The 72,089-nt window shown below is 35.9% G+C and overlaps 3 protein-coding genes across 10 annotated transcripts in view; 1 reads left to right on the top strand and 2 right to left on the bottom strand.

Moving 5' to 3' along the window:
• Nucleotides 1-26,377: 26,377 nt before the first annotated feature.
• LOC108988814 (membrane-bound transcription factor site-2 protease homolog) lies at nucleotides 26,378-48,512 on the bottom strand. 7 transcript variants are annotated; one of them, XR_004801104.1, is made up of 12 exons: nucleotides 48,299-48,512; nucleotides 48,115-48,180; nucleotides 47,913-47,979; nucleotides 47,697-47,795; nucleotides 47,484-47,587; nucleotides 44,676-44,823; nucleotides 43,382-43,462; nucleotides 42,824-43,285; nucleotides 42,377-42,700; nucleotides 39,917-40,082; nucleotides 39,696-39,780; nucleotides 26,378-26,795 (listed from the first exon to the last, which is right to left on the bottom strand). XR_004801104.1 is itself a non-coding variant. In XM_035688139.1 (11 exons), the coding sequence occupies exons 1-10, from the start codon at nucleotides 48,427-48,429 to the stop codon at nucleotides 39,918-39,920; spliced, it is 1,647 nt and encodes a 548-aa protein (XP_035544032.1). In that variant the 5' UTR covers nucleotides 48,430-48,512; the 3' UTR covers nucleotides 26,379-26,795; nucleotide 39,917. The 7 variants fall into 7 exon arrangements, 5 of the variants coding, with proteins under 5 accessions (XP_035544032.1, XP_035544033.1, XP_035544035.1 ...); XR_004801103.1 differs by having other exon boundaries at nucleotides 26,378-26,781; XM_035688139.1 differs by lacking the exon at nucleotides 39,696-39,780 and having other exon boundaries at nucleotides 26,379-26,795.
• On the bottom strand, nucleotides 35,793-36,653 carry LOC118347981. Its single transcript, XM_035688693.1, has one exon. The coding sequence runs from the start codon at nucleotides 36,651-36,653 to the stop codon at nucleotides 35,793-35,795; it is 861 nt and encodes a 286-aa protein (XP_035544586.1).
• Nucleotides 48,513-70,051: 21,539 nt separating the features above from the next.
• Nucleotides 70,052-72,089, top strand: part of LOC108988813 (actin-related protein 2/3 complex subunit 2A-like) — a 12,120-nt gene continuing 10,082 nt past the window's right edge. Inside the window, exons 1-3 of one of the 2 annotated variants that reach the window (XM_035688138.1) lie at nucleotides 70,052-70,280; nucleotides 71,143-71,209; nucleotides 71,404-71,611. In XM_035688138.1, coding sequence (XP_035544031.1) covers nucleotides 70,219-70,280; nucleotides 71,143-71,209; nucleotides 71,404-71,611 — 337 coding nt within the window. In that variant the 5' untranslated portion in view covers nucleotides 70,052-70,218. The remainder of the gene's footprint in view (nucleotides 70,281-71,142; nucleotides 71,210-71,403; nucleotides 71,612-72,089) is intronic. The other variant, XM_018962182.2, reaches the window with a different exon arrangement.

Raw genomic sequence — 72,089 nt, 5'->3', positions numbered from 1 at the left:
TCATAAAATAAGATGAATGTAGTGGTTACAGGACATCTTAAAAGTCGCCAGGATTTAAAAATTTCAACTCTTAGGCCTCGTTTGCTTTGGAAAAACATCTCATCTCATCTCATCTAATCATTCTAACTTTTCCAACTTCCAATACAAAATAAAATAAACAATTCAACTTTTTCAAATCTCAAAATAAAAATAATATTAAAAAATATACTCTAACAATATTTTATTCAACTTCTTAACTTTAATCTCATCTCATCTCCGAAAATAAATGAGGCCTCAAATTAACTTCAGATGATGCTAATATTATTAATGTCCCTTTTAACGTAATTCTTTTAAAAAAGTGATTAAACATGAGATTCACATAAAAAAAAATTAATTTTTTAATAATAAACCTTATTATTTTTCAAATAAATATGTGACGCTTGTACAACACAACTCTTACATGACTGTATCAAGCATTATTCGAGCAAGAGTATAAATTTTTTTTTTCTCCACAAATGCTGAAACTATATATATATTGATATAAAAGAAAAGTTCTAGGAGACAAATCCTAGATACAAACAAAAATCAAATATGCACCATATATATTTTAGTTCCTAGACGTTGGTCTTAATAAGGATTTTCTAATATTAGCTAGCTAGCCTCGCTTGTTTTGGAAAAATATCTCATCTCATCTAATCATTACAATTTTTTTAATTTCTAATATAAAATAAAATAAACAATTCAACTTTTTCAAATCTCAAAATAAAAATAATATTAAAAAATATATTCTAATAATATTTTATTTAACTTTTTAACTTTAATCTCATCTCATCTCAAAAAACAAACGAAACCAATTCCGGAGCAAATGATTCCCAAATGAATAGATCGAAGCGATAGTTGCAAGAGGCCGCAATGCCAATGCACCTACAACAAGTCTTCATTGTGTCATACGTACTGGTACGTAAATAGCTATCTATCTAGCTAGGGATCACAAGCGCCCATGGCGATACATGCATGCAGAAGCCGATAGCAACTAAGCATCCATCGATAGATCAGAAAAAAACATCTCTAAAATTAATGCCACGTGTGAAGATAAAAAACACAACGAGACAAGTTGAACAAAAGATAATGATAATTAATATTTTAAATAAAAAAAATTACATAAAAATAAACTTATAAAATAACATAACTTGATCGTAAAAGTATATACATGTCATGTCGGGTAGTTAACGTCGGGTAGTTAAAAAAGATAGAGACGGGCTAGTGGGGTGATGTCAGGGGAAGACAAGAATGAATTCCTAGCCCTCCTAACGTATCGAGTATGAATCTCTAACTCTAATTTGCAGATGATATGTTGTATTAGTAATTAATGCATGTTAATTTTGTAATGAGATCTACCTACCTAGCGACCCCAACCACTTGCCAATGCAAGTAGGTTTTTCTGTTGATTGGACCCACCGCTAATACTGGTGGACCTTACCTTACCATGCAGTCCCCCCCTCCCCCATGGCGGTCCCGTTTATTTATTACGTCGACTCCGGAGCCCCGTGACTACAACCCCTAATCTTTTTCTGTTTCACTTCTTTTCTTTCTTTGATTTTGCTTTTCTCTAGAGGCTAATAATTCTATATATTTAATTCTTAAAAAAAATAATTACAAAATCGTTACTGGGTGGTAGTCGATATCCATGCATGATTCATGTTGACATGGTCACGGCCGTCGACATACTATTGCCACAACCTCGGCCGGTCGACACAAAAACTTTTAATTATAACCTCTACATGACATTTAAAAAATAAAAATAAAAATTGGGATTTGAAATCGTTATCAATTGATCATAATAATCCACTGATTTTGATATCAACTTTAAGTATAATTTGAACATTGATATATATTATCCATGACTAGTGATCAGTCAGCTTGTTGCATGATGAGTACGTACTGTGGAAGGAAAGGATATTCTAAGAGGTCATGAAGTTTTTCCTTCTTTTTCAGCCTCGCTAGCTACCACTTTCCGAAAGCGCTCTAAAAAGGAAAATAATCGAGAAAATGGGGACAAAGAATGTCATGTAGTACTAGTACTGGTCAAAGCAGATCACTAAGGATTTTTTAATTTTTAATAATAATAATAATAATAATAATAATGATGATGATAATAATAAAAGAGAGAATGGGAAGAAATCTGAAAAGGATCATAAAGGGACCAACCGAAAGAAAATCAGGACTAAAGAATCCGTATGTTTGAAGGAAACCACCAAACAACCAACCTATCATGTCCATATTCACTGGAATATTCAATCATTCATTGTTCGACTAAACATCCTGGATCGATTCATCGGGTACAAGACATCATGATCATGCCTGCCTGCGGCCTGCCTATGGATTTATATTGACTTCCATTTATATATATTTAACGAGATCGAAGTTCATGTTTCAAACTGATCATCATGCTCTTTTCATGCATCTGATCATCCCCATTTGCATTGCCATGCACCTTTCTTTTCACAGACACAGAGAATGAACAGCTTTCTTTTGCGTTTGCCCTAAAAAGTAGAGACCATTTCAGTGGGGTTGCTCATGTTTTAAGCTCAACATGAGACATAACGTCTAAGGTCGACGTTCCCACCATTTTTCTTGATCTCGATCCCTGATCAGTTTTTATGAAAATTAATTGTTGTCGCTAATAATAAAATTTATAAGTTACATATATTACAACTAGTGGCCGACATGAGAAGCAAATTCTTTTTTTTTTTTTTTTAATCCTGTTTTTATTTAGACTCTACCAAATTTATTATAACTCAATTGGAATAAATTATACGTATCAACATGATGTAATTAATATTTTTTAGTTAACCGGTTTGCCTGATCTTGTAATTCTTAAACAAGACTGGCTCGTTTGGATAGTAAGATGAGATGAGATGGTTTTAGATGAGTTGAATAAAATATTGTTAGAATATTATTTTTTAATATTATTATTGTTTTAAAATTTGAAAAAGTATAATTATTTATTATATTTTGTGTGAAAATTTAAAAAAATTGTAATAATGATCAAATGAGTTAAGATGATTTATGTATACAAACGAGCATATTAATTTTAGTGTACTACTTTGAAGTTTGACCAAGACTTAAACTTTGCCGGCCATGATATTCTTGTTGTTCGCAAAGAGCAATCTCATGGTACTGTTGCTGCTTTTATTCTTTTCCGGCCGGCCCGCGGGGTGTAGTCGTTATCTTTGTAACTTCTGATGATCTTGAAATGAAATGAAAATTCATGAATTTGCCGAGAAAAAGAAGGAAGTTTATATATATATATATGATGGTTTATCACACCAACCATTCAAAGGGGTCTCTTTAATTAGCTCCAACGTCAGAAAGCTGGTCGGATAATGCAAAATATCCAAGAAATTATTAAATCTATATATATATATATATGATATTTCCCATAGATATATATAGTTTTAATTACTAGGCGATTAAGACATGACATCTACTGCCAGTACTCGAATTTACGTACCCTATACCCTGCAAATTATATATAACTTTTCGCTTAATTTGTTGGATAGAGAAATTACTCACCACCTTTAATTATTTCTTCAAGATATATAATTATTATTAATGTTAGAGAATTAATAATATTTAAGGTGGGAAAGGGGACATGCGCATGCATGCATGGAAATTAAGAGCGAGAATGAGGACATGATGATCAATGTGGTTATGGTGGCATGCATTTTCTTTTTTCAATTAATCATTGTAATAATTATCCAATAAAAATTATTTTTTATTTTGTTTTTATTTATTAATTTTTACCATTTAAGAGACGCGCGAGTGATTTGCTCTAAGAGGAGGCCAGGCCGGACGACAGATTAACATGCAATATGACTCAAACTAATAATCTCTTATCAGTGTGTACTGTTGAAGTCATATTGTGATATATAATACCTAATTGATTAGAGCAAAAACTAACTAAATTTTTACAAGTAATTAATTGCTAGCTCCACGTTAAATATATATAACTAGGTGGGTTTAATTTCACTTAAATCATCCAATCAAGGATTTAACTCAACCCTAGGAGGAAATTAATGAGACTAGCTAGATAGCTATTATATATTATCTAATTGATGAGAATATTTTTCCTTCTAAAAGGAGAAAAATCTCATTTTTAAAGAAATTATAGTGGTGTTTGTATGATGTCTAAACATTAATACATGACGTGTTTTTATGTAATTATTCATTTTTTTTATGTATTAAATATTATTTTAGGTATACATGTACCCGAAAAATGACTTTTTGCAACCATTTGTACAAGAGAGTGTAGAATATGTGAGATTTTAGAAACGTTTTTAATGCTACTTTTTTTTTTTTTTTTTATCATGGTATTTATATAATTTGTAAAATGTGTATATATAAAAGCAAAAACGAACGAGTTAATTTATTTGATTAGAGATGAAAAATAAAGATTCATTTGGGGAAAACAAACAAAAATTATGCTAGCTATATATATATATACTAGTAGTAGGGCTACGTGTGAGGCATGTAATTTGCCCTGTATTACTATAAAATAAATTGTTTTAAAATATAAACATCCAATGTAGAAGAAGAAAACTTGATGATAAGGATTACGAGGATAATATACCTCATTCCAGCTAGAAACTACTAATTTAAACAGCAGTAAGTTTAAACAAACCATAGGTCCAAGCAAGTAATTTGGAAAATAAAAGATTATGTTTCGAATTCATATTACAGTTTGTTTCTTAAACGATTAAATATCACATAATTGTTTTTTTCATTATCGAAATGGCAGTTAAAAAGTTTTGGTGGGTTATGCATCTAGAGGTGGTGTGTTCTCTTCATTCACATCATTTATAGAAAGAACACTGAAGTTTTGGTGACTCTGCTTTTGGAGCTGATCTATGTCTGCACCCAGTTGTATGATCCATTTTTTGTTTGAACATAATGTTGCAATGTTTTAGATATACGGTAAATGTTCCTACAAGAAATGAATTTGGAATTGAAGCATGGTTATCAAACATAATAGATGGGAGGAGTCGATAAGGCATTAGACACCAATAAGGGGCAAAAGTGTAATAATATTCAATCAAACCAGGCAGTAGCGGAAGAAAGAAATAAGATAACACATGAACCAAGGGTAAAAACGTAATTACAGTAGCTGGCAGAAGTGCACATGCGGAAAGTAAAACACAAAGTAAGGAGAAAACTATAATAAGACCCAACCACCAAGGGCATTGATGGAAAAAAACAAATGTCAAACATAAATTACTATTCATTCTTGTTCATCTCAGATAGATGCTTTTAAGGTTTTGAATTCATATTACAATTTGTTTCTTAAACGACTAAATATCACATAATTGTTTTTTTCATTATCGAAATGGCGGTTAAAAAGTTTTGGGAGTTATGCATCTAGAGGTGGTGTGTTCTCCTCGTTCACAGCATTTATGGAATGAACACTGAAGTGTTTGTGGCGCTGCTTGTGGAGTTGATCTATGTCTACACCCAGTTGTATTATCCATTTTTTGCTTGAACATAATGTTGTAATGTTTTGGATATATGGTAAACGTTCCTGCATGAAATGAATTTGGAGTTTAAGCATGGTTATCAAATGAAATAGATGGGATAAGTCGATAAGGCATTAGACACCAATAAGGGGCAAAAGTGTAATAATATTCAATCAAACCAAGCAGCAACAGAAGAAAGCAATAAGATAACACATGATGAATCAGGGGTAAAAACATAATTACAGTAGCTGACAGAAGTGCACATGCGGAAAGTAAAACACAAAACGAGGAGAAAACTGTACTAAGACCCAACCAATAGGGGCATTGATAGAAAAAAAAGTGTCAAACATAGATCAATATTCATTCATGTTCATCTAAGATAGATCATGCTTTTAAAATATAAGAGATATATATTTTCATATAGAATTAATAATTTAGACAGTATGATAAAAAAAATATTTGTGAACTTATCCAAAAATGAAAGAAGAGAAAAAGTTGTGTGTATGTGTATGTATATATATATATATATATATCAATTTATACTTAAAAGCAGTTGTAAACGTGAACAGTAATGAACAGTATAAACAATACATTTGTTTTACACTTTTCTTCTTCCCCTTACGTCCTCTCTACATCCGCATCTCTTTCTACATCCTCGCAGCAAAATCACCACACAAATCACCACACAAGTTTTCACACAAATCACAAAATCACCACACAAATTATAAATCAAGGGTCGTCGACTGAAGGAAAGGAGGAAGTGGAGGGGTCGTCGGCGAAGGACGAGACTGCTGGTGGTGGTGCGGTGCTGTAGGGGTGGCTAACAATGGCGCTACGGGGAGAAACCCGTGCATGTAGAGGGGTTGCATGCGTGGGTCTAGGGAGGAGCTACAGGTGATGGATTCCATGGAAGTGCTCCACGGCGTGAGGGTAACTCAGTGGTGGTGCTTGGTGGAGCTAGGGCTGAGCCGCAATGGCGCAAGGGTGGAGAACTCGTGCGTCGAGACCCATTTTGGGTTGCTCGCGTGCGGCTGAGAGACGACCTGCCAAAGGGCTTCGACGGTGGGGTTTGCTCGCCGGCGTGAGGGGAAGCCGGTGGGATGGTCCGTTACACTGCAGGGTGGTGCACGGCAGCTTTGGGCTGCTTGAGGGAGGAGATCAGGTGATAGAGAGGGAAGACGTGCGTGGGGAAGGAAAGAGAGGGAGAAAGGAAAAGTTGGGGAAAATGTTGGGTTTGGGGTTTTAAATCTCGACCCTTCATCCTAAATCTTCAAATTTAATATAATGGTAGAGGTTTAAATATTGATTTAAACTAACATAAAATAAATAATTAAAATATAAATATTATATCATATAATTAAAAATCAACTTTAATTTATAAAATATTAATTTTTCATCATTAAGTAAATAATGAAGTTTTACTGAACATTTTTAAGAAAATTAAACTATCTAATTAATTTGAATTTTTAATATAATTTAAATTTTATAATAAATTATGAACATAAATAAATAGTAATTTCACTCTTATGCATTAGACTATTTTAATATTTGAAGTCACACATTTTGTGGGAAGCATTAGCAGTTTCTATAGGATGTAAAGAATAAAATAAATAAGGAGATGATCTTAAATATATATTCTAGAAAATCGTATCACATTCATTTATAATAATTGTCAAACATAATTAGGCCAGTTTACTCATATTTTTGGAAATCCAAATTCAACTGCCTAACATGCGTCACACTTTTAAAAGTACTGTGGAGATCGAGAAACAAAAAACAATATTAGATCCTCCGAACCAAAAGCCGACATTAATACGGATGATAAGGACGACCAAACCTATGCTAGAAGAAAAGAGGACATGATCTTAGCTTGTTCGGCCTGAACTACAAACATAAGCTACAAACTATACATGGACCAAATAATTAAGGCCAATCAAGTCTGCCTTCAAAGTTTGCCGACAAGCCAACGAGAAACATGCACGAACCGGTTAGACACTAAAGAACATATACATATAATTAAAGAAAAAGTTGCATATGATTAAGACCATTGAGAAATGAACCAAAAAATAAATAAATTAATTAATTAAGCAGTACTCGTACGTACGTGGTATGACTGAATTCCCTATAAAAGATAAGGCGGAGACCATCAAAAGCCAGCATGACTCTAAGCACCATCACGGGTACGTGGTGCCGCCTCGATGCCATAGTCGGCATCGATTAGTACTAAAGGATTAATATTTAAGTATGGTAGATTTCCCTAACAGCTTGTTTGTTTCTATATGATAAATAATTAAGGGAGATGTTAGCATATTGACAAATAATTAAGGGAGATGTGTTAGCTTATTCAGATTTCTACGTAGTACCCAAAGTGAGGCCACGTCAGCCTTGTATTGTCACCGCATAATCCTTGACTTCATACCTCAATACTTCATGTCCCTTTCCCATCCTTTAATTAGGATATGCCGTAAATCTTTGATACCGGTTAATATGAAAGTTGTTGGGTTTGTGGAGTTTGATTTGTTGGTGTGTCAGCCTAATTTAATAATCCAAGTATCCGACAATAATGCATTATAGTTTTTTGACTGATTTTCAAGGAGACTTAATTGGTTTGTAATTAGAGGAAGTAACAGACAAAAAGTTTGCTCGATGTTCTCGTAACAGAAAATTCAAGCGAAATTCAAACAGAGAGTTCGCATTAATCTCGTTCAAAAATCCACTCAAACGAATAATACAAAAAGATAAAAATTAAGATTTCTATAACATTATAAATATATACTTAATGAATAGTATAAGAGTTTTGATAGTTTTAAATAATGAAATTTAATTTCAAAATATATTTTATATTCTTCAATATAATAAAATCTTCAAGTTTTAAAAATGGGGATGTCGCCCTAATTTGGATGTTCGGCCCATTGGTTCGGTTGCTGCCGGAATTATTTTTCTGTTGACTGTTTGGTTTCCGGGTTTTCTAACGAGAAAAGAAGACTGGGCAGCAGCAGGTAAAGAGTCATGGGTGTGTGTTTCAGCGTTTGTCTGATGTTTTTATTTATTTATTATTCTCTATTTTTTTGTCGTTTTAGGGGAACTACACGGGACTCGAGGAGACGAGGTCACGGTTATTGTCCGTTATGACAGTTTGCCTGTTTGCCATGTTAGGCACACGTGGTTCTTCCCGTTTTTGTTGGTTACGGTGGGGTTCTTCTTCTCGACGGCTGAAACTTGAACAACGTTTCGAAGCGTACGGCGACTTCTAACTACCTATCCCAACTACTGCCGACAAGATTTCTTCCATTATATATTATTATATCTAAATATATCTTTTTTAAGACAAGCATTGTCTGTTATGGGTGGCCCACGGCTTTTGTCTTCAAATAACCTTTCCATCAATAATTTTGGTTACTTAATTTATGTGTTGAAATTAGGTAAAAATTATTGTATTTTTATAAATCCGTCCATACGATAAAATAAATTTTAAATTTAGACCTTAGGAGTGATTAGAATGTATTAAATTGGCCCCAACAATCATTCTTTATTATTATTATTTTTTTTTACTGTCATATCACTTATTTTTCATGTGGGACAAGTAAGGTAACCATATATGATTACATTGCAATGTTAGGGTTTAAAAAATATACTCATTTAACTCTAGAAAGTCGATGATCGCCGGATAACACTTCGCTCCGACCACCTCCTAGAAGCTCCGGTCTTGACATTAATCTAAGAGACATCCTTCATGCATGGCCTTTACTCTCCTTATATTATTTATGTCTTGCTTGAACGAAGAACAACCTTGTGATCAATCTCAAAGGCATTATTACACTTATTAATAAAAATGTTATATGGACGTCATTGTTATAAAAGAGATGGTGAAAGTAATTTAAGAGATTCTTTGGGTAAGCCAATAGAGATGTAAAAAAGTATACATTTATGAAAGGAACAAATATAAAAAATGATCTTCCTTATCACGTATATTCAATTGTAATAGATATGTATTATCTTGATTATAAATATACAAGAAGCAGGCCATTTATTTGTGTGCAACCATTTTAAATCATATCACTTATCTTACATGGTACCAGAGCTTAATTGGTACCAGAGCTTAATTGCTTATCTCATCTCAATTAAACTGGACAACTCAAACTATCTACTTTGGGTATCTCAATTACAGTATGGTTTGTATATCACATCCATTGTTTCCTCTACTATTTGTCATTCCAAACTCCATTTAAATAATATCTTACATCGCTCTAAAGCTACTACTAATATGTTATCCATTCAATTTTTTGCGAGGATAATGATTGTTGGTTTGCACTCACATCCAACTTTTTTGTGGTGAAGGACAATCTCACGAAGCATATTCTTTTAGAGGGGCCTAGTAAAAATGGTCTTTATCCCATCAAGTTTCCAACTTCTGCCAATAAAACTAAAGCTTATGTTGCCTTCCTTGGCATCTCTGCTAATTCTTCCATTTGGCACCATCGACTTGGTCATCCAACTGCTGCTATCTTCACGGATGTCTACATTTCCTCTTGAAATAATACGTTCAGATGTTTGGTGTTCTCCCATTCAATCATTAAGTGGCTGTAAATTCTATGTTACATTTATTGATAATTTTTTTAGATTCACATGGATGTATCCCTTGTATGCCAAATCTGACGTCTTTAAGTATTTCTTTCAATTCAAATGTTTTGCTGAACAACAGTTTGATAGATCCATTAAAGCCTTACAAACTGATGGTGGTAGTGAATTCACCTCCAATCAATTTAAGGATTTTCTTCAACACAATGGTATTCTTCATCATATATCATGTCCGCATACCTCCCAACAAAATGGTGTAGTTAAGATGAAACATAGACATTTGGTTGAAACAGGCCTCACTTTACTCGCACACTCACATTTACCTTTAACTTATTGGGTTGACTCCTTAAACACAATTGTCTATCTAATTAATCGCCTGTCAACTGCTGTTCTTAAGCACAAATCACCATATGAAGTGATTTTAAACAAAATACCAGATTACTCACTTCTCGAGACATTTAGTTGTGCTTGTTATCCCTTACGTCGACCTTACAACAGTCACAAACTCCAATTCCGATTTAAAAAATGTATCTTTCTTGGCTACAGTTCTAATCATAGAGACTATCATTGTTTAGATCCTTTCACCCATAAGGTTTATCTTAGTCATAGTGTAGTCTTTGATGAGACACAATTTCCTGGTTTAAAGTCTACTTTGCATGGCTCATCTGTTTAAGAATCTGCACCAACAAGATCTGCACTTCTTGCACCAAACATGTTTGTTGAGTTACCAACTCTTAATCCTCTTTTGAATTCATCTACCTCACATATTTCCTCTACTACAGTTCCTATTAACCCCATGGTCTCTGAATCTACACATGAAACTAGTTCACCTGCCTCTATTTTGCCCGAGCCTTCATCCTCTCCTATGACATCATCTATAATCCCCTCTAACCATCATCTTCTTACAGGATCTCATACTAACCATTCTAAACCAAAATCTTTTTCGGATTACCAGTTGTTAGGGGTGTAAATTTAAGTCGGAAAACCGGTCCGGTCCGGAACCGGTTATTGAATTATGCAAACCGGCCGGAACCGGTCCGGTTCCGGTTCTACGATTTCGGGGACCGGACCGGTTGGGGGAAAAAATATAAAAATTAATATTTTATATATAAGTTTTATATATAAAATATAATTATATGTGAAATTTTTATATATAATTATATATCATATATGAAATAATTTCATATTATAATTTATAAATTATAACATAAAATGTTAATCTTAAATATGAACATTTGTAATTTGTTTGATCATATGTTATTAATATAATTATATATAAGATAATGTTATTATAATTTATAAAATAAAAGTTTAATAAGATGAAAATTTAATTGATCATATGCTTAAAACATAAAATATATATATTAAATTATATTATATATAGTCTAATATATTATATAGCTATACTAATATATAAATTTATGACTAATACTAATATATAACTATACTAATAGTATTATATTAATAGTATTATATAGCTATACTAATATATAAGTTTATAACTAATACTAATATAACTATACTAATAGTATAATATTAATACTATTATATAGTCTAATATATTATATAGCTATACTGATATATAAGTTTATAACTAATACTAATTTTTTTACTAAAACATATTTTTTTAGTAGTGCAGATTTTGTAATAGGAACAAATTTTTAGAACAGATTTTTTGAAGCAGTTTTTTTTATTAACAGATTTTTATTTTTTAATGACAAACTTACATTTTAAAAATCCAGAAAACCAGACCAGATCGGAAACCGGTAAAACCAAAGATACCGATTTAGGAGGGTAATCGGTGCATAATCGATTTTGAAAAATACAAAACCGGTATATACCGATTCGGTCCTAAATTTTATCCAAAACCAGGCCGGATCGGACCAATTACACCCCTACCAGCTGTACAACACTCGTTCTCCTTTATGTAGTTTACAAACTACTATTATTCCCACTGCTCCTTCTTCATTTCACCAGGCTATAAAGAAACCTGAATGGCATAAGGCTATGGTAGAAGAGTTCCGAACACTTTAGGCAAACAACACATGGAAACTTTGTCCAAAACCCTCTAATTAGAATGTCATTAAGAACAAGTGGATATACAAAGTAAAAGAACACTTAGACGTCTCTATTGAGAGACTCAAAGCTCGACTTATAGCCAAGGGGTTTCAGCAACAAGATGGCTTTGATTACGCAGACACCTTCAGCCCAGTTATCAAGCCCTCCACCATTCGCATGATTCTTAGTATTGCTATTCACTATGACTAGCCCCTCTGACAGCTTGATATCTCTAATGTCTTTCTTCATGACACTCTAACTGAAGAAGTGTACATGGAACAGCCTGCTGGATTTGTTAATCCTCAGCTTCCACATCATGTTTGTCAACTCAACAAAACCCTCTATAGTCTTAAACAAGCCCCCGGAGTTTGGTTTCAAAAGTTTGCACAAATTTTACAGAATATTGGCTTCATAGAATCTCATGTTGACTATTCTTTGTTTATTTTTCACAGTCACTCAGTACATATCTTTCTACTAATTTATGTAGATGATATCATTATAACAGGTACTGATTTGAATCTTATTATGAGCCTCATTAGTTCTCTTAAACAAGAGTTTGCTGTTAAGGATTTGGGTTCCTTGCACTACTTCCTTGGCTTAAAGGTTCAACGTGATTCTACTGGTCTTTATTTGTCCCAGTCCAAGTACATAGTTGATTTATTACATCAATTTCACATGGCCGGTACCAAGCCATGCACTACTCCAATGGACTCAAGATCTAAACTCTCAAAGTTTCAGGGGATCCTATAGATGATGTTACTACCTATAGAAAACTGGCTGGAGCCCTTCAGTACTGTACTCTTACTAGACTAGAAATTTCTTTTCCAGTCAATCAACTATGTCAATACTTGCATTCACCTACAACAGAACATTTCTCAACTGCCAAGCGTCAGAACATTTCTCAACTGCCAAGCGTGTTCTTAGATATCTAAAGGGCTCAATTTATCACAGTTTATTTCTTGGTAAAGGTCCTCTCACTCTCAATGCATTTAGTGACTCTGACTGGGCGGGTCAGTGGATGATCGTAGATCCACAACTGGTTATGCAGTATTTACTGGCTCTTGCTTAATTTCCTAGAGTGTAAAGAAACAATCTATGGTTTCAAAATTGAGCACTGAATCAGAATATATATCAATGACAATGGTGACTGCAGAGCTTTATTGGCTAAGAATGCTTCTTCAAGACCTCCATATTTATCTTTCAATAGCACTAGTTCTCTGATGCGACAACCTGGGGGCACTGTCATTGTCTGTCATTCCCATTTTTCATGCAAGAACCAAACATATTGAAGTAGATTACCACTTCACTAGAGAGAAGTTCTTAAACAAAGATATCAGTCTTTGCTTCATTTCCACTCAAGCTCAGATTGTAGATATCTTCACCAAGGGCTTAACAAAGGATTGGTTTTTACTTCTTAGGGACAAACTGGTGGTTCGTGCACTCCCCATTATTTTATATGAGATGTTAGAGTAAATGAACCATTATCCTTATCCACATCAACAACCACTTCAATAGCAACAAATTTTCCCCAACAACAGAGTCCTTTTCAAACACCAATACTACCTTCACATTTAAATATATTGGGATGATTACGTTCTTATCTTTATCTTATCTTCTCTTTGTATTTTCAAATTAGATAAGATTTATGTAAATTAAACTCTTCCTTATCACATATATTCAATTGTAATAGATATGTATTATCTTGGTTATATTCGCCGCAAATTAATGGCAATGCTTGCCTTTCGCCACTAATGTAACATATGGCTTTTGCGGCGATAATAGAATCGCCCCAAATAGTTATTCTACGAGTAAAAAATCTCCATAAGTTCTTTGTGGCGGTTTTTGTAGTCACCTCTAATGTAATTACGGCGAGTTATTTTTGCCAAAAATGGTTGTTTAAAACCACATCAATTTGTTCATATTTTGTCCTACGTAGTTATTTTTTTCCTGATATTTGTTTCTTTCATGATAGTTAGTTGCTTGCTAATAAATAAAAAATGCTAGATTTGAAGAAATTTATATTTGATTGACAACATATATGTCAACATCATTCAAATAACCTCGACGTACATATTTGAAGTTTTAGTCTTAAGTTTTACACAATATCATCCAACATATCACAATGGAATATAAATTTACAAGTATTTTTCTTTCTAACCATAAATGTCTAGCTAACAGCAAGTTGTCTTCATGAATGCACTAGCTTCTTCATTACAAGTGTTTTTCTTTCTAACCATTAATGCACTAACTTCTTCATTAATGCTCCACCTCAAAGAAAGGGGAATACAGATTGTACCTCACTTTTGAATTCCTCAAGTGATTGGCTATAAATATCTTGGTCTAGAAACCTCTTCATAGTGGCCACTTCCTATGGAACCAAAGAATGACAATAAAAATCAACATATACTAACAATATACATTCTTCCATACTGTTAACTATTCTTGTATATAGTACAAATATGCTGACTAGTTACCAAAATGTTGGGTCTATGTATTCTTTCCTTAATTGATTCTGTTCAGAGAATTTTTTCACCTACAAAAGTGATTTTTCTTCGGAGTTAATATTTTGATGAGCCAAGACCGATATTGTCGTACTAGGGGCCCGTTTGGATATAGAGGTGAGATGAAATCATCTCATCTCATCTAATTTTAATTAATAATCTCACTATTATTCACAAATAATTTTAACTCATCTATTCTATTCTCACTATCCAAATGGCCCTAAATTAGCGTGTAACTGTGCAGACATAGGAGTTGTCTCAAGTTTAGTCTGAATAGTATAGAACAAAGAGTCAAGAATAGGACGTACGTTCAAATACTACAATATTACGATAAGCTGCAAGAGAATTTTCATTTGGAATTTTTCATTGATATAACCAATTTTACCCATCCATTAACGTAACAATGCACATGTAATGAATCTAATGAAAAGTACTGGACGTACGCAAAAAGTATTAGTTCAATAAACTAGCAAGAGACTGACCTCTATTATGAGCTAAAATATATTGATTTCTGTTTAAAACCTAAAATAAAACTTACCAGCAAGTTAGACACAATGTAAAGCCGTCATTGAAATACATGTCCACATGATTGATTAAGTAGAAGGAAAAGGAACTACATGTACATGCCATATTATTCCTTTTTAGATGGCCCGTTTGGATATAGAGGTGAGATGAAATCATCTCATCTCATCTAATTTTAATTAATAATCTCACTATTATTCACAAATTATTTTAACTCATCTATTCTCTTCTCACTATCCAAATGGCCCTAAATTAGCGTGTAACTGTGCAGACATAGGAGTTGTCTCAAGTTTAGTCTGAATAGTATAGAACAAAGAGTCAAGAATAGGACGTACGTTCAAATACTACAATATTACGATAAGCTGCAAGAGAATTTTCATTTGGAATTTTTCATTGATGTAACCAATTTTACCCATCCATTAACGTAACAATGCACATGTAATGAATCTAATGAAAAGTACTGGACGTACCCAAAAAGTATTATTTCAATAAACTAGCAAGAGACTGACCTCTATTATGAGCTAAAATATATTGATTTCTGTTTAAAACCTAAAATAAAACTTACCAGCAAGCTAGACACAATGTAAAGCCGTCATTGAAATACATGTCCACATGATTGATTAAGTAGAAGGAAAAGGAACTACATGTACATGCCATATTATTCCTTTTTAGATAAGAAATGCACTGAATTTGTAGCATGCAAGGGTAAGTACTTCAAGATAAAATGCAGTCATTTGCTTCTATGAAAACGATATACCTAGGAAATCAAGCAGCAGTTAGAGAGAGAGAGAAAGATCGGTGGAGCCTAAAATAATGAAAGAGAAACTCACCGGCATTGGTGAGGCGGCGAGAAGGCAATTGAAAACTGCTATGCGAAGGAGAGAGAGAGAGAGAGAGAGAGAGAGAGAGAGAGAATCGTAGGGGAAGAATTAGGAAATTAGGCGCTGGGGTAAATTTAGGTTTTTTTACTGTGTATGACTTTTTACGGCGAATTAGATGTCGCCGTAATAACCAAGATACAGAAAGAAATTCATCTTCTATGACGAATTCAATTGCGGCGACATAAATCCGCCTAAAAAAGGATTTGTAACGGCAACAAAGAAATAAAATCATTGGAAGTAGTCATATATTCCGACGTTTTTTCTGATTGACACAAAGAAATTATTCAAACAATAAAATATATTTTTAGTGGCAATATCTACATTGCTGGAAATAAAAATAGCTGCAAATTCTACATTTTCTTGCAGTGAGACTCATTTTAGCAAGAAATAGTCATTTTCGCAGGAAATAACTGACCACAAATAAGTCGACCGATCGAATGAATCATCGTAGGACATGACTAATCTAAGATTGTATCATGAACATAATATGATGCAAAACTATAGATCTTGGTTCATCTTCAAATGAGATTATAAAGGTCACGAGAGTAGATCGGTGTTCGTTTTCCAAAGGCTTTCAAGGCATCATTGAAACTTGCCAATTCAACATACTTAGTATAATTAGTATTTTAATTTAATAATATATATGTTTTGCTGTATATAATTAATAAAAAATATTATATACTTAATTTCTTTTTTATATTTTAGGTTAAGTACTACTTTTTAAGCAAGAATTTGAATACATGTATGTTTTGGATTTTTTAAATAAAAAAATAATGAAATATATATATATATATAAGTTTTTTGTGAGGTTATAGAGCTGTTTCAATCTTAGGGAGATTAAAAAATGCCTTTTTTAATTCAATAAAATCGTTTAGGAAAACTTCGTACAATGATGATGAATGGAAAATGGGGCAGTGGGGATCAAGAAATGAAGGTAGGTCGGAGACAAGGGCAGATAATGTGGGGGCATACTTTTGTCATATCTGTTTCTGGCCTTAAAATAAAATCCACAGGGGAAAAAAAAATATCTAAAGGAAAAGACATGAGATCTAGGGTGGTGGTCTCCACATGCCACGTCCCACCCCATAGGAGACAGCATCCTAGACATATGTCAATACTCATAACATATATATCAATGTTGGGGGGTAATTTTTTTTTTTTTTTTTAAATGAAGCAAATTATAGACATATAAAACAGATACATGATATAAAATATAACAAGGTGTGAGGTCTCGACATTCATCCCAAGTCAACTAGTACAGCACAGGAAAAAGCAAAAAAAAAAAAAAAAGAGATCTAGAGCCAAAGATTTGACCTCCACTCATTTCCCACAAGGAGAAACCACTTGAAGCGGTTTTGATACAATCTGATAAACGGACTATAATACTATGACCGGAAGTCATAGTACTGAATGGATTTGTGCTGCATGTCATTGGTTTGGACTGATTGAATGAGACTTTTACTACCTTTTTTTCATAATCCTTAGTTAGGATGAACAATAGCATAAGAAGATAGCAAGTGGAAGAAGTGCAAATCACTAGAGGGCGACCGCCAGAAATTGTGGTGGTGCGTGAGTACCACACGCCATACTAGGAGAGTAGAGATTGGTTGGATCTAAGAGATCTAAAGCCGCTAATCTAAAAAATATTGCATGTGGTGCGGCGGTTTGGGCCTCGCTTGAGAGGCACGCGCCACTATTTTTTACGGTTTCCTTCTATCATCCAAAGGATTGGCAGCTGGCGAGTCTTGCAGTACGTTATGTGGTCGTTGTAGGTGGTTGGAAAGCAGTATATCGACACTTCTATGTGTTACAGTTGGAAAATTAAGAAAAAATTGAAAAAAAATATAATAGAACAATCTAGACTATATAGACATCAGGAGGGAGCCAGCCACCGATGGAAAATGTAAGATTTTTTAACATTCTCGATTTCTCCGGAGAGCTTTTTCATTGGAGAGAGAAAGCAGAAGCTTTTTCGCTGGCACGAAGAAGAAGAAGAAAAAGAAAAGAATTGTTGGGGGGAAACTATTTCAAGTTTTCATTTTGTTTTGTACTCTCTACTCATCACCTCTTCCACTTACTTTGTCATGCGAATCCTTTTGTTCATCAATGCTTTCTAGAAAGAGAGAGAAAATAAAAGTAATTATAATTAGCTGGTGAAAAGTAATAATAAAAATGAATTTTTTAATATAAATGAGTTGAGTACCTTCTTTTTTAAGAAATAAAATAAAAATAAAAGTTAATATGACTTTCCAAGAAAAAACAAAGAAAAGTGGGGTTCAAGATGTCTTAAAATAATTACAACTACACAAATAATAAAAAAATTAAAGAGTAGAAATAGTTTTGAAATGAATGAAAGATCATCACTGTCTTGAAGATGATTTGTGAAGCAGTTTAATTAATAGATGAATAACTTAGAATTACTGATTACAAATTGATTCATGTTCTAATTATTAAGAGCTAGCTATTATATATATATATAAACCAAAGATAGAGATATCCAGCTCTATCTTTATTGAGGATGATGCATGCATGGAGGAGATCATGATCAGAACTAGTTCTTAGAAGAAAGATGAATGAAATTAATTGATCTTAGCTAGGGAACTGATTGAGGCAGATTTGTTTTTATGGGCGGCCAGAAAAGTTTATGGTGGGGTGTATGCATGCATGTGACATTATTATGGCCGAGAAGTGGTCATAAATCTTACTTTCCAGCATCCGCATGCAAAACATGAAGAGGCAAAGAAAAAAGAAAAAGGGTTAAAAAAAAAAAAAAAAAAAAACAAAGAAGATCAAAAGTAGGAAAATAAATTGGAAGGGGCCGGAGGGGAATAGAAGATTAATTAATAAAGATGCTCCTCTCCCTCCTTAATTTTCAAGATCTCGAGCTAGTTTTGATACTCATCATCCCCACATATCATATATCACATTTTTTTTTTTTTTTTATTCTTCTTAAATTAGTTGAGTTCTTCTACTCATAATTCATATATATATATATATATATATATATATATATATCACATATTTGATAAGAAAAAAACAAAATAAAAAAATAAAAAAACATATATATTTTCGTATATCATGCAAATATATCAGACTCTTCCTTATTTCAGCAGGTTAGCTGCATGTTCATGATTCAAACATTACTAGGACAATTATCAATAAAATTATAAGTAAAAGATTAATTTGAAACCACCAATAGATTGAATATTATTAGATTGAATAATTTTTTTTTCTTTTTTTTTTGGTTGCAGCTAAAACGAAGAAAGCTTTATGATGCCTAGCTAGTTAATTAATAGGAGATCTTCGCAAAAATTAATCCAAATCAATATATTTTAAGCCTACAAGTGAATTATGATTAAAAATTTGTTTGTCCAGATTTAGGGTACTGTTCAACTTTCATGTAGACCTTTTAAAAAAATATAAGACCCACCATGTAAAAAAGTTAATTTTTTTGTGAGTTTCGCTTTTTCTAAAAGTCTTGCACGGGACTTTTATACCCTGAATTTGTATATATGTAGTATTGTTCTTAATTAACATTTTCTCTAGAAATTCTAATTATACTATTTTAGGCCTAGTTTGGATATTGTTATTCTCATAATATATCTCACTAATATTTATTATTTTATTATTATTTTTACATACTTTTCACTACTATTCAATATTCTATTATTACTTTTACACTATTATTCACAGAATACTTGAGAATAACTCACTATCAAAACGCAATCTTAAACGACCAAATTAAGGTTTTTCTTTCTAGGCTAAATATGTGTCAAACATTCTTAATTGTACTAATACTACTATCAAACATAACAATTCAGCTATATATATTTTTACATTTTTATATATAGAAAACATTACTGCTACATGAACAGTAATTTTTGAAAAATAGTACCTAGCTAATAAATTGTGTCACATAAAAACTAATACTAGATTAATCCAATGCGCATTAATAGTACTACTGCTCCAAATTATCATAATATTCCTTAAATGAGTAGCAATAAGGTTGTAAATAAAAAATAATATTTGACAAGTCCTTTGAGATCAGTTTGGCCAAATTCGAGTTCGGCTCGATTCCTTTATTATTATATAAACATAAAATTATGATCGACTATTAAACAATACAACTTGTACGTATAAAAATATTCAGCTCAATTTGATTCGTATAAACTTGCATAAAACTTGAATAACTTCGTATTTATTATTTTTCTTAGTATTATTTCTTATATATTAATAATGAGAATATTTTAAACATGATTTAAAGATCATATTAAAGGATCAAATCATATTCCTAATAATAAATATGTTACTTGAATCTTTATGAATATAATCATTTATATATATATGTATATAAAAACTTTATAAAAATATCAATAAAAATTTAAATTTTGTTTGTTAGAATTTATTGATAAAATTATATATAAATTACAATATAAATAATTTATTTTATCTAAAAGAAACCAAATTTAAATATTAAAGAAATTATTCATTATTATATCTCTATATTATAACTCGTATATATTCAAATAAAAATTACTTAAACTGCACTGTTTTAAGAGAGCAGCTCATAATATTTTAATTATTCGACCAAATTACAATCGATCATGAGATACTTTGCACTGATCTGATCTGGCACATGATCAAGTAGTAGTACTAGTACTACTTTTGATCATTCCTGATTTTTCATCCTAAAGTACTACTCCTCCTAACTAGTTGGCCGTGACATAGACGACACCACCTTGAAGTTTATATATATATATATATATATATGGAACAAATCCTGGAAGTTGCGTACAGATCATACCGCAGGCTGATTAATATTAATCATGGCCGGTGACAACACGACCATGATCTATATATACATATATTGAATTAACCATGCATGCAAGCAAGAAAATTAGAAAAAGATCATCGACCAAGATATATATATATATCAATATTATTAAGGACACGTACGTTATACGTACGTACGTGCATCATTAATATTTAAATTAAGTAGTACGTAGCATCTTGACAATAATTAAGATTAATTTCTATCTGCCCGCGAGGGAGGCTTTCATCTTATCACATTACATCTCATCTCGTAAACAAATGAGGCCTCTTTTCGTAATCAAGCGTCGGCCATACGTGATAGGCATGCATGAGCAGAGATGATCAGGACACAAGTTTCATATCATAGTCATGGTAAAATTAATTGATTTATTAAAAAAATTATAAAATCAAATTTTATTAATTACAAATCAAATTATGAGATATTAAGGAAAAATATATTATCCTAATTACCAACTTAATTATATTAATAAATAATAAGAAGATAATCTAGGACAAGCTAGCTAGCTCATGCTAGCACTACGAGTACCCCTGCCTCCGGCCATGCACCGGCCACCACCAACTCACCCACTTGTGTTAAATGTTTTATTTAAGCAGCATGTAGGGTGCCTGCCCCATTAGACTCTACTCATGAAGCCACCAAATCATGATCATCCTTAATTACTAACTAATTCAATACTTATCTACTTTATTAATGCGTGTAGTACTTCTTTAGTTATCATCTCAAGTACTTGTAGTCATGACTTTAAATAAAGATTACCAAATTTTGTGATGAAAACTGTGAAAAAGCATCATGATATAGGATCATATAACTCTTCATCATGTTAGTAATCCATCATGGAAAGCGCCAGAATTGGCTAATACTGGAGAGATTTCATGGGTCGATTAGTCAACTTCCTATCACATGACCGACTTTGATGACTTCTGATCTCTTCATGCGCTTGTTTTCTTCGAGTCGGCCAATGGCTTTATAGAAATTAATAACACATACTTATAATTTGGGCATCCAATGTATATAGGCATGCATGCATGCGACAATGAAAGCTCAGATCATGATCCATCAGCTGGTTTATGTACTAATGGTCGGTCATGGTTGTTTCAACGTTTTTCGTGCAGCTAGCCAAGGACCATTTAATTTGCATGGTCTCCGGCCTAGAGCTAGCACCATTAATCCCTTGCGAAACTTAAGGGACCGCTCGTGAATCTCGAGTCTTTGGTACTTCTACCTAATGATGGGAAGGAATTAAACAGGGAAAACCTTTTCCGATCCATGCATGCAAATAACCCGTGCAGTACTATATATATATATTTATCTGTGTTTAATAATTAGGTTAAAGATACTGATCATGATCTCCCATAACTTTCTAAACCAGTCATCATTAATATCGGTGTGTACAAATACAGTAGAGAGTAAAACCGACGAATCAGATCTTGTTTTTCCACAATAAACAATATTAGATCAGATTCCAGGCCAGCCCGATTTGTCAAATTCATGACTTCCTACTCAAGCTGTTAAATCATGTCTTTTCACTTGAACTTGAAGCAGAAAAAGTTGTAGCGGAGTTATCGACGGAGTTGAAAGCTCATGAATATTGGTTGGGTAATTTACATGTGGCTCTCAATAACTCGCGGATGGGGCACATGTAATGAAAAGCAGGCCAAATTAAACACATGCTAGCTAGCTATTGGTATTTGTCCTATATATATATATATATATATATAGAAATTATATCCCACGCAGGCCACAAAATCCTGTACGATTGGGGTTCTCATAATTAAAGATGATAGAATTGACATGAAACTTCTCATGATATATTCATATATATTAGGCTGATTCATCAGTAGTAGTAGTACTTTATCAATAGCGAGGAAAAATGATATGAACTAAACCTTTCAGCTTCTAATCAGAAATAGACACATATATAGCTCCAAGGTGTTTCCGAGTCACAAAGTTGAACAATATGGGCCCCAACCGGAATATTGATATGTATTTATTATGTTCTTGATCATCATTTATCCTTTGGATAACATTCAACCAGTCTTCTCTCTCTCTCTCTCTCTATTTCTCTGGGGTGAAGTTTTATGTGATAAGGGCGGCAAGGATGTCTTGTCATTGATGACAACGCAGCTTGAATTGTTTTAATTCGAAGAAGTGCCGTGCTTGAGTTGTTTTATTTTGTTGGGTCAATTTTAAGGCCTTAATTTGATCTTTTGTTTCACATTATATATATATATATATATCATACATATTATGTATGTATGTCCCTAAGATAGATAAAAAATATGGAATAACCTTGTACTGAGAAACTATATTCATGAATAGGCCAAAAGAAGAAGAACAAGAAGCTGGTGGGCGTGAATAATGATGGAGTCTTTCTAACGACCATACCTAACCCTATCTGAAACTCTGAAAACTGTATAGTCTCTGTAGGCAGAGCCATGTGGGTTGTGATACTTGTATAGTCTCTGTAGGGACGCCTCGATCGGTGAGTTATTCTGTTTATAATTCGGTCCGAATTACTTATAACATAATTTGATTTAGAACATTAGTTTTAGAATTTAAATCTTATAAATTAAATAATTTTATAATTTAAATGATGTAGATGATGTACTCTATACATCAATTTAAAAATATAATAATTCATGAAAAGATAGGTTCTAAATTAAAATAAAATAAAAATTAAATTAAATTAAATTAAAAAAAAAAGAGGAAAGGAAAGGCTGCCAATCAAGTTTTAGCCTCCATGTGTGGATTGGTTGTTTGTTTTTTCTGTACATAAATTTTTGAACTTTTGAATCGAGAGGCACGAGGATGATCAATAATTGAATAATATTATTATAAAGAAGATCTAACGGTAGAGCATGAAGGTAACTATGAAACAAAACACGAAACACAACAAAAAATGCAGCAATTGTTTTTCTATTCACCCACAGTTGAGGTTTCGACAAAAACTGGGATGGATAGTTGACATGAGGTGCCGACTGCCAATTAGTCTCAAAATGGCTATGATGGGGAGAATATATCCTAAATATATATATACTGCTCAGTTATTTATATACAACCACCGCCAGCTCGAAATTAAAGACAATATAATATATCTGAGCTCGAAGTTTTCCAAAGAAAAAAGAAGGAAAAAGAGGGGGAAAAAAACTGAGACTGCAGGTTAATTAGTATGCATGCTTACACGTACAATCTCCCCTTTATACATTAGAATGTATTAATTTATAAGTTCACATGACGACAGAGAAAAATTAACTTTTCTTTTTCCTTAGCAGATTCCCTATCAAATAAATTTTGTCGCATTATATATATATATATATATATATATATGTCACTGATATAGAAGAAAACTAAAGTAGTCTTGTTATTTATGCATCAACAGATCATGATCATAACGTGGTTTCTGCCTGATGTAGCAATTATATATATGGGCACGTACCATTTTTCTCCTAGGTAAAAAGACTAGCAAAGGGAAGAAATTTCTTCTAACTGGCAGTAAAAGTTGATGAATTTAGAGGTACCATGCATATAATACAATTAAAGCTCTAAATCTCTCTTTCTCTATCCTTTTTTGTCCCGAGTAATTAGGAAAAGAAAGGGGTTGAAGAGATTCGATAAAGGGGCGGGGGGGTCAAAGAATTGAGGGGGCCGGGGAAGATTAATACAAAGAGAAATCAAAGCTGCTAGCTAGCTAGCATCATTTTCTACACGTGAAAAGAAGAACATTATGGTAGATGTCAGTCAATAAGGCACAAACACTTGTTCCTTACTCGAGAACATGGTTCACGTTGCAATGGACACGCCGGCCTCGGCGGCCTGGACTTAATGAAAGTGAAAGAATCAAAAGGCGAAGACAAAGAACCATTGAAAGAATCAAAAGGCGAAGACAAAGAACCATTTTGATTTGGGTAGTTAGGATGCCTTTTTTTCTGCTTCTATTCATGTCTTCTTGGTTCCCTAGATATAAAAAAAAACTGGGATATATTTTTGAGATCCACCTAAAACAGATTTTCCTTAAATCAATGGGAAAGAGAGACAGAGACAGAAAGACAATTAGAGGGGTCTGTTCCTAAAGTGAAGACGAGCACTGATAGTGATGGATAGCCTTCCTCTATGATCTCATGTATTCATATACATACATACATACATACATATATGTATGTATATGCAAGCTGTGGATCATGATCTGAAGGGCCATGTGATCAGTATGATCATATGCATGTGCTGCCTGGTCAAATGGGTAATCAGCTGACACAACACGTGGCCACGATTCAGGATAACAGTTCTTTTGTTAATGTCAGTCATCTGGGAGATGAGTAGGCTATACTTATGTATTTGTGTCTGTGACAGAGAAAAGTGAGAGAAGTGAATTAAGGAGTCAACAAAGGCAATTGGCGTGGCTTGAAAAGTCACGGTAGTTGTGGAAGTTTTTCGGCCAGAGGTAGTTATGGCTGCTTTCTTTTCTTTTCTTCTCTTTTAAGTATGAGGGAAAAGTAAAAAGGTGGACCGAGAGTGGAAAGAAAATTGAAGGATGAAATTCCACTCTTGATCATTAGATAGAATAGAAAAGGTGAAGGCCCGAGGAGGTGGCTGCAGATTCAACATCTGGGTCATCATTTTTCATCCTGAATAAAAGGAAAGAGAGAGACATATAATGAAACTTACATGAGATTTGACAATTTTATCTTTCCAATTTGTTAGACATAAATTCAAATATTTGTATGAATCTGTCATAATACTTTTTGAGTTATTTTTGCATACTCCTTCCTTCCGCACTCCACTAATGTGATTGACTAAAACAATTATTTTATATTAAAAAAAAAAGTGACAAAGCCAATCACATTAGTAGAGTACGCAAAGAATATGTAAAATTAACTCTATATAGAATTTTGTTATAATAGTAAACAGATACTATCAATTTCAAGTGAAATGAGGAAAATTCTATTCCCCGAAACATGCAAGTAATTATATTAACTACTTCCGAGTAGTTAATATATACGCCATAACCCAACTCAAAGACTTCTTTCAGGTGTGCATATAAATTAGAAGAAGAATAAGTTAGATGTATTAGAAGGTAAAAGCATTTAAAGAAGGGAAAGGTAGGTGCATAATAATAGAAACGTATAGATAATGTCCAGCCCAAAGATAACTTCCAACAACATATCTGATCAAATGTTGGGACCTGAAGATGACATTAGAACTTCTATGCCGACACCGCTAATTTCCATATTTTCCTCCTTTTATTTGGTCTCACATATTCATTTCTCATTATCTATAAATAAATACGTTACCCCCCACAAGCTTACTGGGTTCTCATAAATTGTCAATAGACATTATAGGAAAGCGATTTGTATCAATTTCTATTTACAAATGGATCCCCTAGTAATTAGAGCTTTACTAAACCAAGCCTATAGGGAAAAAATATTGAACTTTAAACCTAAAAAGCATGAAGAAGGGTTATGGAAAAAGGTCTTATGTATTCAAAGATCTTATGCTTTCATATTGAAACAAATAATCTTCGATTATATTGACCTATCTCGATGAAATGCATGCATATTTCTTATGTCAATAGAGGGAATAACATATTTTATATGACACGTAAGAAAGATCTATTGGCAAACTTGGGCCTGCCACGAGAGGACCAGTTATGTTTAGTTTATTTCAAATATATTACTGCAATTAAAAAAAAAAACAAAATCGACCCTTTTCATGTAGAGATGCAGGAGGGGTCAGAACCACCACCGCCCCACTATAAATAAGTAAATAAATAACCATAACTTGTGCTCTTGAAGATAAAAAGGTTCAAATTTGCTGGCATTGGCTCCTCAATATAAGCAAGTCCAGAGCGTCAGACTATTATGCCAGTGGCCCAATCAAAGTGACTCCCACGGAAAGCTGGAATATAAACAAAACGATACCTACAAAACAAAGTCTAATTTGAAATGAGAATGAGGAAGTCTCTGATGACTGATTAACATTGTGCACATCACAAGGACACTAAATGGAAATGAAAACAACAAAACCAAGGCTATTATATTCCAGGGACGTATTATTAAAGCTCAGAAGATCATCTTCATATCCGAAACAGAAACAGAAAACAAAGCATGACAACGTGAGTAGCTGAGAATGAGCAACAATTTGAGAAGTCATTTTCATATTGAAAAATATGATTCTGGAATACATCGGTGAAGGAATATCATTTATTGAATGTCATCTAAAATATGTATGCAGGCTACAACTGTTGCAGCCACAGAAAGCTCTTCTACCCCAATGCCAGTATATCCTATCACCACAGCTACAATCCTACAAAACTTTATTTTTTATAAGTTTTTTTAAAAGTAAACGATTAAATTAATAAAAATAGACTTAACCAAGTACACAATGGTATACACGAGTTAACGCCTTTCTATGAAGAAGAAAAGGAAATAAGAAAGTCATGAAGGCCAAGGCCATTAAAATTTACAGCTATGGCCCATAAAAATAATGTTCTAACAAGAAGTGATCTAAGTTCCTCTAGAGAGCGTTCATTGTCTTCAAACGTCCGGTCATTTCGCTCTTGCCATAAGCACTACAAATAGGCATCATTTTCCACACAGCTGTGATTTGTGGAGCACCTCCTAGATTTGTCCAACTGGCCAAGAACTCAACCACTGTGGCGAGCATGACTCAAGCTAGCTCTAACCTGCAGAACACATCATCCCATAGAGCTCTAGCAACCTCACAATGCAGTAGAAGATGATCCACAGTCTCACCATTTTTCTTGCACATACAACACCAGTCTACTATGATAAACCCCCATTTCCATAAGTTATCCATCGTCAAAATCTTATCCAAAGAGACTGACCAAACAACAAATGCCACTTCAGGAGGCGCCCTATTTCGCTAAATCCTCTAACATTGGAATTGATAGTCTTGCAATTGTGTGAGAGACTTATAGAAAGAGCGAACCGAGAATGTACCTTCACCTGCGGATATCCACCACAACCTATCAGCACCTTGAATGTTTTAGGCTCATGGAGTATAGAAGATGAAAAAAATCTTCAAAGCTACCAATTTCCCAATCTTGAACAGCCCTACTAAAAGTTCACGTTCCATTGGACTTGATCCCAAGATATCACCATAACATCAGCCACTGAGGCTTCTTTTTCGCAAGCAATCCTGAAAATTGAGGGGAATGAATCCTTAAGGACGTTATCACCACACCATAGGTCACTCCAAAATTTAATTCTAAAACCATCTCCCAACATAAGTCTAGTGTGATGAGTGAAAACCCCCCACCCTCGTCTAATATGCTTCCAAACTCTCACTCCATAAGCCCCACTCACTTCTTTAGCACTCCCCCTAAAAAAAAAACACACCTCCATATTTCAACCACCGACTTCCATAAAGTTTCCGGTTCCATAGTGTATCTCCACAACTATTTTCCAAGTAAAGTCCTATTAAAGATCCTCAGATTTTTAATTCCCAACCTACCAGAAGAAATTGGAGAGCATACCTTATCCCACTTCACCAAGTAGAATTTGAATTCATCCCCCATACACTTCTGGCATTGGGAATAGAGATAAGAAATACGTTGGTAAATTGGACAAAGTGCTTTTGATTAAGGTGATCCTATCACCTTTCGACAAGTACAATTTCTTCTAACCAGCCAATCTACATTCAATCTTCGTAATCATTGTATCCCAAATCGATTTAGCCCATGATGCTACCCCCAACGAAAGACCAAGGTAATTCATGGGAAGAGAGGAAACCTTACTTCGAAGAATGTTAGCCAACTGCCAGATGTTGTGAACATTACCAACTGGCACCAACTCTGATTTGTCGAAGTTCACTTTTAGACCAGATGTCGCTTCAAAACAAAGTAAGAGAGCCCTCAATGCTCACATCTGGTTTTGTTCTGCCTCACAAAAAATCAATGTATCAACTGCAAACAATAAGTGAGAAATGTTAAGAGTACCCCCATTGGGGTCACCAACAGAGAAATTAGCCACAAAACCACTGTTAACCAAGGCCGAGATCATTATACTAAGCGCCTCCATAACTATGACAAATAAAAGTGGGAACAAAGGATCCCCTTGTCTTAGGCCTCACAAGCTATTAGGTCTGCCATTTACTAACACTGAGAACTTCACCGTTAAAATGCATCATCTGATCCATGAACATCATCTCTCCCCAAATCCACACCTCCAAAGCAAGTAAATAAGGAAATCCCAATTCACATAATCATAGGCTTTCTCCATATCTAACTTACATAAGATCCCCTAATTGCCAAATTTTAATCTATTATCTAGAAATTCATTTTTATGAGAACTGAGTCCAGAGTTTGCCTACCCCTTACAAAAGCATTTTGGGATTTCGAAATGATCTTTCCCAACACCTCCCCTAGGCGGTTTGCAAGCACTTTGGATATGATCTTATACACCCCATTTACAAGGTTAATGGGTTGATAATCTTTCACTTCCGTTGCCCCAAGCTTCTTAGGGATAAGTGTAATAAAAGTGGCATTTAGGCTTTTTTCAAATTTTCCAACTGAAAGAAATTCCTGAAACACCTTCATTAAATCCTCCTTCACCACATCCCAACATGTTGGGAAAAATGCCATAGAGAAACCATCAAGATTGTGCTTTATCTTTAACCATTTCCCTCACCACGCCATGAACCTCCAACTCCTCAAAGGGTCTCTCTAACCACGAAACACTCTATGACTCTATGGACTCAAAGGCAAGTCCATCGAGCTTTAGCCACCATCCCACCTATTCAGTAAGTGTTCGAAAAAATCAGCAACATGCTCTTGAATCACAAGAGTCTCTGTACAAGCCACGTATTAGTTCTCCTATGAGAGTTGGTCACTCTATGGAAGAACTTCGTACTTCGATCTCCTTTTTCAACCACAATGCTCTGAATTTTTGCTACCAAGAGATCTCCTCCAATAAGATAACCCTCTCTAGTTCTAACACTTATTCTACCTTCTGAGATAACTCTTCCAAGGAAAGGACTCGGCCCTCCTGTATCCTTTCTAATTCTTGTATCTCCTCCAACATAGACTTCTTCCAATCACCTATATCACCAAAGGATTGAGTATTCCAAAGTTTTAAATTTTGTTTCAAAGCTTTCAGCTTATTGGCCAAAATGAAACTAGGAGTACCATGAATCTAATATGAGTACCACCATTGCCTAACCCTGTCCACAAAGCCTTCAGTTTTCAGCCACGTATTTTCAAATTTAAAATACCAATGCCCTTCTTGAATAACAACCATAATCCAGCAAGATAGGAAAGTGATCCAAACAAATGCGAGGCAGCCTTTTTTGACATAGATCCAGAAAATGACTTTCCCACTCCGACTAGACTAAAACTTTGTCCAATCTAGACAACGTATGATGATTGGATCACATATATACTCCGCCAATGAGAGGAAAATCCACCAATCCCAAGTCAAAAATACACTACGAGGATTCCATCGTTGCAAGTCGCATCCTACTGTATCCTAACCGTTCGCTTGGGAACCTTATAACATTAAAATCACTACCTATGCACCATGGTGTTTCCCACCAACTATGAACTCCCGCTATTTCGTCTCATAGAAGTCTTCTATTGCTATCTGAGTTTGACCCATAAATAAGCGAACGCCCACAAAAAACTGTCTTCCACATTCTTAAAGTAACATGCCACTGTGTACTGGCCAATGAATTCCTCCATTTTCTCTACCAACCTTCTATCCCACATAACTAATATACCTCCTAACTCCCCATCAAATGCTAAATAAGCCCAATCCACATATGTATAGCTCCATAAACTTCGAACGATTTTTCTTGTAAGGATAATGATAGATTTACTATTTCCTACCACCCATTTACTACTTTTATTTTTTTATTTTAAATTTTTTTTTACTTAATGGTTAAGGAAGTGACTATTAGTAAAGTCGTATATTTTTTTAATTTTTTCTTAATGATTAAGGATGTTAAAAATACTTAAAATAAAATAATAGTAAAATAAAATTTTCAAATACACTATAGAATAGTAAAAGGGTGATAGGAGGGTAGTAAGCCTATCATTATCCTTCTTGTATTATGTTTCAACTTAGTTCCTTGTAAACACACAATGTCCACCTTCCATTCACGAAACAAATTTTTCACCTAAAGACGCTTATTAGCCTCGTTGAGCCCTTAGACATTCCAAGAAATAACTTTGGGCTTCATAAAGACGATGCTATTCCCTTCCCTTTGGATCTTTCTTTGCTTGAGCTACCCTTATAGTTTAGAGACCAAGTTAATCTCTTGAGCTCCCTCTGTTTTTAGAACCTGATTTCTTCTGCTGAGTATGACCAACTTCAATGGCTGTAAACAAAGCCATGAATTGTTCTTCAAAACTCTCGCACTCAATTCCCATACAAAGTTGTATTTCCTTCACCTTGTGTAAAACCAGAGACGCTATTCTAACCTAGCAAAAAGCCATTCAAGGGTACGGGCTCCCCAGCCATGTCTATCTCGTCCCTAGGTGTCCATTGTGACTTCAACGACACCCCCATCTCTTCCTCAACACAGTTGAACCTACCATCACACTCAAAGGGGTCAATTATAGGCACTAATCTGAGAAAGCCCCTCTGTGACTTCATCTGTATTCTCAGCTTCAGTAAACAACACATGGGCCACTTCTAGATGCTACACAACCTTCTCCAGCGGGGAAACCACCTGGGTCACAAGTGAGGACTCTCCCTTGTTGTCTGTCTTGATTGGGCCTGGAATCCGACGTCAGATGATGCAGCATCGACAAGATCCCTTTCCAATTCTACCGCCATCAACTCTCTCTCTATCAAGTTCATCGTCTGGGCCATCGTCGACGATTTCGCGACCATGGTCTTGTCTATCGGGACCTTTTCCAACGAGGTCAGGTGACTCCAGCCGGTGGAAGGCCCAGCCACACTCCCCACCTCTAACTCTCCACAAGGGTTGAATACCCACCGTGGCCTTCCCTCTATCTTCCCCCAGGGGTTGAAGCCCAGATCATGGCCCCCCTGGCACCTTTAGGCCACCTACCCTTACATTCTCTTTTGACAACCCTACTGCCCAAGGCCCAACAGATCGTGCCAAATCCTTTGGGTCCTTATTAATTCCCACGAGTTGAAGCTCAGCTTGACTACCCACAACCATATGCTTATTAGGCTCAATATCATTTCTAACTTCTTAGCTCAGGCCCACAGCCTTATCCTCCTCAACGTAGCGTATTGGAGCAGCCACTTTCTCCTGCAGATCTGTCAATTGGGATTGCATGTCGTTCAGAGTACTGTGAATGCCATTGCCTTCCAAAGCGACAATAGGCCTGCCACCGCCACCCTTCCAATGCGCACGAACTGTACCAGTGGTTTGTTAGGCCACATCAGTCACCTAACCTTGTTGCGTCTCATAGTGGTTTGCTGTTGAGTTCTACCACCGCCAACCTCACCACGCGTATATTGTTCTCGGGATTGCACCAGTGTTGTCATCTGCACCAGGGCCTCCTTGTACGACCAACTTTGTGTTTGGGTCCCCACCCTCGACGGTCTCTATGATACTCCACCCATGTTACGAAATGCGATCCACTCCCTCAATGCATCCACCATCCTCCTCCAACCCTGCCCCTCCACATCTTCCGGTATAAAAATAAAATTTTGCCTTCCACCCCCACCGTACTCTACTAACGCCATGAAACGGCCATTGGCATTTGAGCACCTATGTGCAATGAAACTTCTGGCACCCTTCCCTGATGTGGTGTAAAAATCTTTCATCCCCCTCCCCCCTTCAAACACTCCTCCAATGCTTTTGCAAACCATTGCACTGTTACCATCCCAAGTCTCACTTCCTTCACTATCTTCCAACTACTTTCTGTTATGAGCAAGGAGCTTCCTTCCTCAAAACAAATGCTTTCGATCCTATAACTAGATTTCTTCTGAACCCCATCCTACTCTGCAACCCCTACAACTCACTGCTCAGTCGTGATCTCACCACTTAATCCCACCAAGCCTCATCGGAGTTTTTGGTTGTAAAGAAACGTTGGTTGTATGGAGAGAAAACCTTTTTCTACTTATAGATGTCCTGCAAAACTTGACTAACCTATTAGGGCCTTTCATACTCCATAGACATGGAAAGAAGTACTATAAGCTTCAAACTTGGTTCGGGCACTTTAAAAGTTCCTCTCACTTTCATGGCCCTATCTAGCCAACAACCAAGTCCAGTGAACCACTCAATCCAGCTTTGAGTTGAAATATTGGACGGGAAGGAGATAAGAGAAAGAAAAAAGATAGGAAAAATTTTTTTTGATAGGTAATAAGTAATTCATTGATAGAAAGATAGGCATAGCCCAAGTACACTAGGGGTATACAAAGACATACACCTATTTAGGAACTAGAAACAGTTAAAAGGAAATCATGGAAGCTGGAACCATTGAAATCTATAGCAATGGTCCACAGAAACAAAGTCTTCCAGAAAAACTACGAAACTCTTCCAAGGAACGTTCATGATCCTCAAAAAGTCGCTCATTTCGTTCACTCCAAATACACCAGAAAATACAAACAGGGACCATCTTCCATACGGCTGCAATCTATGATGTCCCAGTGATCCCTCTCCAACATGCTAGAAGATCAACCACCCTGTCTGGCATTACCCATGCGACTCCCAGTTTGCTGAAAAAATAATTCCAAATACCTCTAGCAAACTCACAATGTAAAAGTAGATGGTCCACCGTTTCACTACTATTTCTACACAAACAGCACCAATCTGTGATGATGAAACCACGTCTTCTAAGCTTATCAATGGTCAAAATCTTCCCTAAAGCTGCTGTCCATACAAAGAATGCTGCCTTGGTTGGTGCTTTGCTCCTCCATATGTTCTTCCAAGGGAAATTATGCCTTTGTTGCATGGTAATAGAGTCATAGAAAGAACTTACCGTGAATTTTCCTCTCCTAGCAAATCTCCATACCATGGCATCTTCATTTGTGGCTGCAATAGCAGTATTATACAGCAAATTGAAAAATTCCACCAGAATATTCACTTCCCAATCATGAGCCTCCCAAGTAAAAATAATGTTCCACTCTTGGGAACTTTGATGAAGTATCTGCAGATCGGCCACCATGGCTTCCTTATCCCTTGCAATGCTAAAAATTGTTGGATAAGCATCCTTCAAAGCTGTGTCACCCACCCACACATCCCTCCAAAAGTTGATCCTACTACCATCCCCCAAGCACAATCGAGTATTACTAGCAAAAGAGCACCAAACCTTACGTATGTACTTCCATAGTCCCACTCCATATGTCCCCCGGACCTCTTTAGAACACCAACCCCCCCGTTCACTCCCATACTTCGTGTCAATCACCTCTTTCCATAAAGCTTCCCCCTCATAATTATAACACCGCAACCATTTACCTAATAATGCCTTGTTAAAAGCCCTCACATTTCGAACCCCCAGCCCACCATCCCTCATAGGAGAGCAAACCTTGTCCCATCCCACTAAGTGAAACTTAAACTCATCTCCTATGCCACTCCATAAAAAATCACGTTGAAGCTTCTCTATTCTTGTTGCAATGCTAGCGGGAAGAGGAAATAAAGATAAGTAGTACGTAGGAAGGTTGGATAAAGTACTCTTAATAAGTGTAATCCGCCCCCCTTTTGATAAATACAACTTTTTTCATTCGGCCAACCTACGCTCAAATTTTTCCAGCACCCCCTCCCAAATAGACTTGGCTTTGAAAGCAGCCCCCAATGGAAGCCCAAGGTACTTCAACGGCAATGAAGAAACTGCACAACCCAATATGCTAGCCAACCCCCTAATATTGCTTACGTCTCCCACTGCTACCATCTCTGTCTTGGCAAGATTAATTTTCAGCCCAAATACAGCTTCAAAACAGAGTAGGATGGCCTTCAAAGATTGAATATGTCCTACATTGGCCTCACAAAACAGCAAGGTATCATCTGCAAACAAAATATGAGAAATAATGGTAGGGCCATATGAAGCACCCACTGAAAATCCTGAAAAAAATCCTCCCCCTACTGTTGCCGACACCATCCTACTTAGTGCCTCCATTACTAGAACAAATAAGAGGGGTGATAATGGATCACCTTGTCGTAGTCCCCGCGAACTGTTAAAGAAGCCCACAGGATCACCATTTACCAAGACCGAGAAACGAACCGTAGACACACAATGCCTTATCCACATCCTCCATTTTTTCCCAAAACCACATCTACTCAACATGTATATCAAGAAATCCCAATTAACGTGATCATATGCCTTCTCCATCTCTAGTTTGCATAGAAGACCTGGAACTCCCGACCTAATTCTGCTATCCAAACATTCATTGGCAATAAGAACCGAGTCTAAAATTTGTCTCCCCCTCACAAAGGCATTTTGAGATTTAGAGATAATCTTTTCCATGACTGTGCTCATTCTATTAGCAAGAACTTTTGACAATATCTTATACACGCTGCCCACGAGACTAATCGGTCTAAAGTCTTGTATCTCCCTTGCACCGACCTTTTTTGGGACTAGAGCAATAAAAATCGCATTTAAGCTTTTTTCAAATTTGCCATAAGTAAAGAATTCCTGAAAAACCAGCATAACATCCTCTCTTACCACCTCCCAGCAAGTCTGAAAAAAAGCCAAAGTGAAACTATCCGGGCCTGGGGCTTTATCTTTGTTCATTTTTCTAATTACTAGCATTACCTCTTCCTCTTCAAAAGGTCTTTCCAGCCACGTCGTGCTATTTTGATCAATGCCCTCAAAAACTAGGCCATCTACTGTAGGCCTCCATGTATGAGGTTCTGACAACAAATTTTCAAAATGGCCAGCCACAAAATCCTTCAACACGACCTGATCCGAGGATGCCACTCCCTCAATATTCAAAGACTCTATAGAATTAAACCTTCTATGTGCATTAGCCATGCGGTGAAAAAATTTAGTACTTTAATCCCCTTCTCGGAGCCATAGAGCCCTTGACTTCTGCCTCCAAGAAATCTCCTCCAATAAAGTCAATCTTTCAAGTTCAGAAACTACTTGCTCTTTACGGTTGTTTTCGACTCCTACACCCTCCAAACTTTGTAGCTCTTGTGTCAAGCTTTTCATCTGTAAGGTTACATCACCAAACACCTGTTCATTCCATATCTTCAAATGCATTTTCAAAGCTTTCAATTTCCTGGCCAACACATTGCTCGGATTGCCCTCAAATAAATAGGAGCTCCACCATTGTCTAACCAAATCCACAAACCCCTCCTTTTTTAACCACATATTCTCAAACTTGAATGGCCTTCTACCCCCTATGATTCCACCACCATCAAGCATTACAAGAAAATGATCGGAACAAATTCTTGGAAGTCTTTTCTGGCTTACAACTGGGTATTGAAGTTCCCATGAAGGGGAAATGAGAAACCTGTCCAGTCTTGACCAAGAAAAATGGTTAGACCAAGTATACTCCCCTCCCATTAGTGGTATATCCATAAGGCCTGACTCAAAAATGAAATCTGAAAAATCCACCATAGCTTGATTTTGACGTCCCTCCCCTGATCTTTCACTGGCAAATCTTGTCACATTAAAATCTCCTCCAATACACCATGGAACCTCCCACCAAGAACAAAGACCAGCCAACTCATCCCAAAGCATCCGCCTTTCACTATCTAAATTAGGACCGTAAACCCCAGCAAAGGCCCAAAGGAAACCATCGTCTATATTTCTAAACAAACACCCCACCGAAAACTCCCCCACAAACTCATCAGAGCTCTCCACCACCCTCTTATCCCACATAACCAAAATACCTCCCGAGGCCCCCATCGAGGGTAAGTCCAACCTACATATGGGCAGCTCCATATGCTCCTAATAATGCTATGATTGACAAGTTTCAACTTCGTTTCCTGCAAACAAATGATGTCTACCTTCCATTGCCTTAATAAAGCTCTTATTCTAAGGCGTTTATTAATCTCATTCAGCCCCCTCACATTCCAACTCAATATTTTGGGCTTCATTTATCACCTATACCACCCCTCCCCTTGTTTCTTCCACGACTCACACTCCCCTCCTTTCCATCATAATTAATGGACCACATCAGCCACTTTAACTCCCTATCTTTTCTTGACCTTGCACCATGCTGACCTGCCTCTATGGCTATAATCAAAGCCTTAAACTGCTCTTCATAGCCCACACATGAGATCCCAAAGGGTCCAAATAGCTCTGAAGTTCCTCTACTTTTTTCAGGACCCAATCCGAGGAAATACTAGGAGGAACCATATTTAACAGAGTAGGATCCTCTCCTACAACCTCCTCCCCCTCAGAAGAATATTTGCAAGGGTCAAATAATGTCAACATACCTTCCCCTTCATCTCCGTGAGCCAACTCTTCACTGGCTCCTTTAGAACCGAAAGCCATATTTTCTTCCCCCCACTGCTTTAACTGTGTCTGAGCCAAGAAAGATGGTGACCCAGGGCCTGCCGAAGGAGATTGAGACACCCCATGAAGAGGTGACCCTCCCCGAGCAACACCAGCACCAACAACAGCATAAGCAGGTTCCTCGCCATCTGTATTGTCTCCCACCACCACTTCCGGCGGCTCTGAGGCCACCACCGGACCACCACCTGAGGCGCCGCTGGCCATCGACCCTGTCTGTGCCGGAGCCAACTCAAGACTCGGGCCTGAAGTGGAAGATTCGGGCCCCTCCCTCAAACCCGAAATCCTTGATTTCGGGCCTTTCTCCTGCCAAACCCGAAGTGGCTTCTGTTCAGGCCCAGCCCATTTACAACTTTCTTCCCCTTTAAGTCAGCCTCTCCTTCCTGGCCCACCCTCCCAGCCTGAAGCCCATTAGTCTGAATCTGACCCACCTTTAATTTCCCATTAGTCTTAGGCTGCTCCTGAGGCCCTCTTGGTGCGAAGCCCATAGACTTACCCAAGCCCACTCCCAGCCCTTTAGACCCCTCTGCACACCGTATCATCCAAACTATATTTGCTTGTAACAAATCCACTTGACTTTTCATTTCCTGTAAGGCACGCAACACACATTCCTCATGTAGACCGACAACAGCTCTGCCTTCTACCATCTTCGTCTGATCATCTACAGGAACGGCGACACCCCTTTGCAGGCCTACCCCTCTTGAACCTGTTGATGTGTCAGAGTGATGGCTAACCCAACCACTACCTGTGGACTGCAACACCTCCCTGTAAGTCCGAGAAGGAGGCTGATATGGAGGCAGAGGAGGACCTGCACTAACCACCTTCAGTGCCTCCACCATCTTCCTCCACTATCCTCTGGAATGAATAGAAAATTTCGATCCCCATATTCCATCAACGCCATAAAGCAACCTCGTGAGTTAAGACGACGCTGAGCAACATAGTCCCTATCACCATCTCTATGAGCAGAATAATACCCCTGCCTCCCAGCCTTCAAGCTATCCTCCAAAGCATGTAAGAACCACCTTGCTGTGCCTATCCCCAGACTAATCTCCTTCACCACCTTCCAACCTTTCTCTATTATATGGACAAACCTCCCCTCCCTTACTATCTCAAAAGCCTTGGATTCAATAAGCACTAGTTTCAAAGGACCCATAACTCACCCGTCTGAACTTAAGACCCAACTGGATTACAAGATAATCAATACGAGGAACTACCACCCTTCACCCAATCATGAACACCATCCTAAACTAACCTCACTCGAAAAAGAATACTGAGAAAGAATGTGTACGGAGAGAATTTTCTCTCTCTACATACAAGTCTGGTATAAGGTGCTTTCACATAACCAAATAAGAAAGATAGGAAAATTATCTCTATATTTTCCTTGGTTAATTAATACGGAGATAATTACATTGTTTATAAAGAGGAGTGACACACTCTAATATGGAAATAAATAAATGGGAAACAAATGAAAACCCAATTCTAGAAAGAAATCAAAATAAAATCAGCCGCATTTACACTTCGAAGTCGGAGAAGGATTGAAGAGATTATAGTATTATCATGCTCACCAAGAAATGACCCGAAATTGGATCTTGGTTAATTTGAGATCAGAAGTTTAGTGGATAATGAAACTAAGTAAGGCAAAGAAAACTATGTTTGTGGACAAACTCATATGGGTTCAATGAGAAGTTTCAATGGCCAGTGCAATGGGGTTTGTGGAACCAAGCATTTCTTTACAAATGTGCCTGAAAATATAAGCCGACTGCTTAGAGTAATAAATTTTAACCTTTGGAGATACTTAATTCTACTAAGACCGAACTTAATTATGCTCAGTTTATTTATGTTGATGCAAGTGTGGATTGATTTTTCTTCCTTTCTCATTCTCACTTCTCTTTCTAAAGTTTTGTGTTCATCCTAATTAAAGCATTAGAAAGTCATGTTTTCATCTTTTAAGGATATCGACTAATCGTTAATTTTTTCAATTAAACTCTTGTCAATAGAGTAATTCCAATGGAGAGTTTTATTTTAGGGCTCACAGTGCTCAAAGCTAGTGGTCAAAGTGTTCACATTAACTAGAAAGTCTAAAAGAATATGATATTTCAATGCAAAGCAGAGGAAGGTCTTCTTCCTGTGCTGGTCTCGCATTTTCCAGACATCAAAAGACAATTTGTACAGAAGGTGAAATGACATATGAATTTGAAATAAAAAACACTTAGGCCCCATTTGGATAGTGAAAGTGTTTTATCTCATCTTATCTCATCATTACAATTTTTTCAAATTTCCACACAAAATATAATAAACAATTGAGCTTTTTCAAATCCCAAAACAATAATAATATTAAAAAATAATATTCTAACAATATTTTATTTAACTTTCAACTTTCATCTCAACTCATTATCCAAATGGCACCTTAGTATTCCAAACCCTTTTCATTACTATTATTGAAGACCTTGGCTATGTATTTTCTACACTTCTAACAATCCAGATGGAGCACATTGTCTTCCATAAATTTGTAAACAACCTGAATATAACTTCACCACGTAAGCCCTTAAACCATTTATTATGGCATTTATATAAGCAGGTGCATGCAAAACAAAAATCAACAGCAAAGATGATGAAGCATATTTTTAGAAAAAGAAAAACATATCACTGCTTACCTTAGGCATAGAAAAAACTGAAAAAGGTCCTCACAAAGACAAGGAGGGAAATGAGTGTCCCTCCAAAAAGACATGCTCGGAGAACCATTTCCCTCTTCCATGGGCTCAGCAAAGTGAAATGGCTTAGGGTCACCTCTAGAAGAGATTCTCCATCCAAAAAGTAGACCTGATAAAATTATTACAGTTGAGAGAAACAAATAGTAGGGTCATAATAGGCCAGAATACAGAACATCATTTTGGTCTTCCTTGAAATGATCATTTTGGGTGATGCTCTCAACAAAGTATTATCAAAAATGTGTTTCTGCACGTCTTCAGACAAGTCTATAGAGGGATATTGTTTAACAACTCCTTTTGGTGATATTAGTTCACGACCTAGAATGGAAAATGAAAACCTTCCTTGTCAGTTAATATTTAAAGGTATTAAAGATATAGGCTAATTGATAATTTACATCATGACAAGATCTTGTTTAAAATCAGAAGAGTACTTCCCCAAAAGCAGGGGAAAAGAGTGAAAAACATGCACCACTAGTCACCAATCGTATCTATACCAGCTTAATGAGATAATAACTGCAACTATGTATTTACCCACCATTTGGATTGAATCCCATAAAACCTTATGCCATGATCACCATCATAATCCCATCTCTAGTTACCTTTTTCACATCCACTACTCAGATCACAACATCAATCACTTCTCCCAAACCCATCAACAACGTGCAATTTTCACCGTCCACATTTTATTTTGTGTCCATCACTATTACCAAATTTTGAACCGCCATTCCATTCTTCTAACGACCCAAATCAAACTCATTTCAAGCCCCCACCCCCCTCCCCCGGGCCGCCATCAACACTCACTGCAACTGATTTCCAGTCCTCCCATCTCCGATGAGAAAGACATGAACCAATTCCCACGATTGATAAGGCTTAAAAATCATCCAAATAAACACACATCTTTCAAGGCACTGAAAGGAACACCGATCTTTCCATAATGCCGCATCAAAATCCAAAACCAAAATTTTGAACAATCCAATTAATTAAAGCAAAACCAAATCCCCAAAGAGTTCAATCAATTGATGGGTGTCAATTCTATAGGCATTTTTGTAATTTGGAGTCTTGCTATATCCACTGACAGTATTATGAGAGAAAGAGAGAGAGAGAGAGAGAGAAGATGAAGATAATGATAAAAATAAAGATCATGAGATATAAATCGTTCTTAACATGTTTTCAACCTTAATAGGATACTCTTGAGTTTTAACTAGTATAAGCAAGTATGACATCAAAAACTTTCTGTATATTTTTCATGACAAGTATTGGAAATGGGAGATATTGCCAGTTATTTTGCACTAAAACAAGCCACATAGAGATGTGGCTTGTTTTAGTGCAATACCAACTGAGGTCAGGTTCCCTAAGATATATGACTAAGAAACATCGATATCCAACCAAAGAGCATATTAAATTAACCCATGGGAATCGGGTCAAACTATTAAATGAAACAAACTCTCCTTATGCATGTATAGACCAAATATGTGACTCTCAGAAGCTGACTTGAAGCCCCAAACACATAGAAGAAAGCAACAACCGGTTAAAACAATATGCAATATGTAAAAATAGGTGGAGGGATCACCATGATACAATGCAGCATAGATTCATGAAAGACCAGCTTATTATAATGTTATGGCTATACAACACCTTTACAGGCTCAACAATTCCTTTCCCTCAACAAATTCCACCTCATGCATAAAAAGTACAGATTTCACATTTTTTGGGTGAGAGTTATGCCAGGAGGCAATGTTGTGATAATGTAAGATCATCTCTATCCGTGCACAGTGGGTGTGGATGAGTTTGGGTGGTGTTGGTGGTGGTGCTGTGACATTATTTTTCTGTTTTATAGATTTTAAGGAATTAGATCGGCAAGGTCAACCCAAGACAAGTACAAATCTCATATCATGTTTGGTTAACTGAAAACTGCACAACATATATACCTCTGCGCTTTTGTTTTAATGACCTCAAACCATATGACTATTGCATCACCTTTGTATGGTCAATTCAAAAACTAAATTTCATTTACCTACTTCACCTTTGTGTCAGTGTTTTATCTAATGAAAGTACAAACCAAGCAACCCAATGAATCTAGTGCTTGATGTTTATGACAAAGTAAAAACTTAATTTCATTTTCCTAGCTTCACCTTTGTGCGAGTGTTTTATCTAATGAAAGTACAAACTGAGCAACCCAATGAATCTAGTGCTTGATGTTTATGGCAAAGTCGTCGAGGAAATACGGACTTTAAAAAGTCAGAATTTGACAACCAATTAGTTATCAAGACTTTAAGCCTAATATATAACTGTTGTACCAAACTATATTAGTAAATAACCAGTTGAAAAACATTTTGACAGATAAATGTGAGGGTGTGTGTGTGTTGAAGCGTCTAAATACAATATAAGATTGATACAAGTACTTACTGGCAAGCTATTGAGAAGAGCTAGTGTTAGAGATACATGGAATGTGCACATCAGAACTCTTTCAAGTACATTTGGAAGACTAGTACCAAAACAAAAGGCCCAACGAGGTTGATAAGAAGTTAAATGAACCGAACTTGCCATGGATATCACATCACCAACAAAAACAAAAGTCCCATGACATTTGGCTTCCGCAAGATCAGAAATCTGAGAAATTGAAAATGAATTTCTTCCAAGTTGCATGCACTCTGGGGAAGATGATCTCAAGTATGTGATCTCAACCCAGCTCAAGCCTGGCATCCAAAGTGGACTTAAGCACGACTCATCCTAGGGACACCATCCAAAAAATTTTCAGCAGCATTAGCTAGTGTATGAAGCACTTCCTTGTTCCAAGCATATAAGACTTGAAAGTAGGAGAAAAGACAAACGCTTATTCAAACATTTCTTTACCAAAGAACATGTGCAGCTGCTTCCATTGGTTATTGTTGCCCATCCATCACCACATTTATTGAGCTTGACAATGTCCTTAGCATTCATGCAGTGGGTATCCTGTCTTCTCTTTGGATGACCATCTTCACTGCTACCACCATCTGACATTCTCATATCAAGACAGGGAATTTTTGCAAATGCAGTAAGATCATTAGGACAGGCAGATTGGTTGTCGACTGACAGAATCTTCTCAGGATCTTCTGTCATGAAATTGGGGACACAATATCCTTTTCTGCCGGTAACTCTCCCAAAGTCTCCATTGTATTTGGAGTGATTTGTAATGTGAAGTGACACTTCATCTATTAAAGCTGTCATCTCCATCCACTCTTGTGCATTATGGATGCGAACACCATCCAACGATATGATTAAATCCCCAGGAGACAAATACTGAGACAAAGGCGATGTAGACAATAAATCCAAAACCTACTCCATATGATCGTTAAAAAAGGGTAAAAATGTGTCAAAGTCAGCCCCACACACCTACTGATATATATAATGTGACACAACTAAATGCTGTACCAAGGGACATTCATTATGGATGTAGAAGGGACACAAGATCAAGGGCAGGAGGAATAGCACCAATCCACAACCTGCACAACACTAAAGAAAAAAGCTAAAAGGTAATCAGCATTTGATTTGGTAGCTTATGAACTAGCTAAAATATGAAAATCATACAAATCCAGAAATGAAATCAGAAGTTTAGAACCAATTACGTGCATAAGCCTAATTAAATTTATTTTTCTAGCATAAGATTTGATGCTGTCTCTCTCAAAAAGCCTTTTTTTTTTTTTTTTTTTAATAGATAACCAAAGATTTTATTATAAAATGCAAAAGGTATCGTCCAAGTTCAAGAGTTCAAGGGAAGTATACAAGAGAAACACCTAACTAGAAATAGAAAAAGAGACAAGAAAATCAGGAAGTCTCAGCTCATTAAAATCAATTGAAGCTGCCCAAAGAAACATAGTATTGAAAAAGAAAGTTTATAGCTTCCCCCCCCCCCGACCTTCTGCTCAGGACCATCAAACTTTCTGTCAAGTCTCAACACAAATGATAGTAGATGATGTGACAGTATCAGAAGTCCCATTCTGATCAACACTCCCACCACCACTGTAGTTCACATAAACAAGAGCAACAGTAATTTCCAGTGTCAACACATAAGTCGTCTGCAGAGTGGGTTAACCTTGTAAAGAGTCACACTATCAAATTGCTTCAATCTCATTATGTGATACCCCATATGATATGGATAAGGGTAGGTGGTGTATGGGATCCCACATTGCTTGGGAATGAGAAGTTCTTGCTCTTTATAAGGTTCCAATAGAGCTTTAATTGTATCATTGACTAGTCCTTTTGGAGTATAGGTCATGTGGTTTGGGTCTTCCATTGGGACGTTACAAATAGTATCAGAGCCTATCCCAACCAGAAATGTGGGACTTGAGCCGTGCCACCTACAATGGACAGGCCCGACGAGGACGTTGGGAATTTAAGGGGGGTAGATTGTGATACCCCATATGATATGGATAAGGGTAGGTGGTGTATGGGATCTCATATTGCTTGGGAAAGAGAAGTTCTTGCTTTTTATAAGGTTCCAATGGGGCTCTAATTGTATCATTGACTAGTCCTTTTGGAGTATAGGCCATGTGGTTTGGGTCTTCCATTGGGACGTTACACATTATGTGCATCTTTGATTGCATACTAGTTGTTAGAATGAGGCCTAGATTGTTCATAATACAAATATAGCAACTCAAATTGACATGCACCAAAATTACAGGTTACTACGATTTAATAAAGCCTATAAAATATCATATGATCTTACCACTGCATTGTGCCAAACACCAGCACAATATACACGAAGGGCAGTAAACTGTGGCAATGCTTGCAGCAACTCATAATCAAAAGCCACCAGAGCACCAGGAAATAGACCTGCAATAAAAATGGCAATGTACTCCATCTGCATGCCCTCACTGCTTTCCATTGAAACATTGCCAACGGCATGAAGAATAAGAATCTAGCATTCCACATATTTAGATATAAAGTTTTGTAAAAAATCAACTGCCATATCTTGCTCCATAATAAGTTCAATCATGTGTGTAAGAAGCTGTTTATTACACTAGATTTCCAAACAAGAAAAATGGAAAGAGATTGATGACTACTACAACTTAAGATTCACCAAAGACTCAGATTAGACTTTCTCAACACAAAACATTATTTGCCAAGCCTGCAACCAGACAATTCTTCTTGGAAGTGAGAAAAATAAGCATATCAAGTTGTTTTGCAGACAAAACTTAATACCATTTACAGAAATAAACCACCATAACCCACCTTACTGACCCTACTGACTTGGGCAGGTTTTGCTAGAATAATAACTACATTTTAATTTAAATTGACGACTAATTGATTTTACTCTCAGAATTAATGTGAGCATTGAACCATATATTTATATGGAAAGAATTTTTTTTTTTTATGAGTAAAAATATTATATATATATATATATATATATCAAAAAGAGTAACCAAGTACACTGAAGTATACAAGAGAACACCTTGCCCATAATAGAAAACCCCTAATAACCCAAAAAGCCCGTGAAAAACAACCCAAAATACACCAAGCCCGACCCCAACCCCTTGTTTCCCGTAGAATTAAAACTCTGCCCAAAAACCCCACCCCAACCCCTTGTTTCCCGTCTTCACAATGCCCTCCCTTTAGACTTCCCTCTAGTTGAGCTACGACCCTTAGCGTCGTAGTTGATTGTCATATGGAAAGAACTGATAAGCCACAAATAGAGTTTCTGCTATAACTAACCCAAACTATGTGATACTAAGACAATCAAAACTCTGTTACATTTTAAGAGTCCAAATAATGCAGGAAGAAGGCAGGAAGAAGGCTTTCACACTGAAAATGATGTATGAAAAAAGTTGTGATACCAAAGTGGATGTAGAGTTTCTGGAAAGCAGCTTGTATTAGGGTTTAGGGCAAGTTAGGGCTAGGATTTTGACATGAAAAGGGCTAGGGAGTAGAGTTTCAAATGGTGTAAGGGAAGGATAAAATTTAGAGATGAAACAAAGAGGAAAACCTTAGGCTTGGATGTTGGTTCTTAAGATGCGAACAACAACCCAAGAATAGCATTTGAACTTTCTTGGGTTATTTGGGAGCTATCTGATGAATGAGTAGTTGGGGTTCTTCACTATTGGATTTGAGGAAAATAATAAACGCAAAATCAGACCTGAAATTGGGTATAAAATTGCTGGAAATTTAAAATGAATTTAGAAGGAAGAAATTGGAGACAAACGTAGGCAGTAGGCATCAGACTTAGGCCCCGTTTGGATTCAGATATGAGTTGAGGTGATTTTAGATGAGTTGAAGAAAATATTGTTAGAGTATTATTTTTTAATATTATTATTGTTTTGGAATTTGAAAAAATTGAATCGTTTATTATATTTTATGTAGGAATTTGGAAAAATTATAATGATGAAAAGAGATGAGTTTCCAATCCAAACCGGGGATTAGTTTTCCTGGGTATCACACTTGGGTTTTCTCACACCCAGGAAAAGGGTTGCATCACACAATCCCAAGAGCAATCATAGCTGGAAATTTCATAGCCATCTTGTTCATTGAATAAAAACCATTACATTAATATATAGAGATGTCTAACATCCATCCCCAATCCCAAAACCTAATAACTAGTAAACCTCACAAATAAAACCTAATAAGATAATAAACCAAAACAAGATTCAATGTACTGATAATGGACAAGCTTAGAATGTTTTTTCTTAATGCTTATTCCATTGGTCGATTGTAATAGATTTTAATGCCATGAATACGTGACTTTCTTGTATATCTAGACTTTTTCCCGTGTACCTGGGCTCTGCCAACTTTTCTCATTAATACAAATCTTCTTTACCGATAAAAAAGCAGATCCAATGCCCTAAACTTCATTCTATACCCAAATCTATGAAAATTCGAAAACACTCCAAACTCCTATAATTGAGAAAATAGAATCAATCAAAACCAACTTCTCACCCTTTTTTATCAGTAAATAATATGACCTTCTCACCCTTACATCACCAAACCCCCAAAGCCTTGAACAATAAAAAATAAAAGACATAAAAGACACACAAGATCCATAGCTTGAGACTGTGTAATGCTTAGGGCATGCCCCTCATGGATTAGTTTATCCCTTGCTTTGATGGCAAAGAGTTCCTTTCTAGCTATGAAAGAGGACTAATAGAGGACAAAGGCACATTTCTGTACTTCTTTGTAGCGATAATTACATCAAAACTTGATGGCAAAGTGTTTTTTTAAAAAAATTTTGTGATAGTTTATAACCAAGTTAGCTTTGTCTACTAGCATTCGGCCCTATATTTCTATAAGAGGTGGAGGGAAAGGAAAAGGTAAAATAATTTTCAAATGATAACAGAGGTAAATAATGTCCATTTCATTTTGAAATTATCTCATTTTACAATACATGGAAAAATATAGTGCAACTCAACACTGATTATCTTCATCCATATTTCTTTGACTAACTAAAAAAAAAGCCTACCGTTTTCAATGTTGTATGTCAGATACTTATAACAAACGGTATAATGAAAAATTCCAAAAAAAAAAGGAACGGAACGAAGCTGACCATGCAGCGGCAAGAGCATGCCCAAATTCGTGCACAGTTACAGAAATCAAGGTAGAAAGAAATATATAGCCAGCATCGGCAAGCGACATGCTCAAACCAGAGACCTACGTATGCAGAAAATAGGACAGCGTCGTTTTGATTAATAATTCAGCATCAGCATCACAGCAACTACAAGAAGTTAACAACGACAAAGGAAAGAATCAAAATACTAACTGAGGGAGAAAATCCAAACAGTAAGGCGGTAGAAAGATTTCCGAGCTTTGTGTTTGGTGGGAACAGAAACAGGGCTTTGCCTAATTCCCAAAGGAGGATCTGGTGGGGAGAAAAATCAGTGAGCTGAGAACCGAGATTTCATTCGTCAAAGAAAAATTGGAAGACAAAGATTAATTCCTAAGCAAAGGAAAAGGTCCTGTCTGGTAGAGGCCATACCATAGTAACGCCAATCAGTGCAGTTAGGCCAAAACCGATCCCAATGGTAAACCATACTCTCAAATTCCTGTACGAATGAATGCGAGGCACAGTCAGTCAGTCAATACGTACTTAACAGTTTTCACAAAGTTCTCTAATAATACTAATAAGAAGACAAAGAAGGATTAATAACAACAGTAATATGCAGGGAAGATGCGAAAACCTGGCATGTCTCCGTCCAAAACGGAAAAGGGGTTGATTGAGAATAGAGATTTTATAGTCGCAGTACCTGTGGGAGTGGTAAGACATTCATATTGTCGATTGTATCACGGAAGGAATTTGAGATAAATTAGAGGGAATTTGAGATAAATTAGAGAGAGAGAGAGAGTGAAGTCTGAGATACTGACCAACAGGAAATGGTGTTGGAGAGGTTGGGGGTGGTGGCGACAGTGGTTGTACGAAAAGGCAGGAGGGAGGGAGTCTGAGATCGAGTGCGTGCCCTCCCAAACCTTCTCACTCGTCTACCTTCCATTTCCATCACTACAACTTCAGTCCAGTTTACTCCCCACTTCGTCTTCTTTCCTCATACGCACAGTTATGCACTGATCGTCTAGTTTCCTAGTCTTGTTTGTTTTTCAAAAACATCTCATCACATCTCATCTCATCTCACCTCATCATTACAATTTTCACAAATTTCTATACAAAATAAAATAAACAATTCAACTTTTTCAAATCTCAAAACAACAATAATATTAAAAAATATATTCTAATAATATTTTATTCAACTTTTTTAACTTTATTCTCAACTCATCTCATCTCATCTCTGAAAACAAACGAGCCAAATTCCATTTCAGTTAGCATTCCGGTTTAAATACTATATCAGCAATATTTCGATGGATATCACTACATTCTGATGTACCATTTCAAGATGAAAAAATCTTCTTTGCAGCCTACTGTTGGGAGAAGCCCCAACAAACTCAACATGCTGGATTGAAAAAAAAAAAACAAAATTTATGTGAGGTGTGTGGAGAGTGTAATGTATAGTAGGCTGATGAGTAGCATTTTTCTTTCAAGATAAGCTATATATTCCATTTTAGTTAGAGATGAGAGTGTGGCAGTATGTTATACATCACATACTTATTTTATTTTGATCATATTAAGTAATATATGACGTATTCATCATCATTAAATAATAAAAAAAATATAATAAATAATTATTTAATAATAATAAATATGACACATTATATTTAATAGAATGAAAGTAAAATAATAATATGGTGTATAAAATTTTCCTATATGATAATATATAAATACACTAGTCATGGAGCAACATGGTAGGCACATTTGGCTAATTGAAAGAAAAAAAAAATTTTGAAGAATAATATGCACAAATGACAAAAATGATATGACTTTTTACAAAAATGACAAAAATTTTGAAGAATAATGCACAGAAGTAAAAAAGTAAATTTTAGCAAGCATCTATGGATAATAATAAGTTAGTAAAATATAATAATTACATGTTGTTTGGATAGTACACAAAAAAAAAAAAGACTAGTTTGAAATAGACCATAGTTTGATACAAGTTTGTGAAATAAAGTAATATACACGAATTAAAATCTTAGGTTTTTTCTAAAAGTAGGATAGATGATGCAAACTTTTTTTCAGAACTTGAAAATACTGCTTGATTGGTTTGGGGGATAATTGATCATTATTTGTCTTTTCTATGGGATTAATTGAGAGCACATTGAATTTTTTGTGTCACTGTTGCTTGAGTTGATTAAGGTCCACACCGAGTTGATTAAGGTCACTCATTCTTTTTGTGAAATTTGTGTTACAATGTTCTCTAAATATAGCAAATGCCCATGTATGATATGAATTTGATGCTTGTGTGTGATCAATAAAAAAGTAAAGAATGTAAATACAGAAAATTCAAAACATGGTAAATACCACAACCCAACACTCAGATAAATGAGAAACGAAAGAGTAGAAACTTGTTGAGAAAATTGAAAAGACACACAAAGACACTTACCTGAGATTGTAAAGAAGACGATTTAAGATCTAGGCAAAAGAAAAGAAACAGTCTCCAAATAAATCCAAACACAAATGAAGGGTTTTAAAAGAAGGAGAGAAAAAACTTGATCTCAGAGAGAAAGAGAAGCTTAGCTAAGAGAATGAAAAATACCATAATGCAACACTCACATAAATTAGAAACAAAACCATAGAAGCTCGCCGAGGAAATCGAAAAGACACACAGAGACACTTACCTGTGATTGTAAACAAGATGATTTACGATCTCGCTGGGAGAAAAGAAATAGTCTCCAGATAAAACAAAACGCCAACGAAGAGTTTCAGAAGGAGAGAAAAAGCTTGATCTCGGAGAGAGTAGATTCAGTGAGAGACTGAAATGAAAAATACAAGAACCCAACACTCTGTCGTCCACACTCACATCAACCAGGGAAAAAATCCCCTCACCCTAACAACGTCCCATCATGAGACTGAAGAACAAACCAACAAAAAAGAAGAACCAAATCCCGCTCTCGAAGAACCAGTTATACAACCAAGACGAACAAGAAACGACAACAACAAAACCCATACTCAGTCACCCAAGAACAATATCACACTGTATGCATCAACCAATTAACAAAACACGGGGTCACAACCATAATTAAATACAAAAATAAAACATTAAAATACTTGATCAGATAGACTAATAGATATAGAAAGCAAAAAAAAAAAATAGAACATTAAAGGATTCAGTCAAACAGACTAACAAAAACAAAAGAAAAAAAAAAAAAACGAAAGAGATAAAACACAGGATCATAATCGTAATTAAACACAAAAACGAAACATCATAACCCCTCCCATCAACCAACCAAACCATCCCCTCACCCTGACTAACCACAATTGATGCACCTAAAGGAAAAAAAACACAAAATTCTAATTACACGAAACACCAACGTAAGCGTTTGATACAGGGGCATAAATGTGATAAAGAAAAATAGATGGAAAAAAAGATGAACAAAAATCATTGTTCATTAGCAAATAACTGCTTTTAAGGGCTCCGCCCCACCCTAGTGTGGTGGGGCGGATTACCACGTCTGCCAGATGAGGGGAGCGGGTGGCCCCGCCCGCATCTGGCACCCAAGGCAGGGGCGGGGGAGGGATAAGGGTGACCCCCGCCCTACATAATAATATATATAATTATATATAAGTATATATATATATATATAAAAAATAACTCAAGCATGAAACGACGTCATTTCATGCATGGGTTTTTTTAACTTAATAACAAATAATGAAACGACGTCGTTTCGTTATTTGTTTAGATCCCCCACCCAGTACCCATTTAAATCTCTCTCTCTCTTTGAGTCTCGCTCAGTCGTTCCCTCTCTGCAATCTGCATCTCCGTCGCCGTCGTCGTCGCCTTCCGTGGCTTTGTCTTCATCTCTGTCGCCGAAGGTAAGAAACCCTAAATTAAGGTTTTATTTTTTGTGATTTATATTTTATGGAATGGAGATTGGAGAAATGATAGAGTTTAATCGGAGATAAAGGATGAGATTTTGTGAATTGTATGCTGTGGAGACTTAATTGTGCATGTGGTTTGAATTGTTGATAATTTATAAACAATGTGTGATTGTGTGTGAATCTGTCCTTGTGTTTTTGACTTTTTTGGGTTTGTATTATATAATGTATGTGAATTTTGATCATTGATGAGTTGATTTGTGGCTGATTAATTCAGATTGGAACCCTAAATTAATTTAAGGGTTAAGGGTTTCAATCTAAACCCTTAAATTAATTCAAAATACCCTAAATTATATATGTTTGGAATCTAAACATTTTATCATCATCAAACCAGCTCTTTGCTATTATTTCCATATTCTATGTTGGTTTGTTTTTCAAAATTATTATTTCCAACCTTTTGTGTTGAACATCTTAGTTTGTTCCAGGATGCAAGTGAATATGTATTCTCTTGCCTTGTCATTTTCTTTTTATTAGATAGTAATTCTTACACTTGGTTTTATAAATCTAAATAGAAAACTTTTATTTTGATCTTCAGAATACTCATCCATAACTTCTCATGTGAAACAAGTGTTTTCTTTCTTCCAGTAGGCACCATTTGAACAATGAAGTTGGTAGAAGTAACTTGTTTTAAAAAAGCACAAGAAAATAAAGCAATAGTAGAAGTGTAAATAAATTTATGACCCTTGAAATTTTTTCTTTAAGTACAGTAATTTATACTTGTGTTTTCGCATTGTTTCTTAGCTCTAACTTAGCTAATTCACTGCACCACCAATCTGAAAGAAAATATGATTTGAAAACAGAGTGTGTTTGCACACTATGATGACACTCCCGTTAGGATATTTAATTTGGATTAAGTTTGAAAATTTTTCTTAAAAAGAAAAAAAAAATGAAACCATACAAGTTGGCTCTTATGTTTGATGTTTTTAATTTGGGTATTTCATTTTTTTATGTTTGATGTTTGAATTGTTTTTTCTTTCTTTCTTTTTTTTATCACAAAGCTGATTAATTTAGGGTATTTCTAAATACCCTAGCTGCTTTTATAATAGATTAGATATATATATATATATATGTACATGTGTGTGTGTATTCTTAAATATGTAAACTGATAAATAATAATAATATATGAAAAAATCTATTTATCATCCTCACATCACACACCACACATAATTTCTTAATTTTTTTTATCTCTCTCTTATAAAATGTGCGGTGTATAGATGATGAGTAGAAGAATTCAATTAGTTTAGGAAGAATAAAACAAAAATAATAATAAAAATAAGTTTGATGTGTGGAGATAATGAGTAAGATGGCTAATAATATTATATATATATATATATATATGTGTGTGTGTGTGTGTGTGTGTGTGTGTAAATCTATTTAGAAATCTTTTTTTTTTCTGTACACCTACCACATTATTAATATGGAAACCCATATGTAGCAAAACTCATATGTAATTATGTCTCATATATACATACATATATATATATATATATATCTATATATATATATATATTTGTGTGTACCTATATATATGAGGAGGAATTGGAGAATATATCATTGAAAATATAATAAAAAAATAATATTAAAAAATCACAAACTTATATCATTGAAAAAATAATATATCATTGAAAATATAATCAAAACTATATTGTAAACTCCTGTGGAGTGTCTTGGAGAAAAAAAAGTAGATTCAATTACGAAAAGTTACAAGTGTGTCACATCTTTTTTTAGTGACTTTACAGTCTTAAGAGTGTAAATTATTTCGCTTGATTTTGTGAACTTTTATAATTTGGTTTCAACCTTTTCATTTGTTATAGAAATGATATTTCTTTTATAATACATATCACACCCACATTTTACTTTTATCCTACTATATAAAATGTGACATTTTGATATTGCCTCTAATAGTTGGAACAATAGAGCTACTCAATGGTGATACATTTCTCGAGGAACTAACCAGCTCCATTGAAGTGCCTTTTTCTTAACTGCTCTCATTTTTTTATGAAATTTGGCTTGCTAGGAACAAAGTCAAATTTGAGGTCATTCAGGATAACAATATTGCAATTGTTCATAGGATTAAAACCTAGTTGAGAGATCTTAGTCCTTTTTTAAAACCTAAAGAGATGCTGGGGGAATGAGATGAGATAACAAATCTATAAATAGTAGTGAAATGGTTTGTAAATAGTAGTAAAATAGTTTGAGTTATAATGTTTTATGGAATTTTGGGAAATGAGAAAAAAATTGAATAAAAATATTATAAAGTTAAAATATTATTAGAATATAATTATTTAATATAATTTTTATTTTAAAATTTGAAAAGATTAAATTATTTTATGTTTTGTTTGAAAGTTTGTCAAAAATATAATGATTAGGTAATGATTAGATAAAAAAGTTGAAAATTTAAAATTGAAAAGTGTTTGTGTTTTAATGATATTTGGGAAGGAAATGAGAAACCATCTCATCTTCCAAACAACCCCTAAAACTCTTGTTTCTAACTCGAATGTGTCTATCTTAGGATCTCTCCATATCCTTGTACTACCATTAGGACTAAGAGTCCTATCTTGGTCAAATGGATCCTCCTCTCAGTTTGCTTAAATTAATAGTAATAGTGCCTCAAAAGGCAATCCCAGACATGCAGGTTAAGGGGGCTTTTACGTTCTTCTTATGGTTCTTTTTATTGCTGATTTTTATTGTTTTCTGGAATTGGGCACGAATGCATTTGTTGAATTAAAGTGCATTGAATATGAGTTTTACTTTATGCTATCATCTTAGTGTGAATGAGCTTATTGTGGATAATGATTCTCTTATTGTTAATTGGTTAAATAATGATCCTTATTAGATATAAATATGTTCAGTAAACGAGGAAAGAATTCCAACCAATTATAGGGTGAGACCACGCACAGTATGAGTTCAGGAATAAAGTCAACAACCTGTATATCTCTAATATCAGGATCAGTCCATAAAGATAAATCCTAAAATAGCATAACTCATATGGAAACTTGGCTAACCGTATCTATGAAGAGAAGCCCAAGCAATATATCCGTGTCGGATACGCGCCATCAACGGCCAAATTGTACTAGAGAAGACACACCAAACTGAGCACTAGGAGTCATACCTATGGAGAGGTCTTGCCATTTTAGTCCACCTCAACCTTCATAAATAGACTACTAGGTATGTATCGTAGATTTATAGATTCATTGGTTATTAGAAGAGCATCTCCCATTAGTTTCCCCAAATCTTCCTTTATGGTTGCAAGTCATTAGGGTACACCATAGACATACAAGAAATTGCATCAATTTTTTGGCGCCATATATGGGATCGTAAAGTTCTGGTTGCCTGCAACTATGCATTCTCATACGATCCACAACCAGGAAGCAACCGTAGTAGAAGAATGAGCAAGCGTTAGGATGGAGAGGAGGTTCACAAAGATGGAAGAGAGATTGAAGAAGATGATCTTGGAGATGGAGGCATTGCAAAGGGAGAACAAGGCCTTCAAGCGAAAGGACGTGGAATCTGAAGAGGCCGTAGGCGAAGATCGAAGCAAACAACTCAATGAGGAGTTTCAAAACAAAGGAGGGTCGACTCTGATCAACTAGGAAAAGGAGAAGAGGATGCACAACAGCCTGCACAATCTCATGGACAATTATGAAGAGATGATCAAGTGAGTGGGAAAGTCATCATGGGTCGATAAACTGCTTAATTGCACAGATCTACCATACAACGTAGAGATCATGGTGGCATCCCTCCCCCAAAGTTTAAAGTCCCACAAATCGACCTCTATGACAGGTCTAAAGCCTTGTCGAGGATTTGGAAACTTTCAAGGCCCACACGACCTTGCACAGGTTTCCAAGAGAGATTTCATGACGGGCCTTCCCGTTAACCTTCAAAAGCGTGGCAGGAGGATGGTTTGAGAATTTGCAACTAGGCTCTATTACCATTGTTGAGGAACTCGATAAGCAGTTCCTAATGCAATTTATGGCCAATAGACGTAGGAGACGGTCGGCCACACCTCTTCATAGTGAATCAGTGAGAGAACGAAAACTTGAAGGTGTACTTTATGCGGTTTAACAAGGAGCGCCTCACAGTAGACAACCAAGACTATAAGATAACATTAATGGCACTTTTATGAGAGATTTGGCCCATGAGTCCCTTTATGGCAGAGTTGGAGAGGAAGATACTAGTGACTTTGTGAGAATTTATGTATAGGGCGAACGACTTTTTCAATGCGGAAGACAAGTTGAAAGCGTTGATCAATTCGCGAAGAGTTGATATAGAAAAGTCACTAGAAAAAGACGAATGAGGCAAGCAAGGGTAACTAAGGAAGGGAGAATGAAGACAAGGGGAGAAACGGCCGTTACGAGCGAAAGAATGACAAAAGCTCCTACTCCCATAGTCAAGGTTTCAGGATGGCTCCAAATTAATGTGCAGGGGAACGAGGATGGGCAAACACAACAGAATGACGACTGAAACTCATACAACTAGGGCACTGATAGCTATTGCACCATAGAAACCAAGTGGAGGGTGGCAAATAACTAAGGACAATTGTAACATTAAGCATCAGATAGAGGTCATGCAGGAGAATGAGGAGTTGGAGTGACTCGTTGCTAAACACGAACCGCCATTAAGGCCATCAGCTAGAAAAATATGGAAGAGGTCAATAGGGAGGCATAGGAGTGAGAGCCCGAGGAGGGGCAAAAACACAAGATGGGAACACTCCCCCCGACAAGATCAGAATCATAATATGAGGGTTTGTTAAGGGTGAAGTTTCGTCTTCAACCAGGAAAGCTCATGCTAGGAAAGCAGGATACGAAGAAGTGTTTGATGTCGACAGGCCACTGAAGCAAACTAAAACTATAAAGACAACTCCCATAACTTTTGTTGATGAAAATTGTGAAGGAGTATTGTATCCACATGATGATGCGTTGGTAATGACTCTACTTCTCGAGAAGTACACTTGATGCAGGATCTTAATTGACAATGGGAGCTCGACAGAAATCTTATCTTGGGACATGTTTCTAAAGATAGGCATAAAGCAAGACAGATTACGCCCAGCCCCCACGTCATTGAAGGTATTATCAAGAGAGACAATGCAACCAGTATGTGCCATCGCAATGCCTGTCATAGAGGGAGTATAGTCCTTATCGGCTACGATAATGACGGATTTCTTGGTGGTTAAAGCCTGCTTTTAGTACAACACCATCATTAGTCACCCAACTTTGAACAAGATGTTGGTTGTCACCTCAACTTACCACTTGATGATGAGGTTTCCAACTTACGCAGGTATCAGGAAAGTCCGTAACAAGCAAGTGTTGGCACATGAATGTTAAGTACAATAACTAAAGAATGATGGCATGAACGTCTTGATCGCTAAAGGAAAAGAGGTTCAAGAAGTGGTTCATCAACCACCGGAGCTCATTGAGCAAGGATTAGAGACTTGGGATAAGGGGAATATGAAGCAAGGAGAGAGGCTGCTGAGCCCTTGGAGTTAGTGACCCTATATTTGGGCCGACCTGATGCGAGAGTCTAAATGGGGACATGAATGTCGCTGGAACTCAGGGAGTAGCTAAAACAGCTCCTCATCGAGCATAGAGATGTATTCTCATGGAATCATGAGGGCATGCTTGACTTAGATGCAAAGGTGATAGAACATCGCCTCTGCATTTACCTAGAAGCCAAGAAATTACAGCAAAAGTGGAGAAGCTTCAATGTGGAGAAATGCACAGCAATTGTGGAGAAGGTGGAAGACCTCTTAAAGGCAAGGTTTATCCGATAGGCCTATTACTCGGAATGGCTCTCAAATGTCGTGTTAGTGAAAAAGACAAGCGGCAAATGAAAAATCTGTGTAGATTTCACCGACTTGAACAAGGTATACCCAAAGGACATTTCCCATTCCATGGATCAACCTGATAGTAGACTCAACAGTAGGCCACTAGATTTTGAGTTCTATGGATGCCTATTTTGGCTACAACCAGATATTGTATTACTACCAAGAGAAAATGTCTTTCATAATAGACAAAGGACTCTATTGATACCAAGTAATGTCATTCGGCCTGAAAAATGCAAGGGGTGATGTATCATGGGCTAGAAAACCACATTGTTGCCCATATGACTAACCCAAGATGGGGCGTGAATTGAGTTAGTCTAAAAAAATTAACAATTATAAATCAAATACATAATATAAATATTAATAAAATACTAAACAATAGTAAATATAAAGAGTAAGGGTAAGAGAGATGCAAACTCAGTATTTTAATAAGGTTCAGCCCCACTGGTTACGTCCTCGCCTCAAGTTACCCTATAAGAATTCTCAAATTCACTATTCAACCCCTTAAGGTACAAATAGAAACATATTACACCTTTGAACAATATCGCTTCAACGATTTCATGTAGAACATGTTCTACACTTACAATCACCATACGAGTGGTGATTCAGCTATTCCTTGTGTAAAATTTCTACTACACTCACAAGAGTTACACACACCCTTTTACTGTTTATACAATAAATGATAGTGGGTAGGTTATCAGAGTACACTCATCAATGAGTGTAATGAAAAGTACAATGCAAACTATATCTTTCTCAAAATAAACAAAAGTTAAGACTCGATGCTTAGAAAAGAGAGATTGAAAACTTTTGATGAATAAATGTTGTAAAGCTTATAGTTGATGTATTTTTGAATATCTCAAATGAGCTATTTATAGGCATATGAGACTTTCTTTTCAAATTTAAAAAATATTCAAATGTCAAAAAGGAGTATCATTTATTTTTCAAAATTTTCAAACAAAAGTTTCTCCTTTTTTGATTGTCAAAGACAACATCATTAATTTTTCAAAATTTTCAAATAAAAACTTATACTTTTTGCATATGTTTAAAAAATGATTGATCACTTTTTAAATTTCAAACTTTCAATCATATCATATAGATGTAAAAAATACAAATTGATGTATCATAAGATAATATTATTTTTTAGCCTTAAACCTTTTATGAATCTTGAAAGAGATGTACAAAATTACTCTAAAAGCTTCATTTGTAAGCTTTGCTCATGCTTAATTTGTTGATGTTGTTGATAACTTAAAAATCTTTAATGCTTAAATTTGTTTGTTATCATCAAATCCATAAGTACATGTAGAGTTATATGATGCTTAGAACTTTGGGTTCAACACATATGTTCATATAGTAGATCAAGCAAAATATGGAGGTCTACGTAGATGACTTACTAGTTAAGAGAAAAGAGACTGACCACCAAATAGCAAACCTTCAAGAATCTTTTGTCGTATTGGGAAAATATAAGATGAAATTCAACTTGGCCAAATGTGCCTTTTGTGTGGGATCAGGCAAGTTCTTAGGGCTCATTGCATTAGAGCGAGAAATTAAAGCCAATCTAGAAAAAATCAAGACGATAATGGAGACGAAGCCCCCAAGGGGTCTAAACAACGTACAACAGCTACCTGGTAGGATAGTAGTGCTAAAATGTTTCACCCTGAGGTCAACAAACAGTGCTTGCCATTCTTCCAGGTCAACAGACAAGTGTTTGAGCAGATGAAGGCATGTCTATCCAACCATCCTCTCCTTAGTCAAACTAAATAGAGGGAGATCCCGTATATATATATATATATATATATATATATATATATATATATATTCAGTTACACTGGAGGCAATGAGTGCTGCACTGGTTAGGTAAGAAGAAAGAAAATAGAGGCCGATGTATTACACGATCCGAGCTTTGTAGGGAACGGAAGCATGCTACCCACGAATGGACTTACTAGCATTCATCCTAATGGAGACAGCACACCAGCTGAGGCCCTACTTTCAAGCCTATGCAGTGAGGGTATTTATTAAAGCCCCTCTGAAGCAAGTCCTACATAAACCTGATGGGTCAGGTTGATTAGTAAACTATTGAATCAAGTTTAGTGACTTCAATCTTGATTAGCTCCCGCAAAGCACCATGAAGGGACAAGTCTTAGCAAACTTCGTCGTCAAATTTGCTAACTTCCTAGAAGAACTGCATGTGGCACCGAGGGAAAACCCGTAGGTGTATGTTGACGGCTCCTACTCCTATAGCAGCGGGAGAGTAGGCCTTTACCTTGTAACTGAAAGAGGCAAAGAAATTCATTACAATGTGAAACTAATCTTCGAGACGACCAACAATAAAGTAGGATACAAAGCATTATTGGCAGGACTCGTCTTGGCAGAAGGGCTAGGAGCTAAAAAAAGTTTACGTATATGCAGATTTCCAATTAGTGGTAAACCAAGTGAAATGAGAGTACCTGGCAAAGGAGAAAAAATTGAAAAAGGTACCTGCAACTAGTATGGGATTGGTGCGATCGGTGCAATCGATTCTAATATATCGGTGCCTAGTCCATTCCTGGGTCACCTCAGGAATGGAAGGCTCGCTCCTCTATGGAGCATAACAATGCATGTATTGGAGACCCCATCAATTAGAAATGAGGTATCAATAATAGGAATGATTGTCTGAACTAGGCATAGGATGTGGCGAGGCACTTGCCACAGGGGAACTCCCAGATGAACGAATAGGAGTGAGGAAGATGAAATCCAACGCAGTTAGATTTACCCTTACAAAATGGGTGTTACATAAGAGAGGATTCTCTGCCCCATTTGTGCAATGTATCACTGTGGATGAAACACAATATGTGATGGTAGAGATACACGAGGGAGTATACAGAAATCACTCTAGTGGCAGAGCCCTAGCACATAAAGCCTTGAAGGCAAGGTACTACTAGCCCCACGCACTAAGGATGTGGAGGAGTTTGTCAGGAAGTGTTCGAAGTGCAATTACATGTTACTGTGCCTCACAACCCATAAAAAAGAGTTAATAGTAGTGGCACCATGGCCTTTCGCATAGTGGGAAATCAACATTGTAGATCCATGCTGTTAGGAAAGGGAGGAGTTTATGTTTGCAATGATCTCCATTGACTACTTCATGAAATGAGTAGAAGCATAGACGTTGGCAACGATTATAGCCACCAACATCATAAAGTTTCTTGATAAGTCCATCGTGTGTCAATTCGGTATATCATGATCCTTGATTTTAGACAATAGACGACAGTTCAACTGCGACCAATATAGAGATTGATGCGTTGAGCTAGGAATTAAAGTCAAATACTCTTCCCCCGGCCATCCTCAGGCTAACGACCAAGTACAGGCTACAAACAAGACCATGTTTCTCATAATGAAGAAGAAGCTGGCAGACCAAAAATGAGTGTGGACTAAAGAACTCCCATGAGTGTTATGGGTATACAAACCCCGTTTGCAATGACCTATGGTTGTGAAGTAGTGATACTAATGGAGATCGGCATGCCGAGTCATCGAGTTCAAAACTACAATGAAAAACTAAATGATGGGGGCTTGAAAGGAAACCTTGATCTATTTTAGGAAAGGAGGGAAGAGGCAGAAGTGAGAGCAACATGCTATAGGAGAAGAGCTGCACAATATTTCAACAAGAAAGTCAAACATCAAGTATTCAAAGTTGGAGATCTTGTGCTAAGAGAGATCGTGACAACAACCAAGAGGCAGGAAGATGGAAAGCTCAGACCTAGTTGAGAAGGACCATATGTGATAGTAACAAATAATAGACCATGCTCCTACCGCCTACAAGATTTGGACGGTAAGAGACTACCACACCCATGGAATGAAGAGCACTTTCAGAGATATTTTGTCTAGTTAGTTTCATGCAACTCTGACACTCTATAAAAGAATCTTCTTGTGAGTACACTATGCTTATCTTTCATCAGCAAGAATATTGACGCCCTCTGAGCAAGTGATCGAGTGTTAACAATGTGCACATGATCGAAGTTAACACTCATAGCCATTGAATGATGACCAAAGGCTAACAACGTGCATGCAATTGGGGTTAGCTTTCGCCCAAATAACAGTCGAGAAAACCTCCTGCCCCCTTAGCACGCTGACTATTAATAAAGTGTATGTGATTGGGGTTAACACTCGCACTAACTCATGGCAACCAAAGGCTAACAATGCACATGTGATTGGGGTTAGTCTTAGCCCAAACAATAGCCAAATCTACTTGTAGGATAAAAAAAAATTAAAAAAAAAAACACAAGGAACAAAGCGCAAAAATAAAGTTGGCGATGAAAGAAACGAAGGGCCCTCAATAGGTATCAAATGCTAAAAGAATATGATAAAAGAACATCAATAAAATATAAAAAGAAAAATAAAAAAGAAAAAGAAGAAGAAGACACACAACAGACATCAAACTCCAAAGGAATATGTATATAACGTGGAAAATATTTTACAAAATGAGTACATAACATGGTAAGTCTCTTAAGAGTTATGAAGTTATCAATATAAATTCAAATCAAAACATTACAAACTCATCAACTCAAAACCAAAGACAAAACAACAAGAGGAATAAGCCCGACTCTAAGGAGCTAAACCACTATCTGGTGGCTGTTGGTTTGAGAAGGCATCCATAATCATGTTTACCCCCAAGAGAGTCCAAGTAGACTAAGGCTGACGAGTCAGGAAGGACATTCCATGGCTCCAAAGTCCTCAAATCTGTCTTAGGATGAGTTAGCAAGAACCTCTTCAACATCCTCAATCCGAGATTGCATCCCTTATGCTCAATCATGAACTCGAAGGGTTATGGAGAGTTGAGGGGAGAGGCAAACAACTCATCCCAGGAAGCTCGCAGTTTAGCATCCAGCTCATTAACACGTCATTGAGACTTTTCAAGCTCTCCTAAAAAAGTCTTAGTCATGCCCTAGAGTTTAAAGTAATGTCTATCAACTTTGTTAAGCTCCTCCCTAATATACCGAAACCTAGCCTTGGCTTGGGGTAGTTCCTTTTGCATGACATCGAGGTCCAAATAAAGGCACCATAAGAATCTTTAGCCTTTGAAGCTCACTCTACATAAGTAGAGCAAAGCTCTCTCACTTACGACGTAAACTTCAATGCCTCCTCCAATTCGACATCTAGTTAGTTGTTAAGCACATGCTCTGCCTCCAAAATGTCTTCCAAGAGTGTGGAAGCACGACTAGCCTCCCACTCACGTGTCAGGGCTCAGTCTAAGTCATTCTACACCATTTGTAGGAAAGCTTCTCCAAAACCAAGGGATGTTGAAGCCCATATACCTCTCTCTTCAGCAAGGCAATCTCCACCTCTTAGACGTGCAAGTGGGAATCTAGCCGGGAGTAAGCAACCTCCTATTTCTTCCTCTCCTCCACTACCTCTAAAACGGCTCATTGGGCTCCCTCCATGAAGGAGCAGGAGGATTGTAAACCCTACGACGAACAACTCGAGTTAGATAATGGCACATAGAAAAAAAATAACACAAACCAATGGCGAGGTTACGTATTGGAGAAAGAAAATGCTCAAGTTCTTGAGCAATTAGGACGACTATGGGATTTGAAGAGAAGCCTACTTGCGGGTAGACGAAGAAGGCTGAGCTGGGGATGGACCAAACATCTCTGGGCAAGAATTGGGCTCTTGTGAAGTTGCACTGAGTAAAGGATGGTTTGTCTATTCGACAGGAACCACTGACAAAGCAACTGGGGATAGGGCTATAAAAAACGGTGAATTGGTAAAACCAATCAAACTGGTTCGGTTTCGATTTTGATATTTATAACACCGGTTTGCACCAAACCGAACCGGTTGCTATATATACCTTTTTATTTTTTGTATTATATACAAAATATTTTTTATTTTATATTATATGATTATATTATTTATATTTATATTATATGTATTATATTTTTTTTATATGAACATAATTGTACTCTTTTTTCTTAATAGGCTTAAAGAAACAATACATTTAATCATGAGCTACTCGATGGTAGAATCTTCCAGAATTTTGTTTAAAACGTTCACAAAGAGGAGGAAATTGATGCAATGTTGAACTTACAAATGAAAATAACCTCACAAATAGTTACATGCAGTGCTGTAAGCTGGAACGCAAACTCTAATGACAAGACCAACAACTTTAAAATCAAGCACACAAAATAACCAATGCTGGAACCAAAGTGGACTCTTGGTTTGCTTTTCTTTTTGTTCTTTGGTTTGGAGATATTATTGAGTCATAGTCATGTATATTATAAGTGTGCGTATGTCTTTGTGAAGACGATAGTACTCATGTATATGAGTTTGTGATTTTATCTGGGGTGCCATGGTGCATGGCGTGCATTAAGTCAAGGAATTACTCTTGTTGATCCTCTCCATTTATCACAGACCTTATTATGGGAGGGTAATTTATTGGTGAAAGCCCATCAAAGAAGCCGAAATATGTGGTAGAACTTTTCACTACTAAACTAGAAAAACTGGACTAAATCGGACTGGAATTGAAAAAATAAAAAATTTCAGTTTTAGTGATGAATTAGTCTGATATTGGTTCTTAAATTTTTAAAATCGATATATACAGTTTTGTTCTAAAATATGTTCAAAATTGGACCAAACTAGACTAGTTACACCCCTAACTAAAAAGACCATAGTAGGAGGAGAACGGCTACAGTCACAAAGAGATCACACAAAAATAAACCCACAAATTGACTTGACTTAATGTTCGATCTACTTTACAATAAAAACAGTTTTACAATATACATACCATATCACACCATGTGAGTTTACTTTTGTATGATCTCTTTGTGGCTGAATCATTTCTTTAGCGGAAGATGCCTCGAGCTTGGAAAAGGAACCATGAGTTGATTCTCTATAAGCTTAATGGAAGCATAGTCGCTGCCAACAACCATTAATGAGTGGGTTCGGCTAATAGAAGCAGAAACTTCTAAAGCTTCCTCACCAAGAGTAACGATGGGCAAGGACTCGTCCATGAGGGAGGAAGCCCTTGGATCTTCCTCGTTAAGAGTAATGGGGGGCGAAGATTCGCCCATAGGAGAAGTGGCCACCTCCCAAACAATCTTAGGAGTTTTCCTATCGTAAACAATGGCTTGTTCTGATGAAGGCAAGGCTAAAGCTTCAACATCCTCCCCACAGTCTCAGGGTCAGGCTTTTCCCTGCCAAACACTAACACTTCGACAGATCCACTCACCTTCGAAAAGGAGGATGACGACTCAAACCTTTCATGCAAGGCATCGTGAAAGGAGCCCATGAAGACATCGAGAATCGAGTCGAAGAATGAAGAGTCCAATAATGAGTCCAAGTCCTGGGCTCCTTGGTTGATCACATCCATAAGGCAAACATGATTCAACAATGGAGGGGAGCGTTTAGTTTCTTAACGACTGCTAAATGAAGGGGCAGTTGATGGTTGGGGATGCTCCGTGCCCTTCTCTAGACTATCGGGGTCACAACGAGCACGTGACCTACCATGGGCCCCATCACCCTCTGTATAGGGCCTATTTCCTTTTGGATTGAATGGAGTAGGAGCAACCCTCTTGTGCCCACGAAAAGGTCTTGGACCCATTGAACAAGGCATCTGACGGCCTACAACTAGTGACCAATCCAATTATACCAAGAAATAGTCCACATTCTCTCGAGTGAGGATCACATCAAAGTTAACAGAGTTTGGGTTGTCTCTAACCTATGAATAAATGAGATCCAAACACCCTGTCTTCCCTAGTGGGAGTGACTTCAAAATCATGGTTATTGGGAACATGACCCTACAAGGCCCTCATAGGAAACTCACGGCAGTTCGCCTCACCAACAGGAAACTTCCAGCCAACTCCAAGGACAAGTAAGAACTTCCGATCCCAATCTTTGACATGTGAGTAACGGGGTTCCAAATGTACAACCCTGTAGCCCGTTCATGAACGAAAACTATAATGGTTCCCATCATGCCGCCTAAAGACATGGATGCGGAAGAATGCGTAGGCAGTGAGGTCAGGATCCTCTTCTCTCGCAGCCTCCAAGGCCTGCCTCCAGACAATACAACACGATAACATTATCCTCCAAGCATTGAGTATGAGTTAGGCAAGGGTCATGCCCAAGAAGTCTAAGATGTCGTGAATTGGGCGATAGAATGGGAGCCTTAACCCCATCAGAAACATGCTAATATATAGTCTAGCGTACTCGACAACCCATCAGAGTTGACAATGCCATTGTGAGAATCGAGAAGAGTTCATCCATATCGACTAAGGGATACCATATCAATCCCTCACGGAATCCCACTCCACTTAGGTAGTGGTGACACTCTAGCAGCTTCTGGGAGCCATTTGGAGAATGACGTGGATGAGAAGACTGAGAAGCATTTCTGGGAGTCATTTGCGTAAAAGAGTGAAAGGATTTGAAGGGAGAAAGTGGTGTAAACAGGCACGAAGAATATGAAGACAAAATGAGGAAGCTTAAATGGACACATAAGACACTTAGTCGATTATGGGAATAAGGTGATGACAATTATGGGAAGATGGAATGGCAAAAGACACAATGGATGGAGCAAGGAAGGAAGCTACGTGTCAACAATAGAGAAAACACATTGAACAAATCTTGTATTATACGCTACGTAAGGAGACGTATGTTAGACAAGCTGAAGGATTTCATGCTGCACCATGAAGTGAATATAGGCAAACCGTCAAACAGAAGGAATGCATGAATTGTGTGCTCTACTCGAGAAGGACATGTGTCCATAAGAAAAGGATCAGATTTGAAATGAATGACGTGGAAAGAAAGTACAAAAAAGAAGGAAATTCTCTCCTGCACACGTGCGACAAGAATTTAAAGGGTAGCTGTTGGATATAAATATGTCCAGTAGGTGAAGATAAGAAGTTCAGGCAGTTAAAGGTCACAGTCACGTGAGACTCACAAGGTAGTGGATTGTTAAAGGGTTAAATTACACAACGTAGGAGTTTAGGGATAAAGGCATCCACCCGTATCTCTCTAATATTGGAATCAGTCCTTAAAGATAAACTTTAGAAGATCACAACCCATATGGAAACCTGACTAATCGTATCACAACAAGAAACAAATCTCTGGAGATGAGCCCAAGCAAGATATCTGCATTGGATAGGCGTCATCAACGGTCGAATTGTGCTAGAGAAGATAACATACCAGACTGAGCATTGAGAGTCGTACCTATGGGAAGGTCTTGCCATATTAGGTCACTTCAACCTTATAAATAGCATACCATGTATGTATCATACATTTATAGACTCATTGCTAATTGAAAGAGCATAACTCTTCTCTAAGTTAAGCATGAGAGGCATCTCCCATTGGGTTCTCCAAGTCTTCCTTTATGGTTGCAGGTCATTAGGGCACGCCACATGCATATTAGGAAATTGCATCAACAATTCCCATCCCCCTGGTTTTATTTTGGCATTTGGAATGACATGCTTTGAGTTCAAATATTTCTTCCCTTTTAGTATCAATTATGTTTACAGAGAAGGTAGCGCCTTAGTGACAATCTTGCTTCCTTCAAGTTAATGGGTAACACAGTTAGTTTCTCATCTCTCATTGAATTGCTTAAACATATGATTATTCTTATCTTTATAGATTATACTGGTATCCCTTGCTTCGGACATTAGTTTTCTAGTCTATTTTAATTTTATTTTCTTCGATTTTATTGTATTTAGATTTGAAGGGTTATTTATTTTTTATAAGAGCTTGATTTCAGGATTTCCTTCCTTAACCTCAAGCTCTTGTTTGTATAAGATATTTCCCCACCATAAGGACGACATGGCAATAAAATAAGGATATCGACCTCCTCAGAAAAAGAACTAAAGTGCTAAAATTAGAAATCAATGTGCTTTTGCAAACATGAGGAAAACTTAGGGACCGGCATTACCTTAACCATTAAATATATTAATCTGAACCTTTTAAGTTATTGAGTTGACAAGATTAACACTCGCCTTACTCCAATTTAATCTTAAATACGTATAATGGCGATTTACAATTCTTTCAACTATCTGTCCAAAAAACAAAAAAAAAATGTTTTAAACTAGTTCTTTTTCCTCTCATCTTTCATGTTCTCTTCCTAAGTGGTATTTAAAAAAAATCAGGACTGCATTTCAAAGATTTAGATCGTGACAATTTGAGTAATACTAAATAAACTATTAGGACGTGCAAGCTTTGTACACTCCATTTAAAAAAAAAAAAAGTAAGATCTACTATTAAAAAAATAAAATTTTCACGTGGATTATAGATTTATCCACTATTTACAAAGGGAATGCGTAAGACTTGTACACCCTAAAACTGCAAACATAATTTCTTTGATAGTTTTGGACCATCAAATACCATGGAGGGAGTTCTTGCATCTTTTATGGGGTGTGGGGAGATTTGGATAAGTGAATTGAGATGAAATGAAATGAAAGTTGAATAAAATATTGTTAGAATATTATTCTTTTAATCTTATTTCTAGGTGTTTTACAGCCACCGACGTTTGGTCCAGAGGATGGATCTCGATTGACGTTGCTCTAGCCACTTGTTTTTATATTAAAAAGAAAAGAAATGGATCTAAGATTCTGAAATATCATACCTCACGCACTAACCCAGAACCCATATAGGGGAATAAACTCGTGCTCTCTCGTGCTCTCTTCCTTTCCACTTCCACTTCCTCCATCTCATGTCGAGCCCTTGCCACTCTCCCATTGTCTCCGTTATCGTCAACCTCCAGTCATGCCGATAATAATTGCCACATCTACACGTGGCTGTCCCACTACTAATATCCTCATTCGCACTCCTTGGTCTGCCAGTCAACATTGCGAGATCAAAATCTCCAACTCCGATGTAACTAATACATTTTTACTTAACAATTTGCTTTATTTTTTTAAAGTAATCAATTCTTGTAATTGTTGCAGAATTGTGATTTTTCTTAATTAGTGGTTGCATGTCAAAATTGAATGTGATAGAAATAATTTTGGGAGAGGGAGGTGCTTCGGGCTCTGTTTATTTTTTTTTAATAATTTTTTAATATTAAAAAGCCACGTGGCTACAACCACGTCAGTCGGGATCCATTGTCGGGATTGAACGTCAGAGGCTGCAGATTTTTTCATTATTTTTGTTTTGAGATTTGAAAAAATTGAATTATTTATTATATTTTGTTTAGAAAAATTGTAATGATTAGATGAACTGAGTTGAGATGGTTTCTAAATCCAAATAAGGCCTGATAATCTGACCTAGGTTTCTAGGCTTTTCGTGCTTCTAGCCGACCATCTTCACCAATATGGAGAACAACAAAAAGGGATGGCACACTAGTTCTTTTGTGTATGACTTGCTAAGAGCATTGACATTGGTTTATCTATATGCAAATGCAAACACATATTTACATAACTAGACCATTAAATTGATTACATTAGATTATTCATATGAAAATATTTCCATAGATATGAACAATGTCAATACATCTTTGGAGATGTACTATTCACTCCTCAAATGCTATTCAATTAATCTTTTTTTTCTCTCCTCCCACTCTCTCTCTCTCACAACTCTTTTCTCTTCTCACTCCCTCAACAACACAACATAATCTTCACCTTCACCTTCACATTTATTTTATTATTATAATATTTTGCTTTTTTTTTATCATTTTATTATATTTTTAATATAATATATAAAAAATCAAATATTATTATTATTATTATATTTGTATTATTAATGTCAAATGTATGTAGTGGGTGCTAATTATAAAATATATAAGAAATAATAATTTTAGGAAAAAATTAATAATAATAATAAAATAATATTTTGTTATTATTTTGACTCAAAAATGCATAATTCAACGTGAGAGTTTTTCTTGAATGACAAAGACAATTTTCAAAATATGTGATTTTGCATTTGTATATAGAGAAACCAATGTTAATGCTCTAAGAAGAAAAAATGTTGGCTTGTCCCCCTCAATTACCGCCCGTTATTTTATTTATTTTAAAAATTTTGTTTCACTTTTGAAGATGTTTATGAATACAAATGAGTTATCTACATTTTCCTTAAGAAAACCTTCAAAAGGTGAAAACAAAGTCAAAACAAATAAAAAGAAATAAGTGGTTATTGAGTCATAATGGAGCGTTTATGAATAAAAATAAAATAAAAGTAGATAACTTATTTGTATTTAAAAACATCTTCAAATATGAAAAATAGAAATTAAAAAATAAATTGGGCGATAATTAAGGGATCTAAATAGCATCATCCTTGCTAGAAGTTGTAGATGATCTTATTTTAAAGAATGTACATTATAGCATCTTGTGATTTAAATTGCTTTTATTGAATTTAGATGTTCAACGCTTTTTCTTTTAAATTATAAAAACAAGAGATGATGATAATTTTACGAGGAATGTCACTTTTTATTTTAAATTTTATTATCTTTAAAATTTTAGTATTAGGTCTACCTACAAATTTTATATTAAAATAAGAAAAATATTATTTATATTTATTCATTCACATAACTATATATATATTGACATAAATTTATTGAAATAGTGAAAATTTTAAAATTTAAAATTTGAAGTTTGAATTAAAAAAAAAACTAATATAATATAATGAATAGTGAATATGTATAATATTATGTATAAATTTGTACATATATTTAATACTATTCTTAAAAAAATTTACGTGCATATATATATTTTATAATAGAAAGAGTTATATAATAATTATATTACTATAAGGGATATATAAACTTTTCCCCCTTTTTTTTAGGTATAAATTTTCTAATTAGATTTAAAGATTTCACTTTTCAAAATGCTACCTGTCGTTTGCTACCGTGGATATGTCATACAAAGTCTTTACGTTTCTCTCTCTCCCCCCGACCAAAGCGGCATCAACCGTAAGACCCAGACTTCGGACAAGAAGCCAGGAATCGAGATTCGAAACCCATCACGATATTGCAGATCCTAACAGTCTGCCTTCCCCGACACAGAGAGAGAGAGAGAGAGAGAGAGAGAGAGCGAGTTGGAATCGATGATACTTCTGCAATCTCAATCAAGATTTCTCCTTCAGACCTTGCTGAATCGAGTTCAGAAGTGGGTTTCCTCTCTCTTTCTCTAAATCAAATTTTATACGGTTCTCTCATTTATCTTTCGGAATTAGGAGAGTTCTCTACGTACACCTGTAATTCTTGAATTCACATCTTAGGTTGTCAATGTCTATGAATCATTGTTGTGGCCATTGTTTACCATTTCCGAAAAGAGTATAACCTCACTCCTGTTACTAGGCCTCATAGTTGGTCATCACTTATGTTTTTGAACCTCTTTTTTATTACTTTCAGATATATGATTGGAGTCTTTTCTGGCATCCCTACATTTATTGATGGGCATAATTTTTCATCGCTTGTAATGATATTGCCAACTTGTTTCTACTGCTTTGTATTCATATCCGGCCTTCCATTTTCCAATCAAGTGGATTATTTATTAATTCGAATGGGTTTCTTTCATATTGAAAAGATTAATTGCCAGAGGTTCAGTAAAAAATTAGTCTTGTTTGCTTAAGATGATCACAATCTAACTATTAAAGGACAGTCACCAATAATTAAGATCTGGGAAAACTTTGGAACCTCGTAAACTAACGTGTGCATTGGTTTTCAGGAGAACAAGGGTCTAATGCGTTAGCTCTCCTATTTTTATTTTGTGACAAATAGACCCCACACATGCATGGATTTTTATTTTATTTATTCTAATAGTAGTTTTAACTTTTTACTACCCAATTCGATTACTAATTGATAGTTTCCTTAGTTGCTGTGATCATGCTAATGCTTGTTCCAGCACTCATTCATCTTTTAGCTTCTTATCTAATGGTCACTTAAAAAAAGAAACATGGAACTGAAACTCAATCTTTCTTTGCTGTGATGGACTCGCACAGCATGCTGATTTCATTATTTTCCTGCAGTCTTGAAAAAGGAGTTGAATTGGATTACCACTGGGTTGAGTTTAATGATGTTCGCTACCATATTCAGGTAATTTAACTTATGAGCCTTTCAGTTTAGCATTTCTGTGGAAGAAAGAGCACGATTATGAGTAAACTTGTAACGAAGAATTAATATTAATCAATTTTTTTTAGCTATACTAATATTTATTTGAATCTGGTAGTTTTGTCATGTGGGGTATGAGTATCTGGTCTTTTCATCTGTGTGCCAAAAATATATTGTAGGTGTCAATGAAGAATTCACACGTCTTGCTGCTGTCAGTGTCATTACCTACCCCTCCCCCAGATGCCATCTTCTTTGGTGGACTTCCTTTTGGAGCTATTGAAGCAATAAAAGCTGCGTATGGTGTGGTTGTACAAATTCTTGATCCTCCAAGGGATGGATTTAATCTCACTTTGAAACTGAATTTGTCCAAACTTCCTCCAGATGAAGGTTCAACGAGTTCCTTTTCTAAGGTCATTATTAGCTTGCTGTTGATATGCTGAAGCATTTAGGATCCCTTGTTAAACATCTCCATCATTGCTCGAATTTTTAAGATCATGCCTAAAATATTTCTTTTACTTCCTGAAAAAAGTTTTTTTTTTAAAACCAAAATTTTATACCATTCATTCAAGGGTAATTTTTGTGTCAATTATCAGTTACAACGAACTTATAAGTGAAATGTTTAGGAGTTGTAACTGAAATTGTATGACATGTGGGAAGAAGTTAAAAATGTTTGGAACTATGTCTGACTGTGCATATTGTAATATTTATGCAGTCCAAAGAAATCAACATATGAATTAAAAAGACTATTCACAGTTTGATCATGTATGTTGTATGGACCTTATGCCTCTTGTATTATTTCTACGGGGTTGATTAATTTGTATTATTCAGTTCTTTTGCTGAACTGATTCTGGATTTTGTTTCTTTT

The sequence above is a fragment of the Juglans regia genome, chromosome 3 (assembly GCF_001411555.2).
Source record: "Juglans regia cultivar Chandler chromosome 3, Walnut 2.0, whole genome shotgun sequence".
Lineage (NCBI taxonomy): Eukaryota > Viridiplantae > Streptophyta > Magnoliopsida > Fagales > Juglandaceae > Juglans > Juglans regia.
Note: the sequence above shows the minus strand (reverse complement) of the source record. Positions and strands in the feature narration are given on the sequence as shown.

Coding starts and splice junctions, on each gene's coding strand:
- LOC118347981 (XM_035688693.1), bottom strand. CDS start 36,653: ATGGGGGCCTCGGGAGGTATTTTGGTTATGTGGGATAAGAGGGTGGTG.
- LOC108988814 (XM_035688139.1), bottom strand. CDS start 48,429: ATGGAAATGGAAGGTAGACGAGTGAGAAGGTTTGGGAGGGCACGCACT. Junction 47,588..47,696: donor TGTTTGGATTTTCTCCCTCA/GTTAGTATTTTG, acceptor CTGCATACGTAG/GTCTCTGGTTTGAGCATGTC. Junction 43,463..44,675: donor GTGTTTGGCACAATGCAGTG/GTAAGATCATAT, acceptor TTTTTTCTTTAG/TGTTGTGCAGGTTGTGGATT.